The sequence below is a fragment of the Rhinoderma darwinii genome, assembly GCF_050947455.1.
Source record: "Rhinoderma darwinii isolate aRhiDar2 chromosome 10 unlocalized genomic scaffold, aRhiDar2.hap1 SUPER_10_unloc_10, whole genome shotgun sequence".
Taxonomy (NCBI): domain Eukaryota; kingdom Metazoa; phylum Chordata; class Amphibia; order Anura; family Rhinodermatidae; genus Rhinoderma; species Rhinoderma darwinii.
This window is the reverse complement of record NW_027461830.1, coordinates 811499-883587: the sequence shown is the minus strand read 5'-3', so window position 1 is coordinate 883587 and position 72089 is coordinate 811499.

Sequence of the window (72089 nt, the reverse complement as noted above, 5' to 3'; positions counted from 1 at the left end):
GGGTATATGTATTCTGGGCGGAGTACATCAGGGTATATGTAAGCTGGGTGGAGTACATCAGGGTAATAGGATGATGTAATAATGGGGGGAATATCCATGGATTGGTGGGGTCACTTCATGCACAGGCCGGGATTATTGGGGATTATACAGAATATCTGCGCTCCAGTATCGCCTTATATGTGACTTCTTCATTAGTCCTATAAGCCGCACAAGGCCCTAAAGTTTCCTCATCTCCGCTGCATCTACGGGGTCACCTGTGGGGTCCAGTAAATGATGATGTGGGGTATTTAGTGAAAAACGACTGGACCTAAAATATGAGTCTGGTCCGTCATTCAGCGTGATTGCGTTCTTAGAGACATAACGTGCTATTTTCCGGTGACGGCGCTGTGCGAGGGATCGGTTGTTGGGGAACGAGCTGTCATTTTTATTGGTTCCATTTTGGGGTAAATACAATTTTTTTTATCGCTATTTATTATATTATTTGGGAGATGAGGAAACCAAAAAACAGCAATTCTAGCGCGGTTTTGTTTCTTCTTTTTTACAAAAACAGGTTTCAGGTGGTAGAAAATGACTTTACTAAACCGTTTTATAAGCCAACAAACAAGGACCATGAGGATAGTAAACAGTCCGCTGCTTCTCTCTCCTTGTGGTAAGATGATATTGGGGAGAAAGGTTGGAGGTGGTGGATGTCTCGGCACTTGGTTGTATTTCTGGAGCCTCTGCAGTTTGAGATGTTCCTGCTCGGCTGTGACGTGCCATTCCACCTCGCTGTAGAGTCCGCTGGTCATAAACGGTTCTTGTAGATCTTTCTCCCCGTTTGTAAGATTTTTTTTTTTAGAAAGGTTGGAGCTGATGGACGTCTTGGCACTTGGTCGCCATCTCTGGAGTTCATCAGTTTAGGATGTTCCCAGAGAAGTTCCTGCTCGGCTGTGACGTGCCATTCCACCTCTAGTGTCCACTGTTTATAAACGGTTCTTGTAGTTCGTCCTCCCTGATGTAAGATGATATTTGGGAGAAAGGTCGGAGATGGTGGATGTCTTGGCACTTGGTCGCCATCTCCAGATCTTCTGCAGTTTGGGATGTGATAACTGCTTGGCTGTGGCGCGCCATTCCACATCATTGTATAAAACTGGAAATAAGAGAAAGTAAACCTGTAACTATATGGACAAATCTTCTAATATTTCTAAAACATTATTAGATGATAATGGAGACAGTAGTGACCATAACAGCTGAACCCAGTGGTAGTAGTCATCATTGTCTGGGCAAGGTCCAAGGGGGCAGAGGGTGGGTAGTGGACTGGTTATTTCCTCACATTTATGGGACGGGGTCCCCTTTTAAGCCGTTAGTGACCGGCCCATAGTGTTTCTTTAAAACAGACAGGCATCTGTGTGGTCTGATGAAAGCGTGTCATGTCACCGTCCACGATTATCCTCTTTATACTCCAGAGTCCTGGTTCTTCTCCCTCTTGGAGATGGTGAAGCTTTTCCAGGTTATTGTTATAGATAAACTCTAAGAAAAGAAACACATATCCACATTATAAACCCCATGATTGTAGAGATGAATAATAATGTTATTACGAGGTCCGGTATACGAGGTGATAATGAGGTGACGTCTACTGACCTGCATATTCTGATAGTAGCTCAATACATTCACCAGCATGAGGACCAACGTCGACCACTCTATGATCTTTGCTGTCATTTCAATGATCTGTGAAAAAAATATCAAAATGTATACATTAAAAGTTGCACAAAACAAGAACTTTCCACCCGGGGCGAGGTTTTGCTGCATTCATGTTTATTGCATGGAGTCATGCGACTGACGGCGATGCAAAACGGACCTGACCCATTGTCATGTGACACCACATCCATTACATTGCGGACGTCACAACCACCATGATGCTGAGAATAAGCACAAAGATTATAGGTCCAATTGTTTTCCTATAGAACGGCTTCTAGGGGTGCAAATAAAATCTATACAATATTCCAGAATTATTGATAATCTCATTAGTGCCGGATTAAAGGAATTTTACGTTCACTGGTTTGTACCAGCGGCTCAGCATGTCAATAACTTATGTATGAGATATACTGTACATACCTTTACACATTGATCTCCAGCGCACAGGTAGGTGTATACGGATACCCTACTTCCAATGACTGGTGGGTTATTATATAGGAAAATAACGTTTATTATGTTTAGTAAGTGTCCTATACAATTTACTACACTTTTATGTAAGATAAATGTTAATATAATACATATACAGTATAGCAAGGACAGTACCGCTGCTTTCTATTCAGTATCTTCCTGCAAGAAGCTGAACAATGTTACCAGATGGCGCTGTGTTACACCAGCATGTCGCCATCTGACGGCGGAGATCAGAAAATAAAGGGAAATGATCACCTCAGGATCTGATGTTTCCTACATGTGAACCTAAAGACAAGTACGGTTGGATTCCATTCAAATATTATTTAAAGGCATGGTGTCGCCCCAAAAACATGTTTTTTTTTTAAAATTTAAACATTTAGTGTGTGGGTGATTAAACATTGTTCAAATTTTTTTTATTTTTTTCGCGAGTCAGGAAATATTATAAATTTTTTCAAATTTTTCAAAATTTATAATACTACCCATTTTTGGTCACTAGATGGAGCTGTTTGGAGCTAGTTCCCAAAATTGCAGCATTGCAACATTGGGTTAAAAGCTATCGCTCTAGTGAGCGCTCAGCATCCCCCCCTCCTTTATCCTGGCTAGTGCCGGGATAAACGAGGGGTTTGAAAGGTTTAACCTGCTACACTGTGTGTCGCCATTTTTTGAGGTAACTCACAGTGTAGTAGGTTTACATGCAGTAGTAAACACACACAAACACTAACATACATTGAAATCGCTTACCTGCTCCTGCCGCCGCGGCCCGTCCGCTCCCTTTGCTGCCGCTGTCCCATGTGCACTTGTCCGGAAGCCGCGACCGGAAGTAGTAATATTACTGTCCGGCCGCGACTTCCGGTCCACAGGAAAATGGCGCCGGACGGCGCCAATTTCGAATAGGACTGTGTGGGAGCGGCGCATGCGCAGTTCCCACACAGACGCCGTACACGGCAGTCAATGGGACGGGAGCCGTTCGCAGTCCCTATGGGACTGTGGCTGCCGTATTCCATGGCTGTGTGTGTCGTTAATCGACACACACAGTAATGGAAACAAAAATGGCAGCCCCCATAGAGAAGTTAATCAATTAAAAACGTAAAAAGTACAACACACCAACATACATTAATAAAATTTATTGAGCTATCACACAAAAACACATAACATATTAAAAACAAAGTTGGTAGTGACACTGTTCCTTTAAGAAAGGATACTGTTAGGGATCTGCCAGGTACTTCATCTAGCTATACTCCTGGGATTAATCAATCCACACCTGAGGCCAGACCTGCTCGACTGACACCATCTCCCACCAACCAGGGTGGCAGGCTCAGGAGTGGGAGAGCCTATCGCGGCCTGGTCTCTCGGAGTTAGCTCCGCCCCCTGCCCTTTATTACCTGCCCTGTGCTCTCCCTCAGTGCTTGTAATTCTTTTGGATTCCTGGCCTCTGCTGCTTGCTCCAGCCTGCTTCTGCCGTGCTTCTGCCTTGCTGCAGTTCTGCTTGACCTGCTTGCTTGCCCTGGCTTGCTTCTGTCTCTGTGCCTGCTCGGGTGTACTCACTTCGTCCTGGTCCTGACTGTTCGTTCGCCGCCCCGTTTCCTCGTGGCGTTCCGTGGCTACTGCCCCTTCCCTTGCGTGTTCCCTGTTTGTCTTCCTGTGCACTTAGCCAGCGTAGGGACCGCCGCCCAGTTGTACCTCGTCGCCTAGGGCGGGTCGTTGCAAGTAGGCAGGGACAGGGCGGTGGGTAGATTAGGGCTCACTTTCCCTTCACCTCCTTCCTGCCATTACATAATTACAAGCCCTTACCTAGTCTACCATTTCTCCTACGCTGACGCTATCATGGACCCCCTTGAGACCCTGACCCAGCAGATGCAGGGCCTCTCCCTATAGGTCCAGGCCCTGGCCCAAAGGGTCAATCAGGGTGACGCTGCTTTAGTAGTACCCCTCACCTCACCTCTAGAACCCGACCTCAAGTTACCTGACCGGTTTTCAGGGGACCGTAAGACGTTTCTCTCCTTCCGGGAGAGTTGCAGACTGTATTTCCGCCTAAAGCCCCACTCCTCAGGTTCCGAGAACCAGCGGGTGGGTATCATCATATCCCGACTCCAGGAAGGGCCCCAAGAGTGGGCCTTCTCCTTGGCTCCTGACGCCCCTGAACTTTCCTCTGTTGATCGTTTTTTCTCTGCCCTCGGACTCATTTACGACGAGACTGACAGGACTGCTTTAGCCGAGAGTCAGCTGGTGACCTTACGTCAGGGTAGGAGACCGGTTGAGGAATACTGTTCTGATTTTAGGAAGTGGTGCGTAGCTTCTCAGTGGAACGATCCGGCCCTAAGGTGCCAGTTTAGGTTAGGATTATCTGACGCCCTGAAGGATCTGCTGGTTAGCTACCCCTCGCCTGACTCCCTTGACCAGGTTATGGCCCTAGCAGTACGACTTGACCGACGTCTCAGGGAACGTCAGCTAGAACGCTTCAGTGTGCTCCCCTCTGACTTTTCTGTGATTCCCCCCGAGGTCCCGTCTCCTCGCCCCTCCACGGAGGACTCGGAGGTACCTATGCAACTCGGGGCCTCCATGTCCCCTCGACAACGTAGAGAGTTTCGCAGAATGAATGGTCTCTGCTTCTACTGTGGGGACGACAAGCATCTACTGAACACCTGCCCCAGGCGCAAGAATAAGAAGCCGGAAAACTTCCGCGCCTAAGTGATCATCGGGGAGGTCACTTGGGCGCACAGGTATTTCCCGTTAATGTGAAACGCAATAAAATTTTGCTTCCCTTTCAGGTCTCGTTTGCTGGCCGGTCTGCCACGGGCAGTGCTTTCGTGGATTCTGGCTCATCTGCTAATATCATGTCTGTGGATTTTGCTATGTCTCTAAAGATGCCTTGTATTGATTTACCTTATCCCATCCCTGTAGTAGGAATCGACTCAACCCCCCTTGCTAATGGTTATTTTACTCAGCATACTCCTGTTTTTGAACTCCTGGTTGGCTCCATGCATTTGGAGCAGTGCTCTGTACTGGTGATGCAGGGATTATCGTCTGATCTGGTATTAGGTCTTCCCTGGTTGCAGTTGCATAATCCCACATTTGATTGGAATACTGGGGATCTCACCAAATGGGGTAATGAATGTCTTATGTCATGTCTTTCTGTTAACACTATTTCTCCCCGGGAGGAGGTAAACACGCTTCCTGAGTTTGTTCAGGACTTCGCCGATGTGTTTTCTAAGGAGGCCTCCGAGGTGTTGCCCCCCCATAGAGATTACGATTGCGCTATCGATTTGGTGCCTGGTGCCAAGCTTCCTAAGGGTAGGATATTTAATCTTTCATGTCCTGAACGTGAAGCGATGAGGGTGTATATCCAAGAATGCCTGGCCAAGGGTTTCATTCGCCCCTCGACTTCTCCTGTAGGTGCTGGCTTCTTCTTCGTGGGGAAGAAGGATGGTGGTCTTAGGCCGTGCATTGATTATCGTAACCTGAATAAGGTCACCGTAAGGAACCAGTACCCACTTCCTTTGATTCCGGATCTTTTTAATCAGGTTCAGGGAGCCCAATGGTTTTCTAAGTTCGATCTACGGGGGGCATATAACCTTATCCGCATCAAAGAGGGGGATGAGTGGAAAACTGCGTTCAACACACCCGAGGGTCATTTCGAATACCTGGTCATGCCCTTTGGGTTGTGTAATGCCCCTGCTGTCTTCCAGAATTTTATTAATGAAATCCTGAGAGAGTACCTGGGTAATTTTCTTGTTGTGTACCTTGATGACATACTGGTGTTTTCCAAGGACTGGTCCTCCCACGTGGAGCATGTCAGGAAGGTGCTCCAGGTCCTTCGGGAGAATAATCTGTTTGCTAAGACTGAAAAATGTGTCTTTGGGGTACAGGAGATACCATTTTTAGGGCAAATCCTCACTCCTCATGAATTCCGCATGGACCCTGCCAAGGTTCAAGCTGTGGCGGAATGGGTCCAACCTGCCTCCCTTAAGGCGTTACAGTGTTTTTTAGGGTTCGCCAACTATTACAGGAGATTTATTGCCAACTTCTCGGTCGTCGCTAAGCCTCTTACGGACCTTACCCGCAAGGGTGCCGATGTCCTCCATTGGCCCCCTGAGGCCGTCCAGGCCTTTGAGACTCTCAAGAAGTGCTTTATCTCGGCCCCCGTGCTGATTCAGCCCAACCAAGAGGAGCCATTTATTGTGGAGGTTGACGCTTCCGAGGTGGGAGTAGGGGCCGTCTTGTCCCAGGGTACCAGCTCCCTCACCCATCTCCGCCCCTGTGCTTACTTCTCTAGGAAGTTTTCGCCCACGGAGAGTAACTATGATATTGGTAACCGCGAACTTCTAGCCATTAAATGGGCTTTTGAGGAGTGGCGGCACTTCCTGGAGGGGGCCAGACACCAGGTAACGGTCCTTACGGATCACAAGAATCTGGTTTTCCTAGAATCGGCCCGGAGGCTTAATCCTAGACAAGCTCGGTGGGCACTATTCTTTACCAGATTTAATTTCTTGGTTACCTATAGGGCTGGGTCCAAGAATATTAAGGCTGACACGTAGTTTCATGGCCAATCCTCCTTCCGAGAAGGATCCCGCTTGTATTTTACCCCCTGGTATAATCGTCTCTGCCACGGATTCTGATTTAGCTTCTGATATCGCGGCTGATCAGGGGGCAGCTCCCGGGAACGCCCCTGGGGACAAACTGTTTGTTCCCCTGCAATACCGGCTGAGGGTACTCAGGGAAAACCATGACTCCGCTCTATCTGGTCATCCTGGCATCTTGGGCACCAAACACCTCATTACCAGAAACTATTGGTGGCCTGGGTTGCCTAAAGATGTTAGGGCTTACGTCGCCGCTTGTGAGGTTTGCGCTAGGTCCAAAACCCCTAGGTCCCGACCTGCGGGCCTACTACGTTCCTTGCCCATTCCCCAGAGACCTTGGACCCATATCTCCATGGATTTTATCACCGATTTGCCTCCATCTCAGGGCAAGTCGGTGGTGTGGGTGGTAGTCGACCGCTTCAGCAAGATGTGCCACTTTGTGCCCCTTAAGAAGCTACCTAACGCCAAGACGTTAGCTTCTTTGTTTGTGAAACACATCCTGCGTCTCCATGGGGCCCCAGTCAATATCGTTTCTGACAGAGGGGTACAATTTGTTTCCTTATTTTGGAGAGCTTTTTGTAAAAAGTTGGAGATTGATCTGTCCTTCTCCTCCGCCTTCCATCCCGAAACTAATGGCCAAACGGAGAGGACTAATCAGTCTCTAGAACAATATTTAAGGTGTTTCATCTCTGACTGTCAATTCGATTGGGTCTCATTCCTTCCCCTTGCTGAATTTTCCCTGAATAACCGGGTCAGTAACTCGTCAGGGGTCTCCCCGTTTTTCTGTAATTTCGGGTTTAACCCAAGGTTCTCCTCCGTCTCCCCTGGTTGTTCCAATAATCCTGAGGTAGAGGAGGTTCATCGGGAACTGTGCACTGTCTGGGCCCAGGTTCAGAAGAACCTAGAGGCGTCCCAGAGCGCACAAAAGATTCAGGCGGATAGTAGACGTTCTGCTAACCCCCGGTTTGTCGTCGGGGATTTGGTCTGGTTGTCGTCCAGGAACTTGCGCCTTAAGGTCCCGTCCAGGAAGTTTGCTCCCCGATTTATTGGACCTTATAAGATCATTGAAGTCCTCAACCCTGTATCCTTCCGTCTGGAGCTCCCCCCATCCTTTCGCATACATGACGTCTTCCATGCCTCCCTCCTTAAACGCTGCTCCCTGTCCTGGTCCCCCTCGAGGATACCTCCTGTTCCCGTTCTCACCCCTGAGGGGGTGGAATTCGAGGTGGCCAAGATTATGGACAGTAGGATGGTCCAGGGCTCCCTCCAGTACCTGGTCCATTGGAGAGGATACGGGCCGGAGGAGAGGACTTGGGTACCTGCCCGTGATGTTCATGCTGGGGTATTGATCAGGAGGTTCCACCTCCTCTTCCCCACTAAACCGGGTCCCCTTAGTAAGGGTCCGGTGGCCCCTCATAAAAGGGGGAGTACTGTTAGGGATCTGCCAGGTACTTCATCTAGCTATACTCCTGGGATTAATCAATCCACACCTGAGGCCAGACCTGCTCGACTGACACCATCTCCCACCAACCAGGGTGGCAGGCTCAGGAGTGGGAGAGCCTATCGCGGCCTGGTCTCTCGGAGTTAGCTCCGCCCCCTGCCCTTTATTACCTGCCCTGTGCTCTCCCTCAGTGCTTGTAATTCTTTTGGATTCCTGGCCTCTGCTGCTTGCTCCAGCCTGCTTCTGCCGTGCTTCTGCCTTGCTGCAGTTCTGCTTGACCTGCTTGCTTGCCCTGGCTTGCTTCTGTCTCTGTGCCTGCTCGGGTGCACTCACTTCGTCCTGGTCCTGACTGTTCGTTCGCCGCCCCGTTTCCTCGTGGCGTTCCGTGGCTACTGCCCCTTCCCTTGCGTGTTCCCTGTTTGTCTTCCTGTGCACTTAGCCAGCGTAGGGACCGCCGCCCAGTTGTACCTCGTCGCCTAGGGCGGGTCGTTGCAAGTAGGCAGGGACAGGGCGGTGGGTAGATTAGGGCTCACTTTCCCTTCACCTCCTTCCTGCCATTACAGATACAGAAAACCACTAAGGTCACGGCCATTATACAGGACGCCAGTCTGAAATGGCTGATGACTCTTCGGCTTTCGGGCACTTTGTAGAGGAGTATGGACTGCCAAAGGTTGTAAAGGCTGCCAAACCCGAATGCAATGAAAGCGCAAATCCGGTGAGTCATTGGATAACGGTAGGTCTAGAAAACAAGAAGACAGAGGTTACAGCAAATCTTATGGAACTAATCACTAACTTACCCTCAGAACTTCCCAATAAATCCTAAATAATGTGTTCTGATATAATAACCACAGAGACATAATGGATATAGAGGCTGGTCTCCTGCTTGGGACTCCTCTCTGTTAGATGGAGCAGACACACATCTACTACATGGTCGTCCATTCATTCGAATAAGCCATGTATTACCAATTTAATGTGTGGCCACACGGTGATAACCGCTGATCATGATCACCAGGGGTTCAGCTGCCGGAAACACAGTGATCAGCTGATTGCCAGCGGGTCCCTATTTAGGGCAGATGGGACAACCCTATTAACATAAAACATTTATTAACTTACCGAAAACATAGCCATCACGGCCGTCCCAACGCATGATGACCATCCAATTGCCAGGAGGATCTTTTGAACCAAGGTCTGACGAGGCCCAAAGGCTTCAGCATGGAGCATGATGAACTTGTAATGTAGAAACGTCAGACCCAGAGCTGAAAAAGAGAAAATGAGCCAAATAAATCCTGTACCATGTGTAAAACAACCTAATAACATCTATGAAGCGCGGACCAAGCGCTAAACCCAACAAGAAACCTACAATAATGGACGGGAACATTTATCTGCATCGTCTGATCCGGACTATTATTATCAATTGAGATTAACAAAACTTTATTTATTATTTAGAATAATCTGATTACTGCTGCAGGCTGAGATGGGGACAGGGCGGGACTGATGCCAAGTCTGAGTCATGTCTGACAGTCTGGTTGCTAGGGAAACACTACCTAACAACCACAGTCTTGTCCAGCAATGTGTCCCTAGCAACCGGCCTGCGTCTCTCACTGACGTAGTAATCACATTTTTATAAAAATAAATGTAGGTTTGACCCCAGAGTAATATAATCAGATATAAGACATTTTATAATAACCCGCCATCCCCCAGAAGTAAGAACATATTATAATCACTTCTGTGATATTTACTTACAGGCAATGGCCATTCCTACGAATCCTATTCTAAACAGGATATTTTCGGGAAAGAAATTTCCCGTTTCACTGTGAAACGAAAAAGAAAAAGTCAATGTTAAATAATATCGAAAAATTTTCATAATTGTTTAATCTTAATAATCAGCAGTCTGATAATAATCTATAGGGATGAGGGAATGCGTTTCTCTGTCCTCTTGCAGCCCCTCTGGGTAATGGAAGCCATTTTGTTATTAGATATTTCCTCCATAATTAAGTAATTACCTTATACATTCCCAAACTATAAAATAAGAGTCGTGTAATTCTCCATCTTACCTGATGTACATCAGTGGGGGGGCATGGTCCTTGATCACAGTCAGGGTGTAGCCACCAGAGAGCCAGGCCACACACCAAAAGGCCAAGAAGATGGGGAAGAATCCCAATCCGTTGATTTCCATAATAGTGAAAAGTCGCCAATAAATTAGCAAATCACACTCTGTGTCAATTCACAGAAAGAAAGACCGGGCTGCTGTCAGGGGAATATTTATAACCTCCCATCATCTCTCTGTGACATCATAGTTAAGTGATGTCATCATGATGTCACAGTAAGGTCAGTTCTGCTGCTGTCAGGGGAATTCCCAAATTCTCAGCTCTCTGTGACATCATAGCTCAGTGATGTCATCGTGATGTCACAGTAAGGTCAGTTCTGCTCTGGAGCTGCCATGGTTTAGTATCTGCTATGAACTTATTTCTGCTATGCGCTTCGCAGACCCCAGAACATAAGTCATTGATGTAGTGACATTTTAGCGTTTTTTTTCACAGAGGTCAATGTAAGGTCATCTGTTATACTGTGCTAATAAAAACTATTTACCCCCTTCCAATGATTTTTCCATGTTGTTTCGGGTGACGGCATTGTATCACAGGGGATTACATTTGGTAAAAGAAGACTGACAGGACCAATAAAGGCATCACCCCCATATAACACAACCTCTAACATTTATATGAAATAACTGGGACTCAGTCAAAGATGTGGGGTAAAGTGGGGGTCGGCCACAGCTTTTATTATTATTATGTCCGCTGGTTGGATAAACACATTGCAAGATAAACAGGTCACCCTGGGTGCCAGAACATTGCAGGCGCGATGGGCATGCTCCAGTTGTTTCCGGGTGATTTCACGAACGGTAGAGACAAGATCCTCCTAGAACCGCCGCTGTGACGTCTGGAACAGAAGAAAATGATCAAAACAGGATGAACATAAAAACTCTGAATCAATTATCAACAAAATGACATTTAACTCCTTAACAAGATGTCACATACATGTACATGGCAGTCGTTGAAGGGAAGTATGGAGCGGGATCACGGGCTGGGGTCACTCCATACTTAGCGGGTAATGGCTGTGTAATATAGCCAACACCGCACTGCAATGGACAGAATCAAATATCACTTTGAGTCTGCCTGTTTAACCCATTAGATGCCAAAGTCAATCACGACAACAGCATCTAACGCATTAGAATGAGAGGGACGACCCCCTCCGACGTGCCATTGTCCCCCCACGATGCTATAGCGGGATGCGGCTGGTTATAATGGCAGCCTGGGGGCCTAATGAAGGGTCTGCCATCTTTGTTCTCCGGCAGGGCTTCATAGGTGGCTGTAAGAATCACGATAAACTGCAATACGTTACTATTGCAGTAGATCGTGTGAGCGATCCAATGATCACTGGTTCAAGTCCACTAGGGGGACTACTAAACAGAATTTAAAAAAAGTAAAATAAATATCCCAAAAAAATATATATTTTTCTATTTCTAAAAAATTCCCTCTTCCCATTTTTTCCCTAAAGTAATGTTAAACAAAATAAGTTAGCATAACTGATATCGCCGCGTTTGCAAGTCCGAACTATTACAATCTGATGTTATCTAACCCACTCGCTGAACACTGTAAGAAAAACAAATATGTAAAACATCCAAATTGCTGTTTTTTGGTCACGTTAGCTCCCCCAAAAAATGGAATAAAAACTGATCAAAAAGTCGCATGTACCCCAAAATGGTAACAAAAGCTCGCCTCGCAAAATCGAAGCCCTCACATCGCTCAATCTACGGAAACATTAAAAAAAATTACGTCTCTCAGATTTTGGAGACGCAAAACAAATTTTTTTAACAAATAGTTTTACAAAGTGGTAAAACATTACAAAATATACATTCAGTATCGCCGTAATCGTATTTATCCGTAGAATAAAGTGAAGATGTAGTTATTACCGCACGATAGACGCCGTAAAAACGAAATCCCCCTGAAAATGGCGCATTAGCTTTTTTTTTGCTCATTCCACCCCACAAATAATTTATTTTTCAGTTTCCCAGTACATTATCAGATACATTAAATGGTACCATAAAAAATGACAACTTGTCCCATAAAAAACAAGCTCTCATACGGTTATGCCGACGAAAAAATAAAAAAAGTGATGGCTTTTGGAAGGCGGGGAGTAATAAACGAATATGAAAAAACAAAAATTGGTCGTGTCATTAAGGAGTCAAATCAAGAGAGGGAGTGGGGGAAAGACGCCAAGCTGCAGGGTCCAAAGAGGAAGAGGACGAAGGGCATTACTATTTTATAGGGAGCTCTATAGCCCCCTACTATGTGATCACTGGCCAATCCCTGTAGATCATGATGAAGTGATGCCACCCCCCATTTATTTATTCTTAACCCCTTCAAGACACAGCCTGTTTTGGCCTTCAGGACACAGCCAATTTTTTCAAATCTGACATGTTTCACTTTATGTGGTAATAACGTTGGAATGCTTTTACCTATCCAAGCGATTCTGAGATTGTTTTCTCGTGACACATTGGACTTTATGTTACTGGCAAAATTTGCTCGATACATTAAGTATTTAATTGTGAAAAACCCCAAAATGTAGCGAAAAATTGCAAAAAATAGAATTTTTCTAAATTTATATGTATCTGCTTGTAAGACAGATAGTTATACCCCACAAAATTGTTGCTAATTAACATCACCCATATGTCTACTTTAGATTGGCATCGTTTTTTGAACATCCTTTTATTTTTCTATGACATCACAAGGCCTAGAACTTTAGCAGCGATTTCTCACATCTCAAGAAAATGTCAAAAGGCTATTTTTACAGGGGCCATTTCAGTTGTGAAGTGGATTTTAGGGCCTTATATATTAGAAACCCTCGATAAGTCACCCCATTTTAAAAACTTCACCCCTCAAAGTATTCAAAACAGCATTTAGAACGTTTCTTAACCCTTTAGATGTTTCACAGGAATTAAGGCAAAGTAGATGTGAAATGTTCAAATTTCTTTTTTTTTGTTGCAGAAATTCATTTTTTAACTATTTTTTTTGTAACACAGAAAGTTTTACCCAAGAAACGCAACTCAATATCTATTGCCCAGATTATGCAGTTTTTAGAAATACCCCACATGTGGCCCTAGTGCACTTATTGACTGAAGTACAGGCCTCAGAAACAAAGGAACACCTAGGGGATTTTGGGGCCTCCTTTTTATTAGAAAATATTTTAGGCTCCATGTCGGGTTTGAAAGGCTCTTGCGCAGGGCCGCCATCAGGAATTTCAGGGCCCCCTACAGCTAAATTTTCGGGGCCCCCCTACCGTGGCACCGCCTGTTAACGGTACTCCGTCCAGCACTATATCATGGTACCCAGGGCCGCCATCAGGGGGGGTATTAGGAGTACTGATGTGAGAGGCCCGGCCAAACCTAATTGAAAGGGGGGCCCGGCAAACTGCCGCGACTTGCCTTTGGTAGAAAAAAAACAGGCCCCTGCAATGGGGCCCGTTTTTTTCACCAAAAGAATGTCATGAGCTGCGGGCCCCCCTTTCAATTAGGTTTGGCCGGGCCTCTCACATCAGTACCCCTAATACCCCCCCTGATGGCGGCCCTGGGTAGCATGGGGGTCGTCATGGGGGCCGTCAAACACTGCCGCCCGTGCGACCGATCGCGCGCACCCGCAAACTCCCGCGCATGCGCACCGGCGACCGCCTGGAACCGCGCACCGAATTTTGAGGCAGATTTTGACCTGCCCACACTATCTTGCCGCGTTTTTTGCCTGCGGCGATTGAGGACAGCAGACAGAAAACGCAGCGAAAAATCAATTTTCTGCCTCCCATTGATTTCGATGGCAGGTCAGAGGCGGAACCGCGACAAGAAAGGACGTGCTGCTTTTTCTTTTCTCCGCGACTGGCTCCCATTGATTTCAGATTAAATCAATGGGAGGCGGTTTTGGAAGTTTTTTGGTGCTGATTCTGACGCAGTGTCCGAGTCAATATCAAGGCCCAAAAACTCTGTGAACTGGGCCTTATTGTTAGGGCTTATTCAGACGAACGTGTAATACATCCGTGCAACGTGCGTGATTTTCACTCGCCTCGCACGGACCTATGTTACTCTATGGGGCCGTGCAGACTGTCAGTGATTTTCACGCAGCGTGAGTCCGCTGCGTAAGGGTATGTTCACACGGCGGGGGTCCGTAACGGCTGAAATTACGGGGATGTTTCAGCCTGAAAACATCCCCGTAAATTCAGCCGTACCCGCATGTGCAGGCGCTTGAACGCCGCGTCAATTACGGCCGTAATTAGCACTGCTATTCATTGGAGTCAATGAATAGCGGCTCCAATTACGGCCAAAGAAGTGACAGGTCACTTCTTCTACGCGGGCGTCTATTTACGCGCCGTCATTTGACAGCGGCGCGTAAATATACGCCTCGTGTGAACAGACAAACGTCTGCCCATTGCTTTCAATGGGCAGATGTTTGTCAGCGCTATTGAGGCGCTATTTTCAGACGTAATTCGGGGCAAAAACGCCCGAATTACGTCCGTAAATAGGCCGTGTGAACATACCCTAAAACTCACGACATGTCCGATATTTGTGCATTGTTCGCGCATCACGCACCCATTGAAGTCAATGGGTGTGTGAAAATCACGCCCAGCACTTCCGCAGCCGTATAAACTATGAATGAAAACAGAAAAGCACCACGTGCTACAAACATACAAACAGAGTGTCATAATGATGGCGGCTGCGCGAAAATCACGCAGCCGCGCATCATACGCTGCTGACACACGGAGCTGTTATGGACCTTTTGCATGCGCAAAACGCCACGTTTTTTGCGCGTGCAAAAAGCACACGCTCGTGTAAATCCGGCCTTAGGGTAGGAACACACTAGGCATGAATACTGCGGATTTTATGCAACACATTTTATTGTGGATAATCCGCAGCGTATCACAGTCGCAGCAGAGAGGATGAGATATGAACAAATCTCATCCACACGCTGCAAAAATAATGGACCTGCAGTGTGGCTTTTGGCTTTTTAAGCCGCAGCGTATCAATGTATTTTGTGGGATCGCTGCTCCTCTGTTGTGGAAATGCTGCGGTTCTGCCGCAAAAATCACGCATGAGAAAAAAAAAAAAGGCACTTTTTAAAATTTATAAAAAAGTTTAGACTTGCCCCGGCCGTAGTCCTGGTGACGCGATCCTCTATTCTTAGCGCAGCCCGGCCTCCTGTCATGACGTTTCATCCCATGTGACTGCTGCAGCGGTCACATGGTCTATAGCGTCATCCCAGGAGGCGGGGCTACGTTCAGAAGAGAGAGATGCGTCATCTAAACTACGGCCGGGGCAAGTCTAAACTTTTTTTTCCCTGCAGGATTCCCGCAGCGGACACGCCTCACCAAACCTTCGCCACTATTTGGTGCGGTTTTGCTGGCAGAATTCCCTGCGGCTCCCGGGGCGGATAAGCTGTGTAGTTTTACTCAGCATATCCGCCTAGTGTGTCCCTTATGATGTCGCTCCTGGAGCTGCTGCCGGTCTCTAAATAGGCAATTGGTTCAGTAGAATTTGGAATAATTTTTTTTTGTGAACCAGCTTAAAAAAATACAAAACTTTTGTGTTAGGGCCTGTTCACATCACCGTTCGCTTCCGTTCCGTCTGAGGTTTCTGTCGGGTGAACCCCGCAACGGAAAGTGAAAGTGACAGCACAGCTTCCGTTTCAGTCACCATTGATCTCAATGGTGACGGAAACATCGCTAATGGTTTCCGTTCGTCACCATTCCGGCTGGTTTTCGGACGGAATCAATAGCGCAGTCGACTGTGCTAATGCTAACGGAAACCTCAGATGGAACCCCGGAGCGGAAGCGAACGGTGATGTGAACAGGCCCTAACACAAAAGTTTTGTATTTTTTTAAGCTGGTTCCCAAAAAAAAATAATTCCAAATTCTACTGAACCAACTGCCTATTTAGAGACCGGCAGCAGCTCCAGGAGCGACATCATAAGGGACACACTAGGCGGATATGCTGAGTAAAACTCCACAGCTTATCCACCCCGGTAGCCGCAGGGAATTCTGCCAGCAAAACCGCACCAAATAGTTGCGCAGGTTTGGTGAGGCTTGTCCGCTGCGGGAATCCTGCAGGGAAAAAAAAAGTTTAGACTTGCCCCGGCCGTAGTCCTGGTGACGCGTCTCTCTCTTCTGAACGTAGCCCCGCCTCCTGGGATGACGCTGTAGACCATGTGACCGCTGCAGCAGTCACATGGGATGAAACGTCATGACAGGAGGCGGGGCTGCGCTAAGAATAGAGGATCGCGTCACCAGGACTACGGCCGGGGCAAGTCTAAACTTTTTATCAATTTAAAAAAGTGCCTTTTTTTTTCTTCTCATGTGTGATTTTTGCGGCAGAACCGCAGCATTTCCGCAACAGAGGAGCAGCGATCCCACAAAATACATTGACACGCTGCGGCTTAAAAAACCAAAAGCCACACTGCAGGTCCATTATTTTTGCAGCGTGTGAATGAGATTTGTTTAAACCTCATCCACTCGGCTGCGACTGTGATACGCTGCGGATTATCCACAATAAAATGTGTTGCATAAAATCCGCAGTGTTCATGCCTAGTGTGTTCCTACCCTAAGGCCGGATTTACACAAGCATGTGCTTTTTGCACGCGCAAAAAACGTGGCGTTTTGCACATGCAAAAGATCCAGAACAGCTCCGTGTGTCAGCAGCGTATGATGCGTGGCTGCGTGATTTTCGCGCAGCCGCCATCATTATGACACTCTGTTTGTATGTTTGTAGCACGTGGTGCTTTTCTGTTTTCATTCATAGTTTATACGGCTGCGGAAGTGCTGGGCGGGATTTTCACGCACCCATTGACTTCAATGGGTGCGTGATGCGCGAACAATGCACAAATATAGGACATGTCGTGAGTTTTACGCAGCGGACACACGCTGCGTGAAAATCACTGACAGTCTGCACGGCCCCATAGAGTAACATAGGTCCGTGCCAGGCGCGTGAAAATCACGCACGTTGCACGGATGTATTACACGTTCGTCTGAATAAGCCCTAACAATAAGGCCCAGTTCACACAGTTTTTGGGCCTTGATATTGACTCGGACGCTGCGTCAGAATCAGCACCAAACAACTTCCAAAACTGCCTCCCATTGATTTAATCTGAAATCAATGGGAGCCAGTTGCGGAAAAAAGAAAAAGCAGCACGTCCTTTCTGGGAGGCAGAAAATGCATTTTTCGCTGCGTTTTTTGTCTGCTGTCCTCAATCGCCGCGAGCAAAAAACGCAGCAAAAAAACGCGGCAAGATAGTGTGGGCAGGTCAAAATCTGCCTCAAAATTCTTTAAGGAATTTTGAGGCAGATTTTTTTTTGCCTGCAAAATACTGTGTGAACAGGGCCATACATAAACAGCACTTTGAGATAATTTACTCACCGTGTCAGAAGAGCTGCTCCCACTCAAGTCCTCTTCCGGCGATGTCTTCCAGGCGAGGTCTTCGGTCCAGACGTCCAGTCCTTCACCTCCAGCCAGGCTCCAGGTAAGTTTTGTCCATGTGTGTCCGCGGCTGCGCGCGCTTCGTTCGCGGGTGCGCGCGCTTCGTTCGCGGGTGCGAGCGCGGCCGATCGCGGGCGCGCGCGGTCGATCGCGGGTGCGGGCGTTCGTGGGTGCGCGCTCGCGAGTGCGCATGCGCGGGAGTTTCCTTGTGCGCGCGATCGGGTGCGCGCGCGCGGGCGGACTGTTTGACAGCCCCCCATGACGAGGGGAGGGGGCCCGCAGCAGCAGCAGCAGCAGCTCACGACATTCTTTTGGTGAAAAAAACGGGCCCCATTACAGGGGCCCGTTTTTTCCTACCAAAAGAATGTTGCGGCAGTTGCCGGGCCCCCCTTTCAGTTAGGTTTGGCCGGGCCCCTCACACCACTACCCCTAATACCCCCCTGATGGCGGCCCTGCTCTTGCGGCACCAAAACAGTGGAAATCCCCCAAAAGTGACCCCATTTTGCAGAAATTATTGGAAGTAGGCTGTGAAAATGAAAATCTACATTCTTTCAAAGAAAATGTAGGTTTAGCTAATTTTTTCTAATTTCCACAAGGACTAAAAGGAGAAAATGCACCACTACTTTTTTAAAGCAATTTCTCCCGAGTAAAACAATACCCCGCATGTGGTCATAAACGGCTGTTTGGACACACGGCGGAGCTTAGAAGGGAAAGAGCGCCATTTGGCTTTTGGAGCTCAAATTTAGCAGGAATGGTTTGCGGAGACCACGTCACATTTGCAAGGCCCCTAAGGGACCAAAACATTGAAAACACCAAAAAAGTGACTCCATTTAGGAAACTACACCCCTTAAAGAATACATCTAGGGGTATAGTGAGTGTTTTGAACCCACAGGGGTTTCATAGATTTTATTAGAATTGGGCAGTGAAGATAAAAATCATTTTTTTCCAATAAGACGTAGCTTTAGCTCAACATTTTTCATTTTCTCAACAAATAAAGGAATAAAAGAACCCCAACATTTGTAAAGCAACTTCTCTGGAGTACGGCAATACCCCATTTGTGGTCATAAACTGCTGTTTGGGCATACGGCAAGGATCAGAAGAGAAGGAGTGCCATTTGGCTTTTGGAGCACAGATTTTGCTGGATTGGTTTCTTGACACCATGTCACTTTTGCAAAGCTCCTAAGGTGTCAGTACAGTGGAAACTCCCCAAAAGTGAATCGATTCGCGAAACTACACCCCTTGAGGAATTAATCTAGGGGTGAAGTGAGCATTTTGACCCCACAGGTGTTTCATAGATTTTATTAGAATTGGGCAGTGAAAATAAAAAAAATCCTTTTTCTTCAATAAGACGTAGTTTTAGCTGAAAATGTTTCATATTCTCAACAAATAAATGCAAAAAAGCACCCCAACACTTGTAAAGCAACTTCTCCTGTGTACGGCAATACCACATATGTGGCCATAAACTGATGTTTAGGCACAGAGTAGGGCTCAGAAGGGAAGGAGCGCCATTTGGCTTTTGGAGTACAGATTTTGCTGGATTGGTTTCTGGTCGCTATGTCGCATTTGCAAAGTCCCTGTGGGACCAAAACAGTGGATCCCCCCCAGAAGTGACCCCATTTTGGAAACTACACCCCTCAAGGTATTCACCTAGGGGTGTAGTGAGCATATTAACCCCACAGGTGATTGGCAGAAATTGGTGTGCACGCGATGTTGCAGAGTGAAAATGGTTTTTCAATAGATATGCCAATAAGTGGCGCCCAGCTTGTGCCACTGGAGACACACACCCCAAAAATTGTTAAAAGGGTTATCCCGGGTATGGCGATGCCATATATGTGGAAGTAAACTGCTGTTTGGGCACACTGTAGGGTTCAGAAGGGAGGTAGCGCCATTTGGCTTTTGGAGCATGGATTTTGCTTGTAGTAGTTTTGTTTGGAGTCTTACTGGTGTTTCCGTTTATAATGTGGGGGTACATGTAAGGCGGGCTGGAGTATATAAGGGGCATAGTCAGGTGGTATAGTGGGGTAAAAAAAAAACAATAAAATAATCCATAGATGTGTGTTACGCTGTGACACAATCCTTTCTGCACAGGCCGATGTTGGACTAATAAATGGTCCTTACTTATTCCCCTTTTGGTCCGCACTCCGCACCTTTGAAGTTTGGGGAATCTTGCTGGGTAGTGTTGTCCTGGTATAATATGGGCGCCCCACTTCCAGCAGATATGTTTGGGCCCTCCCCTTCCTGGTTCCCTAATTTTAGGGGCCTTGATAATTCGCCACTTGCAACAGAAGAAATGTTCCCCTCAGGCCGGCACAACTGCATATTTTTAATTTCCTAACTTATTGGTGCCTTGACTAATTTTATTTTTTCATAGACGTAGTGGTATGACGGCTGTTTTTTTTTGTGAGATGAGCTGTAGTTTTTATTGGTACCATTTTGGGGTGCATGCGACTTTTTGATCACTTGTTATCCTTTTTTTTTGGGAGGCAAGGTGACCAAAAAACAGCAATTCTGGCATATTTTTTAGTTCTTTTTATACAGCGTTCACCTTGTGTTATAAATTACATGTTAGCTTTATTCTGCGGGTCAGTCCGATTCCGGTGATACCTAATTTATAGCACTTTTTATGTTTTACAACTTTTTGCACAATAAAATAACTTTTGTAAAGAGAATGGATTTTTACTGTCGCCAAGTTGTGAGAGCCATAACGGTTTTAAATTTTTCGTTGACGGAGCTGTATGAGGGCTTGTTTTTAGCGAGACGAGTTATAGTTTTTATAGACACCATTTTTGGGTACATGCGACTTTTTGATCACTTTTTATTTCAATTTTTGGAAGACAAAGTGACCAAAAAATAGCAATTATGTCAGTATTTTTTAGTTTTTTTTTTTACGCCGTTCACTGTGCGGAATAAATAACATCATATTTTTATAGTTCAGGTCGTTACGGTCGCAGCGATACCAAATATGTATGGCTTTATTATTTTTATCAATAATAAATGACGTGATAAGGGAAAAAGGGCGATTGTGTTTTGTGTTATTATTTGAAACTTTTATTGTATTTTTTACAACTTTTATTTTTACTTTTTTTTTACACTTTTTTTTACACTTTTCTTTAGTCCCACTAGGGGACTTGAAGGTCCAACTGTTTTTTTGATGTTCTAATACATTGCACTACCTATTTTTGCAGATGACACCAAGCTATGTAATATAGTTCAGACTATGGAAGATGTTCATGAATTACAGGCAGATTTAAACAAACTAAGTGTTTGGGCGTCCACTTGGCAAATGAAGTTTAATGTAGATAAATGTAAAGTTATGCATCTTGGTAACAACAACCTGCATGCATCATATGTCCTAGGGGGCGCTACACTGGCGGATTCACTTGTTGAGAAGGATCTGGGTGTACTTGTAAATCATAAACTCAATAACAGCATGCAGTGTCAATCAGCTGCTTCAAAGGCCAGCAGGATATTGTCGTGTATTAAAAGAGGCATGGACTCGCGGTACAGGGATGTAATAATGCCACTTTACAAAGCATTAGTGAGGCCTCATCTAGAATATGCAGTTCAGTTCTGGGCTCCAGTTCATAGAAAGGATGCCCTGGAGTTGGAAAAAATACAAAGAAGAGCAACGAAGCTAATGTTATGGTATAAATATATGTATAATGTATCTGGGGCCCCAAGGAGTGAAATGTTATAGAGGAGAGCATGTGTTACAGTAGAATGGGTATTTTAGAAAGGGTAAGAGAGGAAATAGTTTGCAGCTGCTCTGCTGTCTCTCTTGAAATTGCGAACAGATGGTCGGTCAATCACTTGACCAACCCCCCTAAGCATAAAAGGGAATACCTTGTGTTCCGCCAATGAGCTTTATGGGAAAAAAGGATGTAAGGATTGAATATACAGATGACTCATATGTTATGGAATGTTTTTGTTCTGATGCTATAAAAGCGACCACAACGGTTAAATAAAGTCAGAAGGATTTTTACTTTGAGAAACGTCTCAGTGTATCTGTTGCTTCTCCGAGCTCGCCCCCCCCCCCCCCCCACCTGATTTGAACCTGCATGGTGATCAAGGCGTAACGTGACTCAAATTGCGATCACAGAAATTGGCGCCCGAACAGGGACTTGACCAGAAGGACGGCACCCCACCTAGGGGATCTCCCGGGACTTGAATGGCGACCACCCGGACGAAGGAACGTGCAGACCACTGCTGCAGCAAGGTAAGAAGACTTAATTCTTACAAACTCTGCTCTGCACCTTCCTGTCTGGTAGGTCACCTTCCCGGTAGTACTCCTGAGGGATAGAGGGGCCACATGAGGGTATTTTTAGTGTAAAAATCTGGTCAAGTCTATATGTAATCCTACCCTCAGGATAAAGTGCCTGATCTCCATGACAGTATTTGTATGAATGTTGTAGAAACCCAGTTTTGTGTCACAAATGCATTTTAGAATAAGGAAATTGTTTTTGGGAAAAAACTTCCGATAATCCGGCAAATTAACAGAAACATGTGTACATGCTTCAGGTGACTACGGGGATTATGATAGGCTAAATTTTAGCCCGGAAATCGAAAATTTTGTGCAAATCTGATAATCCGGCAAAATACCGAAAATGTGTGTACAGCATTGAGGTACTTGCGGAGATTATCATGCACTGATTTTCAGCTCAAAATTCCAGAATTTTCTGCAATCTGATAATCCGGCATGTCAAAAGAACAGCTTGATTTCACGTTTGCCTTGTTATTTGGATTAGGAATATTTGTCATGGTGCGGAGGGCACGTACTTGAGTGGTGTCTCAGACGAGGAGAGTTATAAAAGGACTGTGAAAGGGAAGATTCTCTGGCCAGAGTAGAAGAGTATGAGGAACTTGATGTTCCTATTAAGAAGTATCAAGTGGATAAGTAACTGTCGAAAATAGGCAAGAAAGAAATTTGCCTATCAGGAAACTTACCCCTTGAATTACTTAGGGTGTGCCAAAAAAGGCCACCACTTACAGTCACAAGATGAGGAACTTGGTGTTCCTATTAAGAAGTTTCGAGGGGATAAGTAACTGTCTAAAATAGGTGAGAAAGGAATTCACCTATCAGGAAAATTACCCCCTACGTAACTTAGGGTCTGCCCACAGGCAACCACTTATAACTACGAGATGAGCACCCACAAGGACTGACAGCCAGACAGGTAGTAGCAGAAAGAGAAGGTAAAAAGGCAACGCAAGGAACAAATCAGTTAATGAAGGCATGAGGAATGGGAAAAGCGGGAAGATTAGATCTGGAAAAATATAGATGATATAATGAGCAGATCCTTTGTGGGATTATTGTTTAGTTGGTTGTAATTTGGCTCAGTTGGATAGTGTATACAGAGTGTACGTAGGAGATACGTAGTGTGGGACTTTCCCTAACAGCCAATAGCCATAGTGTTTGTTAGTGAAGATAAAAACTGAGAGAGAAGGGTAAGAGTCCCCTCCATCATAGCAGGGCTATGGGCAACAGTCACGGCAAACGAGAGTAGGTATGGCATATGGATGAGATTAGGGGATTGTAAATCCAGAACCACACAGAGTCAAATGACAAAGCAGATTGGAGTAGATGGATTGTAGCATCTTTTAGAAAGCAACAAAGAGCCTACAAATGTATGTAATGTTAATACACTGAAGTAAAAGTGCAGGAGGTTGTCAGAGGAAAAGCAAAGGGAGGTATAGAAGTAGTAGTTGTTTTAATGTTGCAAGTGACCTTATAGTAAATTCCCATATGGTATAATTTAGAATCAACTAGTGTGACAAGAGAAGGGGGAGGTGGAGAACAGCTGCTAGTGAGATAAGAAATGTAATCTTGTTCTTGAAAAGAATGGACACAACATTAAATGCTGAAATAGATATTTTGTATGACTTTGTGTCATATTGTATGTATTAGAGAACAGGACCAGCAGACGCCCGGTAATGGCGTCCGTACCTCATGTTGAGTGTGTCCTCACTGTTGGTGGGAAACCCCCTGCGCACTGTTTCCAATGGGAGAGGCTGCCCCCCCCTGCCCCTGATGTGGCCACGCCCGGCCCATTCAAATCAGTATGAAATAATCACCTTGTTAATTTTGTTATTTGTAGTGTTTTTTCTATTTTACAGAAGTTCCAGTCTAGTTCACTGATGAAACAACACGTAATTATAAGATAGAGATGGTGGCCGTCAGATTGTACGGTTAAACATTAACGTAGATAATTTCTATACAATGGTGTGATAAATGATTGCAGATACGTATGTTGTTTTGCCGGCATTGAAAGTGTTAAGTTGTGAGAAGTTGTGAGAAGTTGTGAGAAGCTTTGAGTGTGTGACCCCCCTCCCTCCCCCCTAAAGTGTGCTGTGTTTGGGAGGAGGAGGAGGGGGGCTGACTGGGTGCAGTCTGCAGGGCTGATGAGACAAAGGGATTTCAATATGCACTGCTGAGATATATATATATGTATATATATATCAGTAATGTCTACAAACCGAAATAAATTTCTTCTCTTTTGCGCAAGCGCTGTTGGTTATAAAAGTTACGATATTTATGTGTTATGATGTGATCAGATTTCATGTGTTTTGATAATTCAGATGTATTAAACTACAGATACTGTGAGACACGGGGGTTTTGAAAATGTATGTGCCCCCACCGTTATACTGTTTATTGGTTTGCAGTAATTAATGTTATCAGAGATAATATTTTCTGTTTTGTTGAATAACTAACTACAATTGTTTTGTTTTTGATTTCACACATGAATTATGTCATTGTAAAGATCAAATGTATTTTCGTCAGGAAAAAGTCATTTTTGTTTCAGGCTGTTGTACATTACAAGGGGTTAAACTAGTGTTATGTTGAGATGTAGTTTTGAACTCTGCTACATTACTCTCGCAGAGTCCACAAAGGGGGGAAGGGTGAAGGAACTGATTAGGTACAATTTTGGTTTATGTGTAAGAGACCATCCCCCTCCAGCAAAGTTACACAGGAGGTGATGTGACGTCACTCACACGAGTTTTTATGGATTTAGATGAGGGAGAAGGCAAAACAAAACTTGTATATTACTGCTATTCTAACTCAAGTACAACCTAAGCATTTGTCAACTGCAAGACATTTGAGATTAACCTGTGCACTCCTTCTCCCTGAGCAGGTCACACTCCATAGCTGTACTACATTGAACCCAGCTACCTTACTGCCTTTGGAGCAAGGGGGAGAAGACGTAGGTAAAGTATGGTCACAATTTTTGCCTGAAACTGATGAACATGATTGTATGGCCCTTATGGCCCAGGAAACAGTGGGGTTCGCACATGTAAGAGATACCCCACTCCAAAACCCAGACTCTTTGTGGATGGTTCAAGGTATTGTGTAGAAGGATCTTTTCTTCCAGGATATGCAGTAACCACCGAAGATGTAGTCCTAGAAGCAGCCTCCTTACCAGCGTCCCGCTCAGCACAAGAAGCGGAGCTTAAGGCCCTGGCAGCAGCATGCCAACATGCAGAAGGAAAGACAGCAAATATATACACTGACTCTCGATATGCTTTTGGGATTGCACACGATTATGGCCCTATATGGAAGGCTAGACAGTTTTTGACCTCTGCAGGTACACCTGTAAAGAATGCAGACTTTGTAAAATACTTGATGGAGACCCTGATGTTACCCACAGAAGTAGCAGTAGTAAAAATTAAAGCTCACACTAAGGTGAGTTCACCAGAGACAAAAGGGGAAATGCCCCGGCAGACGAAGCGGCAAAGCAAGCAGCACAGAAGCTACCCGTGTTAGCAGCCGTATGTCAGATAAAAGATCCAGAGGAAACAAGACCAGCTGTAAGCCCGGAACTACTGCAAAAACTTCAAGGACAAGCAACAGAAGAAGAAAAAGACAAGTGGACGGCCCAAGGAGCAACGCTACGAAAAGATGGCCTCTGGCAGTGCCAGAATAAACTGTGCCTGCCTAAGACAATGTTCCCAATGATGGCCCAGATAACACATGGAGAGACACACCAGTCAAAAACGGCAATGATGGACTTGGTAAACAAGGTGTGGTATGCTCCAGGGTTTAGTGTGATGGCCAGCAGTTTTACACAAGGATGCATGATCTGTGCAACACATAATATTGGAAGAACTGTAAAAGTACCACAGAAGCACACACCCAGACCTATATATCCGTTCCAGAGACTGCAGATAGACTATATTCAATTACCAAAAGTCGGTACCTAGGAGTATGTGCTTGTTTGTATTGATCTCTTTTCAGGATGGCCAGAAGCTTTTCCAGTAACCAAAGCTACAGCCGTAGCCACAGCAAAGAAACTGATCAACGAGGTGGTGTGCAGATATGGAGTTTCAGAGGTGATCGAGAGCGACAGAGGAACTCATTTTACGGGTGAAATCATGAACTATGTGTTGTCAGCTCTAGGCATAAGTCAAGCCCTACATACACCATACCATCCACAAAGTAGTGGGAAGGTTGAGAGACTAAATGGGACTCTCAAATTGAAAATTCAAAAAGTAATGGTAGAAACCGGGAAACCATTGACCGAGTGTCTACCATTAGCCTTGTTCTCAGTAAGATACACGCCCACAAAAAGAACAGGTCTCAGCCCATATGAGATCTTATTTGGGTCGGCTCCCAGATTAGGATGTTATTTTCCACAGGTGCTCCAAATGCAGTATGGTAGACTAACAGATTATGTATAAACGCTGAACAAACAATTGACCAAGGTGTATGCACAAGTCTTTGCTTCCATTCCAGGTCCTGATTCAGTTGACGTATAAGCTAGAACCAGGAGATTGGGTCGTTGTCAAAAGACACGTGAGGAAAAGTCTAGACCCAAGATTTGACGGACCTTTTCAAGTCCTACTCGTTACAAGCACCTCTGTAAAGCTCGAAGGAAAGACAAGCTGGATTCACGCCAGTCATTGTAAAAAGGTTCTTCAGCCAGAAGAATGAAGATCTTTGCGGTTGTTGCGGCGGTTGTTGCGTGTGCTCTTATACAAAAAGGCAGAACTGCTACTCCTGTACACGTAATCAGTACAGAATCACTGGAACAGTTCAGGACAGGGTGGGCGAATGCCACAGTGATAGAAAGCAGGGTAACTACACCTGTAAGGCCAATGCCCCGTGTTATACTACAAATGTGACTACAACCGAAGGGACTTGGAGAAAAGGACCACATGGAGGGACTGTGTACCTTCACATAGACAAAACAGCCAACATTAGCATACAAGAAGAGACGCCGGGGCTGTTGTTTTGTTGTTATGAACCAGATTTACAGTATTTATAGAAATATACAACCAGTAAAAATAGAAATGAAATGATAAATAAGACTTATGAAAGATGCAACAAGGAGAGGCTCAACTCTACGATTGTAATAAAAGAAACTGATGGGATGATATTATGTATGAATAATAGCCAAATAAGAAATAGAATATATTTTGTATTCTTGATAACAATTTTAAGAGATAGTTTTAAGCCACATATAACAGTACAAAGTCTGGAAAGAATCGCACACACTTGTAAGAGCGCTGTAACCCAACAGCAGAAAAAGAATGTACACTTCAATATTTCCTTCCCTGAATCCCCCAGCTGTCATAGACAAAAAAGAGAATGGTATGACCCGCTATTAGGAGGGGTAGGAACGGGATTAGGAGTATTGAATGGTATACAGTTAGAAACAGTTATGAACAAATGAAACTCAGTGGGAGACGACACATCTACTGCATTAAGGATAGGTGCGTCATGGTTACCTAATACCTTTGACTTACAGCAAAAAGGGTTAGCTATAGATGAACTGTTCCTAAATGTTTTTAATGAAAGTATGCTAACCGAATATAGAACATTACAGAATGTATCAACTTTTGTAAATTGGACAGTATGTACGCTTAAAACGATGTGGCAACAAGAACAGATGAATAATTTTAAGAATAAATTGTTTAGTAGTCATGTTAGGCAATGGACAGACATTCTGCCCATAGGAAAGAGAAATGATACGTGGTTATTGTTCCAGCCTGAGTATACTGAGTGTACACCTAAATGGTGTGCAGGAAGACTAATAGCATTTAATGTGAAAAATCCTACTCTATTATGCAAATTTATTGTTATGCCAATGGTAATGATTGATCCGGGGACATTATTAGGACAATATTGGATGCCAGAAATGAAAGGAACACACATAGATTCTCAAAATAAGACAAGGAATATAGATTTGTGCCAGTTAACAGAGCAAGGATATGTATGTAAACCCTGTCTAATGCAGCACCAGGATAATGTATGCGCACTCACTATAATCCCAGAAGCTAACCTACAGGTATATATTGAAGTAGGTCCACAGCATGTATGTCTAATAACTAACGACAAGCAGACCCTTAGCCAGTTTAATCTCACAGGACCATTTTCAGGATGTCTATACAATGTGACGCATTTGACTTGGGGGAACCAAACTATAGTGTTCCTGCCTACTTTAGAAGAAATAATGTCCACTGTATGGGTACCTGAACCTTTGCCCTATGGAAATTTTAGTTTGCCACTGGAAGAGTTAAAACAAGTGTTACAAAAGTCTAAAGACGTAAAGAAATTGATAGCAGCCCATAATGTAACTCTAAGTAAAGTGAAAATATTGGCTACAATAGCAGCTAGGGAAGTAATAAATTTATCGTCAGCAATAAAAGATGCCAGTGCCCATCACTGGTATGACGTTTTTACAGGATTTTCCCCCACTGCCACTAAGATACTGCATGTGTTATTCCAACCCTTGATATGTTTCATAATATTGTTTATATTGCTTACATGTTTTAATTGTTATACATTTTGCAAAATAAGGGAAGCATTCAATCAGAGGCCTATACATTATGATGAAAGAGTGTTGTGAGATTACCCCACCTACATACCTGTGTGAATCAAGTGAAGAAATGGATCGAAGCCTTGCTATCAGGAGATAGAAGTAGCATTGGAATTTAGGTGTTGGTAAAATCACAAAAGGAGGGATTGTTATGGTATAAATATATGTATAATGTATCTGGGGCCCCAAGGAGTGAAATGTTATAGAGGAGAGCATGTGTTACAGTAGAATGGGTATTTTAGAAAGGGTAAGAGAGGAAATAGTTTGCAGCTGCTCTGCTGTCTCTCTTGAAATTGCGAACAGATGGTCGGTCAATCACTTGACCAACCCCCCTAAGCATAAAAGGGAATACCTTGTGTTCCGCCAATGAGCTTTATGGGAAAAAAGGATGTAAGGATTGAATATACAGATGACTCATATGTTATGGAATGTTTTTGTTCTGATGCTATAAAAGCGACCACAACGGTTAAATAAAGTCAGAAGGATTTTTACTTTGAGAAACGTCTCAGTGTGTCTTTGCTTCTCCGAGCTCGCCCCCCCCCCCACCTGATTTGAACCTGCATGGAGATCAAGGCGTAACGTGACCTCATTGCGATCACACTAATAAGGGGCATGGAGAATTTAAGTTATGAGGAAAGATTGAAAGAATTAAACCTATTTAGCCTTGAAAAAAGAAGACTAAGGGGGTACATGATTAACTTATATAAATATATTAATGGCACATACAAAAAATATGGTGAAATCCTGTTCCTTGCAAAACCCCCTCAAAAAACAAGGGGGCACTCCCTCCGTCTGGAGAAAAAAAGGTTCAAGCTGCAGAGGCGACAAGGCTTCTTTACAGTGAGAACTGTGAATTTATGGAATAGCCTACCGCAGGAGCTGGTCACAGCAGGGACAGTAGATGGCTTTAAAAAAGGGTTAGATAATTTCCTAGAACAAAAAAATATTAGCTCCTATGTGTAGAAATTTTTCCTTCCCTTTTCCCTTCCCATGGTTGAACTTGATGGACATGTGTCTTTTTTCAGCCGTACTAACTATGTAACTATGTAACTATGTAACTATGTAAGTAGTTCACTGACAGCAAGCCGATCAGGCTCCGCCTCCGGGCGGGGCCTAATCGGCTAACGTAATGGCAGATAGGAAGCTATTGTTAGGCAACCAGTTGCCATAGTAGCAGTCGCCAGCCTTGCCATCGCATGGCAAGGCTGCCGATTGCATACAAACCACTTTGATGCAGCGATTGCATTGAATCGCTGCATTGAAGGGGTTAACGGCAGGAATCGGAGCTAGCTCCGGTTCCTGCCGATAGATCGGGGTGTCCGCTGTAACATACAGTGGACACCCACTGCTGATGACGCCGGCTCAGCTTCTGAACCGGAAGCTGAGCCGGCGCCATCTTGCCGATGGTACCGGAAGCCTCCTGGGCCCCGCCGACGACGGGACATAGGAGGATTCCGTTACAGACTGATCGGGAGGTAAGTATTAGCCCTCCGATCGCCTTTGCAGCCACTGGCAACCCAGCGATCACGTTGCTGGGGTGCCGATGGCTATAAACTCCTCACATTCTGCGATCTCTATTGAACGCAGCATGTGAGGGGTTAATCGGTCGGATCGGAGGCTAGCTCTGGTCCTGGCCGATACCTCAGGGTGCCAGCTGTAACATACAGCTGTCACCCGGCGGTGATGTCGCTGGCTCAGCTCCTGAGCCAGCTTCATCTCCATGATGTACAGTTACGTGGAGATGCGGGAAAAGGCCATCTCCCATGACATAACTGTACGTGAAATTGCGGGAAGGGGTTAAAGTGACCCCGCCAGTCAAAGCTCCCAACCGTATGCCCCTGGGGAGCTGAAAAGCTCTATACAGTGATCTGCATGTACTATAATTATTAACCCCTTGATGTTGCAACCTATTTTGTCTTTTAAGCTGCAAATATTTTTTTTCGCTTTTGTCTCCCTTCATTGTGACTATTTTGTGGTACATTCAAATTAACATTTAAAGTGTAGCTAAACGTTCGACAAACTACTGACATGTCATAGAGACATGTCAGAAGTTTAGATTGGTGGGCGTCAGAGCACTGAGACCCCCAACAATCGCTATATTGAAGCAGCTGAATCACTCGTGTGAGCGCTGAGCCGCTTCGTGTCTATTTGGCCAGCAGCCATACCGTTAAGGCGGTACCGTCCAGTGGGTCCACGTACCCAACGTTACAGCCAAATGGAGCTCCTTCCGTTCTAAGCCCTGCCGTGTGCCCAAACAGCAGTTTATGACCACATATGGGGTATTGCCGTACTCGGGAGAAATTGCTTTACAAATGCTGGAGTTCTTTTTTTCCTTTATTTGTTGAGAAAATGAGAAATTTTGAGCTAAAGCTACGTTTTATTCAAGAAAAGGGATTGTTTTTATTTTCACTGCCCAATTCTAATAAATTCTATGAAACATCTGTGGGGTCCAAAAATTCACTACACCCCTAGATGAATTCCTCAAGGGGTGTAGTTTCCTAAATGGAGTAAATTTTTGGGCGTTTTCATTGTTTTTGGTCCCTCAGGCGCTTTGCAAATGTGACATGGCCTCTGTAAACTATTCCTGCTAAATGTGATCTCAAAAAGCCAAATGGCGCTCTTTCCCTTCTGAGCCCCACCGTTTGTCCATGTAGATTGTGCCACCTAGCGCCCCATGTAAATAGTGCCACACACGTCCCTGTATATAGTGCCACACATGCCCCTGTAGATAATGCCGCAGTGCCCTCTATATACAGGGTGTACTGCATCAATATATACAGGGGGTACTGCACCATTATATACAGGGGGTACTGTCTCATTATATACAATGTCACAGTACCCCCTGTAGATGGCGCCACACAGCACCCATGTAGATTGTGTCACCCCCACTGTATATAGTGCTCAGTGGCGGATTATCATTAGGGCGTTTCGGGCGGTCGCAAGGGGCCCAAGGCTGCCAGGGGGCCCAAGGCTCCCAGGGGGCCTATGACCGCCCGAACCCCCACATGCCCAGTGGCGTCGCTAGCACCGGAGGGAGCCCCGGTGCCAGGACCGCACCTGTCAGGCGAGGGGAGCTTTGCTTCTACTTAGCAGCCGTGGTCTGTGCTGCTTTAGAAGCTCCCCCTCCAGCCACCCTTCCCTGCTCTAAACATCTCTCCTCTGCTGCTAGCTGTCGGGACATGGGGGAGGGGAGACTGTCGGCGGGCTCTGTGCTGTGAGCAGGAGAAGAGCTGCAGTGAAGACATAAAAGGTAAGTGCATGTGTGTTTAATGTCCATATTCATGTTATGTTTAATGTCCATATTCATGTATGTTTAATATCCATATTCATGTGTGTTTAATGTCCATATTCATGTTATGTTTAATGTCCATATTCATGTATGTTTAATATCCATATTCATGTATGTTTAATGTCCATATTAATGTATGTTTAATGTCCATATTCATGTATGTTTAATGTCCATATTCATGTGTTTACAAGGTGTACTTTGTGTATAACGTGCATACTCGTGTATAATGTGCCTACTTTGTGTATAATGTGCATACTCGTGTGTACTTTGTGTACTATGCATACTTTGTGTATAATGTGCCTACTTTGTGTACTTTGTGCATAATGTGTGTACTTTGTGTACTGTGCATACTTTGTGCATAATGTGCGTACTTTGTACTGTGCGTACTTTGTGCATAATGTGTGTACTGTGCGTACTTTGTGCATAATGTGCGTACTTTGTGCGTACTTTGTGCATAATGTGCGTACTTTGTGCATAATGTGCGTACTTTGTGCATAATGTGGTACTTTGTGTACTGTGCATACTTTGTGCATAATGTGCCTACTTTGTGCATTATGTGCGTACTTTGTGTACTTTGTGCATAATGTGCGTACTTTGTGCATAATGTGCGTACTTTGTGCATAATGTGCGTACTTTGTGTACTTTGTGCATAATGTGCGTACTTTGTGCATAATGTGCCTACTTTGTGCATAATGTGCGTACTTTGTGCATAATGTCCTTACTTTGTGCATAATGTGCGTACTTTGTGCATAATGTGGTACTTTGTGTACTGTGCGTACTTTGTGCATAATGTGCCTACTTTGTGTACTTTGTGCATAATGTGCGTACTTTGTGCATAATGTGCCTACTTTGTGCATAATGTGCGTACTTTGTGCATAATGTCCTTACTTTGTGCATAATGTGCGTACTTTGTGCATAATGTGGTACTTTGTGTACTGTGCGTACTTTGTGCATAATGTGCATAATGTGCGTACTTTGTGCATAATGTGCGTACTTTGTGCATAATGTGCGTACTTTGTGTACTGTGTGTACTTTGTGCATAATGTGCGTACTTTGTGCATAATGTGCGTACTTTGTGCATAATGTGCCTACTTTGTGCATAATGTGCATACTTTGTGCATAATGTGCCTACTTTGTGTACTAGTGTTTAGGTAGTGTTAGCAATAGTTACGGCGCGGCAGGGTGGTGGTGGAGAAGGGGGGCCCAAGTTTGGGTAACAGCCCAGGGCCCATGGTCTTCTTAATCCGCCACTGATAGTGCTATCCCCCTTCCCCTGTAGATAGCATCTCTGAAGCTCCCTCCAGAAGAGGAATCCCCTCTATTTATTTTTTTCATAACTCAGAATTTTGCTACAATAACATTGAGACGTTCTTATTCCTCCAGGTTCATGAGGACAGATCTATGGAAGACTCAGTATTATTATTATTATTGACAGTAATGAAGACAAAAACAGGTTTCAGGTGGTAGAAAATGACTTTACTAAACCGTTTTATAAGCCAACAAACAAGGACCATGAGGATAGTAAACAGTCCGCTGCTTCTCTCTCCTTGTGGTAAGATGATATTGGGGAGAAAGGTTGGAGGTGGTGGATGTCTCGGCACTTGGTTGTATTTCTGGAGCCTCTGCAGTTTGAGATGTTCCTGCTCGGCTGTGACGTGCCATTCCACCTCGCTGTAGAGTCCACTGGTCATAAACAGTTCTTGCAGTTCTTTCTCCCCGTTTGTAAGATTTTTTTTTGAGAAAGGTTGGAGCTGATGGCCGTCTTGGCACTTGGTCGCAATCTCTGGAGTTCATCAGTTTAGGATGTTCCCAGAGAAGTTCCTGCGCGGCTGTGACGTGCCATTCCACCTCATCTCTAGTGTCCACTGTTTATAAACGGTTCTTGTAGTTCGTCCTCCCTGATGTAAGATGATATTTGGGAGAAAGGTCGGAGATGGTGGATGTCTTGGCACTTGGTCGCCATCTCCAGATCTTCTGCAGTTTGGGATGTGATAACTGCTTGGCTGTGGTGCGCCATTCCACATCATTGTATAAAACTGGAAATAAGAGAAAGTAAACCTGTAACTATATGGACAAATCTTCTAATATTTCTAAAACATTATTAGATGATCATGGAGACAGTAGTGACCATAACAGCTAAACCCAGTGGTAGTAGTCATCATTGTCTGGGCAAGGTCCAAGGGGGCAGAGGGTGGGTAGTGGACTAGTTATTTCCTTACATTTATGGGGGGGGGGGATCCCCTTTTAACCCGTTAGTGACCGGCCCATAGTGTTTCTTTAAAACGGACAGGCATCTGGGTGTGCGGTCTGATGAAAGCGTGTCATGTCACCGTCCACGATGATCCTCATTATACTCCAGAGTCCTGGTTCTTCTCCCTCTTGGAGATGGTGAAGCTTTTCCGGGTAATTGTTATAGATAAACTCTAAGAAAAGAAACACATATCCACATTATAAACCCCATGATTGTAGAGATGAATAATAATGTTATTACGAGGTTTGGTATACGAAGTGATAATGAGGTGACGTCTACTGACCTGCATATTCTGATAGTAGCTCAATACATTTACCAGCATGAGGACCAACGTTGACCACTCCATGATCTTTGCTGTCATTTCACTGATCTGTGAAAAAATATCAAAATTAATACATTAAAAATTGCACAAAACAAGAACTTTCCACCCGGGGCGAGGTTTTGCTGCATTCATGTTTATTGCATACTCCATGTGACTGACGGCGATGCCAAAATGGACCTGACCCATTGTCATGTGACACCATATCCATTACATTGCGGGCGTCACGATCACCATGGTGCTGAGAATAAGCACAAAGATTATAGGTCCAATTGTTTTCCTATAGAACGGCTTCTAGGGGTGCAAATAAAATCTGTACATAGCTTTACACATTGATCTCCAGCGCACAGGTGGGTGTATACGGATACCCTACTTCCAATGACTGGTAATTTATTATATAGGAAAATAACGTTTAATAAGTGTCTTATAGAATTTACTACATATTTATGTGAGATAAATGTTAATATAATACATATATAGCAAGGACAGTACCGCTTGCTTTCTATTCAGTATGTTCCTGCAAGAAGCTGAACAATGTTACCAGATGGCGCTGTGTTACACCAGCATTTCGCCATCTGACGGACAAGATCAGAAAATGAAGGGAAATGATCACCTCAGGATCTGATGTTTCCTACATGTGAACCTAAAGACAAGGACAATTGGATTCCATTCAAATATTATTTAAGAAAGGATACAGAAAACGACTAAGGTCATGGCCATTATGCAGGACGCCAGTCTGAAATGGCTGATGACTCTTCGGCTTTCGGGCACTTTGTAGAGGAGTATGGACTGCCAAAGGTTGTAAAGGCTGCCAAACCCGAATGCAATGAAAGCGGAAATCCGGTGAGTCATTGGATAACAGTAGGTCTAGAAAACAAGCAGACAGAGGTCAGAGCAAATCTTATGGAACTAATCACTAATTTTCCCTCAGAACTTCCCAATAAATCCTAAATAACGTGTTCTGATATAATAACCACAGAGACATAATGGATATAGAGGTTGGTCTCTTGCTTGTGACTCCTTTCTATTAGACACATCTATTACATGGTCGTCCATTCATTGGAATAAGCCATGTAATACCACTTTATGATGTGGCCACCCGGTGATAACCACTGATCATGATCACCAGGGGTTCAGCTGATTGCCAGCGGGTCGCTATTTAGTGAAGATGGGACAACCCCATCAATGTAAAACATTTATTAACTTACCGAAAATGTAGCCATCACGGCTGTCCCGACGCATGATAACCATCCAATTGCCATGAGGATCTTTTAAACCAAGGTCTGACGATCCCCAAAGGCTTCAGCATGGAACATAATGAACTTATAATGTAGAAACGTCAGGCCCAGAGCTGAAAAAGAGAAAATAAGCCAAATAAATCCTGTACCGTGCAAAACGTGTAAAACAACCTAATAACATCTATGAAGCGCGGACCAAGCGCTAAACCCAACAAGAAACCTACAATAATGGACGAGAACATTTATCTGCATTGTCTGATCCGGACAATTATTATCAATTGAAATGAACAAAACTTTATTTATTTTTTAGAAAAATCTGATTACTGCTGCATGAAGAGAATATTATAATCACTTCCGTGATTGTTACTTACAGGCAATGGCCATTCCTATGAATCCCATTCTAAACAGGATATTTTCTGCAAAGAAATTTCCCATTTCACTGCAAAACAAAAAAGAAAACGCTCAATGTTAAATAATATGGAAAAATTGTCAGAATTGTTTCATCTTAATAATCAGCAGTCAGATAATCTATAGGACTGAGGGGATGATGTACATCAGTGGGGGGCATGGTTGTTGATGTGAGGTCAGTGTGTAGCTAGCAGAGAGCCAGGCCACACACCAAAAGGCCAAGAAGTTGGAGAAGAATCCCAATCCATTGGTCTCCATAAAGTGAGAAGTCGCCAATAAATTAGCAAATCGCACTGTGTCAATTCATGGAAAGAAAGACCGGGCAGCTGTCAGGGGAATATTTATAACCCCTCGTCATTTCTCTGTGACATCAGCACGGCTCTGTGTCCTCGGGGGGGAAGATGATGTAGATATTGATAAGAAGAAGAGGAGGGTTGTCGCTCAGAAGATGACGAGGGCGATCTCCGCCGACCGTGCCTGCGCCCACCGCCAGATCTGTGTTTCCTCCCTCTCCTTGACGATTCCTTTGCAAAAACCTGAAAGAGAAAAAAGGGACAAGGCAGAAGCGTGATTAACATCAAATCGATCCCCCTTGGCACCAACAGCATGTGCCACATCCCTGCTCGGACCCTCCAGCTGCGGGCCAGAACTGGACGGTACATTCAATAATGACACAGTTGTGCAGGAGACCGCAGCCCTGGCTGAGACCGGACGACTTCTTCTCCAGCTCTTGTCCTCTGATAGGGGGTTGGGCCATGCAATGCCCTCACTGCTGTGCCCCTGCGCCGTCTCACGTCACCATCCACGATGGTCCTCTTTATACTCCAGAGTCCTGGTTCTTCTCCCTCTTGGAGATGGTGAAGCTTTTCCAGGTAATTGTTATAGATAAACTCTAAGAAAAGAAACACATATCCACATTATAAACCCCATGATTGTAGAGATGAATAATAATGTTATTACGAGGTCCGGTATACGAGGTGATAATGAGGTGACGTCTACTTACCTGCATATTCTGATAGTAGCTCAATACATTATAAACCTAAAAACGGAGTCCGACACACCAAGGTTTGATTAAAAATAACAAGTTTTATTAGTACAATAAACAAAAAACATTTAAAAGTTAAAGATGATAGCCACAGTATGAAAGGATACCGGACAGTGAAATATGCAATGTTAAAGTGATAATACATTAGATAACAAAGTGACAAATGGGAAAATTGATAGTTCCTATTACACGAGTAAATAGATGCATGAGTGTGAGTATAGAGAAAGTGTGCACACAGTCCTGCATCCAGTAAACAGGTGAAAACCACACCAAGCGGTGAATATTAGTCACAGTCGGATGCAGGAGTTTGAGTGCAGCAACAGTATTACTCACATGTATATAGGCATCAACGGGTGTATGCATGCATGAAAGCAGCAACACACCAAATTAATGAAAGACTCTAAGATAAAGAAGGACGTCTTACCCATGTCACAATCAATACTGTCTGGCATCAACCCCGACGCGCGTTTCGGCCCTCGAGCCTTCGTCTGGGGGTGGTGTCAGAAAGTAAGGAGGCATCATTTAAGCAACCCAAGACCAATAAAACATAAGGGGGGCAGCTGAGGCTGCTAAAAATCAGTATTAACAACTAAGGTATCGCGGCCCGACAGTCCGGTGTGTCAGCCGCCGGAACCGGAACACAGACGAGGGTCACGCGTCCCGCAGCCTGGTCCGGCCAGGGACAAAGACAGCCAGACAAAAGTTCCAGCGTGTCAACATCCCAGGCACGAACTCAGACCCCGGAAGACGGGAGCCACGCCTCCAAGATGCTCCGGCCGAGGCAGCGAAGACCCAGACTGACAGGCCGCGCATGCGCACTGGGCAGAAGACGGAGCGACACGAATCATAAGAAAAATTTGTATATATGTATATAATGTGTTAGATTACACTTGTGCACAGATTGCACAAGTGCCAAAATCAATGATAGGGTATTTGGATGAATTTGACCAAGGTACACATAGCACAAAGGAGAAAATGAATATGAATAAATAAAAAAATAATAAATAAATAGATGAATAAATGAAATCAAATATATTATATATAGAAATATATATATATAAATATAACAAAACATATATGATAAAGATGGAGATGGAAAAAATATAATAAAATAAATTAAAATAAAAGAATAAAGGTCATAATGAAATAAATATGAATATTAATATTAAATTGGTCACAATTAATTCTTTGTTTGACTGTCCCTATTACTTTCCCTACCGCAATTTCATAGTATAAATAAAATGATATAAATTGGATGATATGAATTATGTTGCATGTGTGCGTGTGTGCCATATCCAAAGAGATTTCCGTGTGTTTTCTCAAAACAGACATAGACAGATGCAATCAAGTGAATTCAGATAATTACAGTGTTGTAGTACGGTTTGAATAAGAATATACAAGTATAAATTGTTATACGAGGCATGTGAGCACATAACCAAACATATACATAAAAACATATACATACACATATACATATATATATATATATATACATACACACACACACACACACATACATCCACACATTCACATATACAAAAGTGCCAAAGTTCAAATACAATATAATATGTACACTCAATACATTAGAAATTTAAAAATTAACGACATATGTAGATATAATAATTTTAATACAGATTTAAATAAAAAGACATGCCCACAATAAAAAGAGCTTTGATAGTGGTTGGAGTGTAGTGGTGTGGTGATGTTGTGATGATGAGGGACAGGTGTGTATAACAAGCTCCAATATAAGAAATCATCAAATGTATATTGTGTATATATATTTATAGAACAGACATTAATTCGGATCTGATGATCATACAAATACGCTCAAAGAATGGTGAAGAGGTGTATAATACGTAATGGTGATGGCACTATTAAATGCACCAATGATAAAAGTGACATGAAAGTGCATGTGCTACTGGATAAGTGACAGTGACTAGATATAATAAGTAAATATATGATTAAACTACCAAATCAGAATATGTGGATAGGTGTGTCAAAAAAAATATATATATGTATATATAAGATATATGTGTGTGTGCGTGCAAGAATGGAAAAAATAAAATAAAGTGAGTGAAGAATGTGTATGTGTATGTGTATGTGTGTGATATAGAAGTAATGATAGAGTGAGAAATTTTGACAGTTTTTTCATTATTGAACCACCTCTCAGGTCAGTTCTTACACAATCAATGCCTTTGACTTTGAGGGCTCTGGATTCACATCCATGGTACTTAAAGAAATGCCTCGGGAGGGTTTTTAATGATTCAATGTTTTCTGGGGCAGTGCCCCTCGCTGCCTCTATGCTATTCACGTGTTCCCTTGTTCTAATCTTGAGTTCTCTACTAGTGAGACCAATATAGATCTTTGGGCATGGACACCATGCGTAGTAGACCACTCCCTTGGTACCACAGTTGATTGGCCAAGTGATTTTGTATGTCATCTTGCCAGTCGAATCCACAAATTCATCGCTGTTAGCCACATTTGGGCAGGCTATACATCTTCCGCAGGGGCGACAGCCCCATTTTGGTTTGGACGCTCCAAAGATTGGTTTTATACTTTGGGGTTGGTGGTAACTGTGGACAAGGGTATCGGGAAGATTCCTTGCTCTTCTCGATGCTACTGCAGGTTTTGCAGGGAGAATCTTTGATAAGGTAATATCGGTTTGTAATATTGACCAGTGTTTGGCCAGACATTTCCTCATCTGCCCCCACCTGTCATGGTAGGTAGTGACATACCTGATTGTCGAATCCACATTTCTCTTGGTGGTAGGGTGAAGGAGTTGGATCCGTGTTGAACGCCTTGCCCTCTCATATGCCCTGTTAATACATCTTCTGTTGTATCCCCTGTCAAGAAAGCATTGTTTAAGGTTCTTTGCCTGTATCTCAAAGTCATCGTTAGATGAACATAGCCTTTTAATCCTCAAAAACTGACCGATGGGGATGGCACGGATCAAATGACTCGGGTGCGAAGATGAGGCATGTAAATATGAATTGACTGACGTATCCTTTCTATGTATATCTGTCCTGATATAACCGTCATTATCACGTCTGACAAGTACGTCCAAAAAATCAATAGCTACTTCACTAGTTTTCCAAGTCAGGTGAATATTGAGATCATTGATGTTGAGATTTGTCATGAAAAGAGCAAATTCATCACTCGTGCCATGCCAAATGATAAAGATATCATCAATGAACCGGGTCCAAAGGACCACCTTGTCCATTGATGATATCCGGTCGGATAGAAACAGATCCCTCTCCCACAGCCCCAGGAACAAATTGGCATATGAAGGTGCGCAGGCTGCCCCCATTGCCGTACCCTGGAGCTGTAGGTAGAAGGATCCGTTAAAAGTAAAGAAGTTGTGCGTGAGCACAAATTCTAGAAGGGTGAGAATAAACTGGGACATGGATGGGTTGCTGTCAGTCATCCCCAGAAAGTATGACACTGCCTGGAGACCATCCTGATGTCGGATGTTGGTATATAGGGATTCTACGTCACACGTAGCTAGCAACATGTTGGGTTCTAATTGGATCCCTTCCAGTCTTTTAAGGAGATCTGAGGAATCTCTGAGATATGATGGTAGGGTCTCGACCATGGGTTTCAGTATAGCATCAATATACTTACTTATGTTGTCGCTTAAGTTGCCTCTTCCAGATATAATGGGGCGCCCTGGTGGTGATTTGGGGTCTTTATGTATCTTGGGTAATAAGTATAAGCATGCTACTGTGGGATCCTGTACCATGAGACATTCAGTGAGGGCCGCAGAGATAGTACCCTCATTTAGAGCTTCTTCTAATATATCATCAAGCAGACCACTGAAAGAAGAGAGAGGGTTAAAGGTCAACTTTTTGTAGCAGGTCGTGTTTCTCAGTTGTCGATATGCTTCCCGTTCATACAAAGCCCTTGGCCACATCACTATATTGCCCCCCTTATCTGCGGGTTTAATTACAGTATCCTCGAGAGTTTTTAGTCTCTTTAGACTCCTCCGTTCAGCACAGGTTAGATTGTCATGCTTAATACCCGTGGAAATTCTCTCGAAGTCGCGAGCTACCAGTTTAACAAATAAGTCGATCGGTGGGCATATAGTGAGTGGAGGAAATTTGGAAGATCGTTGTTCGCTACCCCTACCTCTTTGCCGAGTCTTCTGTCTAAAAGTGTTTGGTCTCCTATAATCTATACCACTCCGTGTCCTGCCTCTCTGCGCATTCTCTTCAGGCTCTGACATTGAGCTCGCTGATGACACGGAGGGAGATCTTCTCCCATCCATACGGAATTGTTTGGGATATTGCCACCTGTACATACGGTTTGTCAATTTGTCGTTTAGGTCTCGTTGGAATTTCCGACTTTTGATGTCTTGAATATTCTTCTCCCATTTGTCCGTCTCCAGGTCAAGTTGTTGGAATGTATTGATCCACTCCTCATCACTCAACTTGGTCTTGAGTTCAGTCTGTGTTTTTTCGATCTCAGCATTAAGCATCTCAAGTGTCTGCTTATCCAGACCAATCAACAGTTCCATAAATGTTTGGGATGATGTCCTGCAAGTGTCCTCCCACCGGGAGACAAAGCATTTGTCCAAACTGTTGAGGGTCGGGAATACCTGAATCCTGAGTCCTCTGGGTATAAGACCTCTCTGTAGATACTTCTCCAAAAAGGCCTTATTCCACCATGTTTTAGTCCGCTTGTGAACCAGTGACCTGAGATTATTTTTGATAGCAGCTATATTACCCCGGGTGTCGGGATCTCCCACTGTGGGATCATCTTTAAAGACCAAGTCTAGTTTGGTCAACCAGGATCTTTCCCTGGCCTTGAAGTCCATGCTGGTGGACCTCCCAGAATCTGCAAAGAAAACAGAGCTTAAAGTACTATACCTATGTGGAGAGCACCAAAAGGGCAGCGCCAGCCAAACCCAAATCCCAAAAGGTTAAACATTGATGAGATAAATATCTGTTATATACATATAAGATGTTTAAGGGGACAAAGAAAGTGATGTCTACTTACCTGCATATTCTGATAGTAGCTCAATACATTCACCAGAATGAGGACCAACATCGACCACTCCATGATCTTTGTTGTCATTTTACTGATCTGTGAAAAAATATCAAAATTAATACATTAAAAATTGCACAAAACAAGAACTTTCCACCCGGGCCGAGGTTTTGCTGCATTCATGTTTATTGTATACTCCATGTGACTGACGGCGATGCCAAAATGGACCTGACCCATTGTCATGTGACACCATATCCATTACATTGCGGGCGTCACGATCACCATGGTGCCTAGAATAAGCACAAAGATTATAGGTCCAATTGTTTTCCTATAGAACGGCTTCTAGGGGTGCAAATAAAATATGTACATAGCTTTACACATTGATCTCCAGCGCACAGGTGGGTGCATACGGATACCCTACTTCCAATGACTGGTAATTTATTATATAGGAAAATAACGTTTAATAAGTGTCTTATAGAATTTACTACATATTTATGTGAGATAAATGTTAATATAATACATATATAGCAAGGACAGTACCGCTTGCTTTCTTATTCAGTATGTTCCTGCAAGAAGCTGAACAATGTTACCAGATGGCGCTGTGTTACACCAGCATGTCGCCATCTGACAGCCAAGATCAGAAAATGAAGGGAAATGATCACCTCAGGATCTGATGTTTCCTACATGTGAACCTAAAGACAAGGACAATTGGATTCCATTCAAATATTATTTAAGAAAGGATACAGAAAACCACTAAGGTCACGGCCATTATACAGGACGCCAGTCTGAAATGGCTGATGACTCTTCGGCTTTCGGGCACTTTGTAGACGAGTATGGACTGCCAAAGGTTGTAAAGGCTGGCAAACCCGAATGCAATGAAAGCGCAAATCCGGTGAGTCATTGGATAACGGTAGGTCTAGAAAACAAGCAGACAGAGGTTACAGCAGATCTTATGGAACTAATCACTAATTTACACTCAGAACTTCCCAATAAATCCTAAATAACGTGTTCTGATATAATAACCACAGAGACATAATAGATATAGAGGTTGGTCTCTTGTTTGTGACTCCTTTCTATTAGACACATCTATTACATGGTCGTCCATTCATTGGAATAAGCCATGTAATACCACTTTATGATGTGGCCACCCGGTGATAACCGCTGATCATGATCACCAGGGGTTCAGCTGATTGCCAGCGGGTCCCTATTTAGTGAAGATGGGACAACCCCATCAATGTAAAACATTTTTTAACTTAAACACCGAAAAAGGCCATACTTACAAATGGACACAGCCAGGCCAGAAATGCCGATGAAAGGGCGAGCAGGTGCTTTAAATAATAATAGCCACTCCCACTAGTCTTGAGGGGAGTGGTGTGTGGTGCATGGGATGTGTAGTAAGAAATAATAAATGAATAGTGTGTGTGCAAGTGTAATACTATAAGTGGAATATAGGGGGCAGTAATAAATGAAGTGCCTCAATAGAAATAAATGGATAATGGGGTGCAAGTGAGTGAAACATGGAGGGATAGTGTGTACGTCATGAGGCACAACGTGTATAGCCAGGTAGAAGCCTATTTGTGACGCCTTGATAGTTCATAGAGCGGGCTACCCTGCTTGCTATGCCAAACAACAACACACCATGCTCTCCCAGCATCAAAGACCCGGCTGTGTCCAAGAGAAGCGAATATACATAATAATGAAAAATACCTGGGGTATTGGTAATCATTTTGGCCAAAAGGACGCAAGCTTGCAATCCACGACAAGGATCCCCAGACTTGCGAGTCCCTAAATCCTAAACTGGAACAGAACGTTCCTGATGCACAAACAGAACCGATAAAAACACAGGGACATATACAAAAACACCGAAAAAGGCCATACTTACAAATGGACACAGCCAGGCCAGAAATGCTGATGAAAGGGCGATCAGGTGCTTTAAATAATAATAGCCACTCCCACTAGTCTTGAGGGGAGTGGTGTGTGTGGTGCATGGGATGTGTAGTAAGAAATAATAAATGAATAGTGTGTGTGCAAGTGTAATACTATAAGTGAAATATAGGGGGCAGTAATAAATGAAGTGCCTCAATAGAAATAAATGGATAATGGGGTGCAAGTGAGTGAAACATGGAGGGATAGTGTGTACGTCATGAGGCACAACGTGTATAGCCAGGTAGAAGCCTATTTGTGACGCCTTGATAATTCATAGAGCGGGCTACCCTGCTTGCTATGCCAAACAACAACACGGTGTTTTTGTATATGTCCCTGTGTTTTTATCGGTTCTGTTTGTGCATCAGGAACGTTCTGTTCCAGTTTAGGATTTAGGGACTCGCAAGTCTGGGGATCCTTGTCGTGGATTGCGAGCTTGCGTCCTTTTGGCCAAAATGATTACCAATACCCCAGGTATTTTTCATTATTATGTATATTCGCATCTCTTGGACACAGCCAGGTCTTTGATGCTGGGAGAGCATGGTGTGTTGTTGTTTGGCATAGCAAGCAGGGTAGCCCGCTCTATGAATTATCAAGGCGTCACAAATAGGCTTCTACCTGGCTATACACGTCGTGCCTCATGACGTACACACTATCCCTCCATGTTTCACTCACTTGCACCCCATTACCCATTTATTTCTATTGAGGCACTTCATTTATTACTGCCCCCTATATTTCACTTATAGTATTACACTTGCACACACACTATTCATTTATTATTTCTTACTACACATCCCATGCACCACACACCACTCCCCTCAAGACTAGTGGGAGTGGCTATTATTATTTAAAGCACCTGCTCACTCGTCTTCATCAGCGTTTCTGACCTGGCTGTGTCCATTTGTAAGTATGGCCTTTTTCGGTGTTTTTGTATATGTCCCTGTGTTTTTATCGGTTCTATTTTTTAACTTACCGAAAATGTAGCCATCACGGCTGTCCCGACGCATGATGACCATCCAATTTCCATGAGGATCTTTTAAACCAAGGTCTGACGATCCCGAAAGGCTTCAGCATGGAACATAATGAACTTATAATGTAGAAACGTCAGACCCAGAGCTGAAAAAGAGAAAATAAGCCAAATAAATCCTGTACCGTGCAAAACGTGTAAAACAACCTAATAACATCTATGACGCGCGGACCAAGCGCTAAACCCAAAAAGAAACCTACAATAATGGACGAGAACATTTATCTGCATCGTCTGATCCGGACAATTATTATCAATTGAAATGAACAAAACGTTATTTATTTTTTAGAAAAATCTGATTACTGCTGCATGAAGAGACTATTATAATCACTTCCGTGATTGTTACTTACAGGCAATGGCCATTCCTATGAATCCCATTCTAAACAGGATATTTTCTGCAAAGAAATTTCCCATTTCACTGCAAAACAAAAAAGAAAACGCTCAATGTTAAATAATATGGAAAAATTGTCAGAATTGTTTCATCTTAATAATCAGCAGTCTGATAATCTATAGGACTGAGGGGATGATGTACATCAGTGGGGGGCATGGTTGTTGATAACAGTCAGTGTGTAGCTAGCAGAGAGCCAGGCCGCACACCAAAAGGCCAAGAAGATGGAGAAGAATCCCGATCCGTTGAACTCCATAATAGTGAAAAGTCGCCAATAAATTAGCAAATCACACTCTGTGTCAATTCACGGAAAGAAAGACCGGGTTGCACTTCCCTGCAGTCCCTGGCGCTCTACCTATGTGTTTCACCGTCATCTAGACAAGATCCTCCTAGAACCGCGCGCTGTGATATCTACAACAGAATAAAATAATCAAAATAATCAAAACAGGATGAACAAAAAAATTCACTGAAACAATCAACAAAATAACATTTATTTCCTTAACAACATGTCACATACATGTACATGGCAGTCGTTAAGGGGAAGTATGGAGCGAGATCACGGGCTGGGGTCGCTCCATACTTAGCGGGTAATGGCTGTGTAATATAGCCAACACCGCACTGCAACGGACAGAATCAAATATCACTTTGATTATGCCAATTTAACCACTTAGAGGCCACAGTCAATCACGACCACAGCATCTAACACATTAGAATGAGAGGGGCGACCCCCTCCGACGTGCCATTGTCCCCACACGATGCTATCGCGGGATGCCGATGGTTATAATGGCAGCCTGGGGGCCTAATGAAGGGTCTGCCATCTTTGTTCTCCGGCAGGGCTTTATAGGTGGCTGTAAGAATCACAATATACTGCAATCTTTACTATTGCAGTAGATCGTGTGAGCGATCCAATGATCGCTGGTTCAAGTCCACTAGGGGGACTACTAAACAGAATTTAAAAAAAGTTAAATTCCCTCTTCCCATTTTTTCCCTAAAGTAATGTTAAACAAAATATAAATTAGCATAACTGATATCGCCACATTTGCAAAAGTCCGAACTATTACAATCTGATGTTATCTAACCCACTGAACACAGTAAAAAAAAATAAAAAAATGTTTAAAGCACCCAAATTGCTGTTTTTTGGTCACGTTAGCTCCCCAAAAAATAGAATAAAAACTGACCAAAAAGTCGCATGTACTCCAAAATGGTAACTATAAAAGCTCGCCTCGCAAAAAATAAGCCCTCACATCGCTCAATCTACAGAAACATAAAAAAGTTATGGCTCTCACATTTTGGCGACGCAAAACTAATTTTTTTAACAAATAGTTTTACAAAGTGGTAAAACATGAAAAAATGATAAATTCGGTATCGCCGTTATCATATTCATCCGTAGAATAAAGTGAACATGTAGTTATTACCGGACGATAGACGCTGTAAAAACGAAAGCAAGGAAGGGGAGTGATAAACGAAAATGGAAAAAAACGTGTCATTAAGGAGTCAAATCAAGAGAGGGAGTGGGGGAAAGACGCCAAGCTGCAGGGGCCAAAGAGGAGGACGAAGGGCATTACTATCTCATAGGGAGCTCTATAGCCCCCTACCATGTGATCACTGGCCAATCTCTGTAGATCATGATGAAGTGATGCCACCCCCCATTTATTTATTCTTAAAGTGACCCCGCCAGTCAAAGCTCCCAACCGTATGCCCCTGGGGAGCTGAAAAGCTCTATACAGTGATCTGCATGTACTATAATTATTAACCCCTTGATGTTGCAACTAATTTTGTCCTTTCAGCTGCAATTATTTTTTTTCGCTTTTGTCTCCCTTCATTGTGACCATGAGCATTTAAAGAAGCACTCCACTTTATTTATTTATTTATTTTTTGCACCCTCCATTTGTGCATTCGTGTGTCAGTGGGGAGCTGGGTGTAGAAATACTTACCGATCCCTGGATCCTGTCGTTTTTCGAGTCCAGGGCCGCGCACGTGATCTTCATTCTGACCTGGTCTGGAATCACTGCTGTTCTGAAAACCTGAAGTCAATGCATTCCTATGGAGCCTCGTTCTGGCCTCGTCCTGGTCTTGCTGGCTTCCATAGGAATGCATTGAGAGCCTGAGTTCCGGTTTATTCAAAAGCACCGTGACTCCAGACAAGTCAGAGGGAAGATCAGGTGAGCGGCGTTGGACCCGAAAAATACAAAATGCGGGGATCGGTAAGTATTTTGCACACAGCACCCCACTGAAACACCAATGTACAAATGGAGGGTGCAATAAAAAAAAATAAGTGGAGTCCTCCAATAATCTATCTTTATTTTTATTGCTTTTTAAGTTTTTTTATGCCCTTCATCATTCACCATAAATAAGGTGTTATTGTTCGAGTCTGTAAACTGTTATTGGGGTCAGTAGCTGTCACTATTATTGGGGTCAGTAGATGTCACTATTATTGGGGTCAGTAGCTGTCACTATTATTGGGGTCAGTAGCTGTCACTATTATTGGGGTCAGTAGCTGTCACTATTATTGGGGTCAGTAGCTGTCACTATTATTGGGGTCAGTAGCTGTCACTATTATTGGGGTCAGTAGCTGTCACTATTATTGGGGTCAGTAGCTGTCACTATTATTGGGGTCAGTAGCTGTCACTATTATTGGGGTCAGTAACTGTCACTATAGTGGAGGCAGTAGCTGTCACTATTATTGAGGTCAGTAGCTGTCACTATTATTGGGGTCAGTAGCTGTCACTATTATTGGGGTCAGTAGCTGTCACTATTATTGGGGTCAGTAGCTGTCACTATTATTGGGGTCAGTAGCTGTCAATATTATTGGGGTCAGTAGCTGTCACTATTATTGGGGGGTAGTAGCTGTCACTATTTTTGGAGTCAGTAGTTGTCACAATTATTGGGGTCAGTAGCTGTCACTATTATTGGGGTCAGTAGCTGTCACTATTATTGGGGGGTAGTAGCTGTCACTATTTTTGGAGTCAGTAGTTGTCACTGTTATTGGGGTCAGTAGCTGTCACTGTTATTGGGGTCAGTAGCTGTCACTATTATTGGGGTCAGTAGCTGTCACTATTATTGAGGTCAGTAGCTGTCACTATTATTAGGCTCAGTAGCTGTCACTATTATTGGGGTCAGTAGGTGTCACTATTATTGGGGTCAGTAGCTGTCACTATTATTAGGCTCAGTAGCTGTCACTATTATTGGGGTCAGTAGGTGTCACTATTATTGGGGTCAGTAGCTGTCACTATTATTGGGGTCAGTAGGTGTCACTATTATTAGGCTCAGTAGCTGTCACTATTATTGGGGTCAGTAGGTGTCACTATTATTGGGGTCAGTAGCTGTCACTATTATTGGGGTCAGTAGCTGTCACTATTATTAGGCTCAGTAGCTGTCACTATTATTGGGGTCAGTAGCTGTCACTATTATTGGGGTCAGTAGCTGTCACTATTATTGGGGTCAGTAGATGTCACTATTATTGGGGTAGTAGCTGTCACTGTTATTGGGGTCAGTAGTTGTCACTATAATGGTGGCAGTAGCTGTTGCCTCTAGAGGCTCTGGCTGTCACTGCATGGTGGGCTGTGGTTGTCACTTATCAGACCCTCCAATCTACCTACCAACTCTCATCCATTGAATTGGTTGCTATGGTTACTTCTGGGAAGATGTGGAGTCGAAAATTTAGCAGGTAACATTGTCCATAGCAACCAATCAGATCACTTCTTTCAATTTCAAACTTGTCTTAGAAAAATAAAACCAGGAATCTGATTGGTTGCTATGGACAACTCCTGCATGTCTTTTCTATACTAATATTTCTCTATAAAGCAGGGGCCCTGTAGGTAAGGGGGAGGGGGCACTGTCACATTAACTCCTTCCCGCAAAATGATGTGTCTGGTACGTCGGTATTGCAAGTAACTTACTGCAGTCCTATGTACCAAGCATGTCAGGACTTTAAGCTGTCGCTGTGTAAAGCGACACAGTGACAGAACCGGCAACTCAGCTCTAAAGCAGAGTTGCCGGGCAGGAGATGCTGGCATGGGATCAATCAGATTGGTCCGGTGCCAGCGAGCGCTGTGATTGGCCAGTCTGTACTGACCCACTGTGTCATCATCACGAGTTAGCTCCACTCATTCCCCACCACATAAATATTCTTATTGCCACTATGTCAGCCCCTGACATTTGGGAATTTGTCTATCACTCTATTTTTTCCCAATACGCATGTCCATCGAGCTTAATAGCTCCACGGCAAATTACTCTATCACTTGTTTTTGCCCTCAAACGCATGCGCGCTTTGCTATGCCCTCATTGGTCACATAGGGTGGCTGCTTATTGGTGGTGTGGCATGCCCGTCACAGAACGGGGGGCTCGTTCTCTGCTCACTCTGTGATTGGCCCTACGCCAATCAATAGAACATGTGGAGCAACTCCATTACATATTTAAACAGGGCCATCTCGCCGCGCGCTGTCATTAGCCCCGATACCCCTGAAGACGCTACTTCGTAGCGAAACATGTCGGGGGGGCTTCTAATCTAAATTTTAAACACGTGTCCTGCTGACTCTTAGAATTGAACGTTTGGTCTGGTGCTGCGTGCTGCAGCCGTCAGCTCCAGGCTTTCTATACCTTGCACTAAGCTGATTGCAGTCAGCAACGGACTCTAATTTTTAAATTATATGTAGTCTGTCCTTTCTTTGCATAAATTTAATAAATACTTTGTTTTTTTCTAATTGTTAGTTGGAAAACAGGGCTTCTGTTGCCGGCAGGCAATATATTTATTCCATACCAGCTGATGACCTGGGGTGATGAAGAAAGGTGCAAAGTGTAAGGTCCTTATACCTGCAATGTGGAGATATAGATAAAGCTGCATAAACCAGTCCCAGCCACTGGGGGCAGCAATGTTTAAAGGACATCAGCGTGGAGTGGAAAGGTATAGATGGGATTGTACGTGATTCACTGGCTCTGGTTGTACGATACAGTTATGGGGGACGTCCAGTTTATATAACACAATCATAAAAATAACCATTTAAGGCATTGTGATTTATTAGAGGGGAGTCCCTCATTCAGGCTGTAAGCAGGGTAAACCAAACATAACATGCGAGGGAAGCTTTCTTATTGACTAATATAGAAATAAAGACCAGGACACCAAATTTAGTCTTTTGCTGGAGGGTGATCGGCCACAGCTTTTATTTTAACCTCTTAAACCAGAACCGCTTAGCGGTGAAACCCTTATATATTTTTCCACAGCTATCAGGCGTTATGCCAACTGCCAGACTGCCGACGGGCAAATCCACCCTCTTAGCCCCTACTCATACCAGCAAAGTCTCAAAGACCGCCATGAAGGAGCCCTTGTATGCCTACACAGGGTTCCGACCCCCACCCAGCAGAAAGAGTGCCTGTTCAACTCCGCATCCCGTGCACCCTGCCATACCATATGGGGGACAATCTCTGACCAGACGAGTATCATTTCGGAGAAAAAGGAGGAGAAGCGCTCCATATCAGAGCGCATTATCGTCATCAATTCGACCATTCTTAGGAGACAGAGATCATTGCCCCCCGCGTGAATGACCAGTATCACTGGGCCATTAACACCTGAGGTTTACCACTTCTGGAAGGACTTGACACCATTTTAAACCACGTATTCCTCTCCAAGAAATATTGATGTCTCGAAAGCCCAACGCACGGCCACCAGGCCTACAATCAGCCCGCTGGGCGGCCCAGAATATATAAGAATGCTCTAGCATCCAAACTGTGGGCCTAACATGATCAAAAAGAAAAACACATTATGACAGTGTTCTACAATAACAAATCCGGACGTATGTATCTGGCAAAGCAAGAGGAAACACCCGCGATGATAAGGCAGTGGTGGAGAACTGTTCTAAACTGATAAATAGTGAGGGGAGTGCGATCCATATGTACTAGGAACTGGGAGTAATGGAAACGAATGAGTAAATACTCAGAAAGTAAACGCATGGCGCAGACCGCGCCCTGGGTGGCACGCAGGTGAATCCAAACACCGTGGCCAAATACGTCAGTCTTAGATCTTCGTACCCGTAAGATCCCGTACCCGTAATCGAGCAGCCTCAGCGGTTATGATAACATCCGTGTGCTTTAAGCCACCCTGCTTTTTTTTTGAAGGAGGTAATAATTCACTGATTCTAAAGGTTTAAAGAAGGCAAGGCTGAAACTGAGGGCCAGTAAAGTCTCGTATGGAGATGAGCACATTTTTGGACTTGCCATTACAAAACGGCAAAGCAAGGGATAGGAAATTGGCTGTCGTGATTCCTGACGAATATGACACTTTTTCCAGTCTGGGTAATTAAAAAGCATTTGGTGACATCCCCCCCCCCCCCCAACCCAGTGACTTAAAATAAAAAGCAATACCAGATAAACGTTTCTGTGCGGCTGTGCCAGATATGTTTAAAGCCCTCAAGGATAGAACATATTCAATTGTTACCTCTAAACATAACTTATCCGAAGAAGAAATATTGCGACCTTTCACGACCTGTAATCACTCCAACCACGCCTTAGCGTTTCTCTGCCACGTAGCAGGCGCTACTGATGAACTGACGAGAGACATCAGTTGAGGTCCACCAACTCCCATAAATGATTTGGGCATGAGATGCGGACCCTCTCCGTATTGGGCAGCAAAGCCTGGAATTCGTGCCAGCGAAAACGTGAGAGAGAAAAAGCAACAACATTATTAAGACCAGGAACATGTTTTGATCTAAAATAAATGTTATGTTGTAGACAGCGCAAAACTAAGTCACGTAATAAAGATATAACAGATAGTGAAGAACAAGACAGACTGTTAATACCGGCAACCACACTGGCGTTGTCGGACTAGAAACAAATATGTCGATTTTTGAACATTGGTCCCCAGATTTCGACTGCCACAATGATTGGAAAAAGTTCCAGCAAAGTAAGATTCCGGCAAAGGCCAGCGGCATGCCACGCTGCAGGCCAGGATGATACACCAAGCCGGGCAAACAACTGCTCCAAAACCGCAGGAGCCCGATGTATCTGTGTATAATGATAATTCTGCATTGTTGCCTTCTCCTGACCTGAAACATGTATGTTTGGAAAGATATACTTGGAAAGTATATAGTATATATACTTGGATATAAAGATATAGTTGGAAAGAAAACTACCCCATATGGTAAGGTCCGCTTTTAAGGGTTTGGTGAGACGAATCCGATGCCCAGCTAATTTAACTCCTCGAGTAGCCAATGATAAGCGGACAAAATCCTTCCCATTGGAATGACACGGCAAGCAAAGACCAAAAGACCCAGTAGTGACTTTTACTACTCCACAAAATCCTTCAATCAAGCTAAAAAGTTTCTTAATCTTTCTTCAGGTAACCTGAAAACCATTTCTATGGTGTCAATTTCAATGCCGAGGAAGGACAACCTTGTTATTGGACCTTAGGTTTCTTCTGCAGAAAGAGGGACGCCAAAACGAGATATGAAGAATTGAAATGTTTTTAGCATGTGATGGCCGGTATCCTCATCTGCTGGGGCGACAAATAAGAAATCGTCTGAATAATGAACTGCTGACCGTGAACCAGTCTCATATCTTACCACCCATTACAGAAATGAGCTAAACATCTCGAAATAGTGACATGATATTGTCAAAAATATTTTAATTATCTTTATATGTGTGAACATATATTGCTTTTGTGAAGGTGATTAGAATATGTTTAAAAAGATAACATTTTACATGGACTCCATCTTGTATGGTAGGCATCCATTTTGGATCATTGGAATCTATCTTTTGGCCTGAAGGAGCCATCTTGAGGTTAATAAGTAAAAAGTAAATATCAGCAGATGTCCTGAAGCAATTCTATGTTGTGTTCTTGAATTGAATGTTTTATTACTCTTTTAAGGAGCAGATCAAATAGCCTTGGCCGAATGGACAATGACTGTTTACCATCTCTCAGCCTTGGAAGAAGCCCTCTGTTTAATTAATTTAAACTTATCTGCAGTCTCCATTCTCTAGTGAGATAGGAAGTAGAGACAAATTAACTTGTGTATCTGAAATGTGTGTCCTTCCCATGGGACAAGGTTCAGGCCACCTGGGGCTTGGAGGGTGAAGTATTATTATAATGCATTGAAATAATTCTTATTGGCTGAATCAGAGTCATTATCATATTGTAGATGATTGGCTGAAACCAAAGCCTACACCTTTCCTGTCATTATACCATATGTGGAGTTTTGGGATATTACCATACATAGAATGTTTATGTTTGCAAGTATGAGGTCACCACCTACTCTCATTTTCCTATAAATAAAGATGGATCCGCCCCCTAGGGCAGAGATCGTTTGAACACTGAAGCTGCGTGTCCTGGTCTCTCCGGCCGGCCTCTCTCAGATCCACCATTGAGAGAGCATTCATTAATTAATTTGGAGCTCATAGACAAATGCAGATAATGTCCAACGTTAATGGACATACTAAATTCTGCAGAGACAATATGGAACAGACCATGGGCAACAAAGTATCAAAATAATAGTGATCCTCATAGAAACAGCCTAATAGGTGATATCAATCTGGGTGTACTGTCAGCAAGCTACAAGCTGATTCTATATCTGATTTCAGCGCTCCCTGACCAGCGCAACTGCACGATCAAAGGAAACGTAAGAGACCGAGGAATCCTCCAACGAAATCCCATAGTTTACCGAAAGACCTTTAGGAAATGAAAGATGGTGTATAAGGCGGAACTTACCGACTTCCTTCTTTGGGACCACTCCCAACAGAGAAACCCGAAGGTTAAGGAAGAAAGGACCCTCGATTCTATCTAAAGATACTTATTTTGCCAACTTCTCCCTTAAGACCTCCGGCTGCTCCCTAACCGATTTCAAGTTGTCCACAAATAAAGAATGGCTGCTTAGGTTAAATGGGATAAAGAAACCAAACGTGAAACCAAAACGTAACTGTGCTGCCGCTGCTCTGTCAGGATACTTATCTAGCCAAGGCCCCATCGTGGTTTCGCTCACTGGGGTCCTTTCCGTCACAATGAGCATTTTGCTTTGAAGGTGTCTCATGTGTTGGGCGGGAACCACGAGATCCTGTGTGTGGACCTCCACATGCGGAGCACCAATGCTTATATTTGCATAATCCTGCAAATTTACAATGGCCTTCATTGAATAACCAGCATGCACCAGGCCTGCGGACGGCCACTGACCCTTGAGGAAAAGGAGCTGATGAGCCACCATGTGGAACCGCCATGTGACTTATAAGCACTATAAATGCTATCCATGTAAATGAAAAGTTCCGAACAGCGTTCAGGGTGGTGCTGACCCATGACACAACCCATAACGGAAAAGGCCGGTATGCAATTATTCATGGTTTTGGCTACCCTGGGTTTTCGATCCTATGGTAAAATTTGGTCGATACATTCCGTGTTTATTTGTAAAAAACACCAAAATTTTGAGAAAATGTGTAAAAATTTAAATGTATCTGCTTATAAGACAGATAGCAACACCACACAAAATAGTTACTAGTTAACTTCCCCCATATGTCTACATTAGATTGGCATCGTATTTTGAACATCCTTTTCTTTTTCTAGGACGTTACAAGGCTTAGAACTTTAGCAGCAATTCCTCACAATTTCAAGAAAATGTCAAAAGGCTATTTTTTAGGGACCAGTTCAGTTCTAAAGTGACTTTGAGGGGCCCATATATCAGAAAACCCCATAAAACTCCCCATTATCAAAACCTAAACCCTCAAAGTATTAAAAATAGATTATAGGAAGGTTTCTAAACCCTGTAGGTGCTTCACAGGAATTACAGCAAAGTGGAGGTGAAATTTACAAATGTAATTTTTTTTGCAGAAAATCAGTTTTAATCCATTTTTTTCTGTAACACAGAAATTTTTACCAGAGAAACGCAACTGAATATTTATTGCCCAGATTCTGAAGTTGTTGGACTGAAGCACAGGCCTCAGAAGCAAAGGAGGACTTAGTCGATTTTGGGGCCTTCTTTTTCTTAGAATATATTTTAGGCACCATGTCAGGTTTGAAGAGGTCTTGTGGTGCCAAAACAGTAGAAACCCCCAAAAGTGACCCCATTTTGGAAACTACCGAAGGGAAAGAGCGCCATTTGAGTTTTGGAGTTCAAATTTAGCTTGAATGGTTTGCAGAGGCCATGTCGCATTTGCAAAGCCCCTGAGGGGAGAAAACAGTGGAAACCCCCAAAAGTGACTTCATTTAGGAAACTACACCCCTCAAGGAACTTAACTAAGGGTATAGTTAGCATTTTTACCCCACAGGATTTTTGTAGAAATTTTTGGAAGTAGGCTGTGAAAATTAAAATCTACATTTTTTTACGATTAAATTTAGCTAAGCCTAAAAAATTTTCATTTCCACAAGGACTAAAGGAGAAAAGGCACCCCAACATTTATAAAGAAAATCCTCTTGAGCACAGCAATACCCCATATGTGGTTATAAACTACTATTTGGACAAACGGCAGGGATTAGAAGGGAAGGAGCTCTATTTAGCATTCAGATTTTGCTAGATTGGTTTGCGGCACCCTGTCACATTTGGAAAGCCCCCGAGGGCCCAAAACAGTGGAAACACCTTTATGCACAGACCCGTTTTTTCAGGGGGGAGGTTTTGCACTGATAAGTGGTGACCCTTCTTATGCCACTTTTGCTACACACTCTGCACTTCTTTTGGTATCTCCCCTTCTTTGCAGTTTGGGGAACGATGCCGGTAAAGTGTTGCCCTGGTACAATACGGGCGCCCTCACTTTCAGCAGATGTGTTTGGGCCCTCCCCAACCTGATTTTCAAACACAAGCACCTTGATAATCTCCTCCTGAAAATTAAGGAATGACTCTGTCCGGCCTGCACATTTGCATAGCACGTAAGTGTGATACAATGCCATCTGTACTAATGGCACGGCCACCTTTTTGTACCACACCCTTGTCTTCCGCATTGCACTATACGGCTTCAGCACTTGATCTGAGAGATCAACCCCTCCCAAGTATTTATTATATATAGCCCACGATGCAATCTGGCTTGTGGGTCACCGTGGTGGCACCTCGTACAGGGACAGGGGTTCTGCCGTTTCCATGTATTGTGGTCAAGAGAAGGACATCCCGCTTGTCCTTATACTTGACGAACAACACTTTCTCGCTGCATAATGCACCCCTTTTGACATGTTGCCCAATCAGAGTTTTAGAGAGGCCTCTCTGGTTATTGCGCACCGTGCCGCAGGCTGCAGTATTTCTGGTGGAGAGGCATTTAAATAGTGGGATGCTGATGTAGAAGTTATTCACGTAATGTTGGAGCTCCAAGAGGGGGGGGGATTCTGGGGTTCAATCCTGAAGTCCTTCCCTTCATAAACCCAAAACCTGAGCTGCTCTAGCTCAGTTTGTACATTTTTATCCCATACCTTGCCCTCTTACTGGGTAGGTATTGGCGGAATTTTAGCCTACCCATAAAATGTACTAGGGACCAATATTTTTCAGGTAATCCAGGATCTGTCAGCATGCATCTGATCATTTCCATCAGAGTTCTGTTCTTCCTTTCTGCTGCCCCCATTTGTCCCTTTAAATCTGCCATTCCAATTATCTGCACGTGGATCAGAGATTGTGGTTTTGACCTTTTGTTTAGTCCCTTTTGGAAATGGTTTCTGCTGTTCTGCTTTCCATATTGTACAGTCCTTCTTTAGGTGTCCCTGTTTGTTGCACCTGAAACATTCTCTTCTTTCCTTCTTTTGATATTTTGTCTCTGTAGCTTTAACCCCTTCCCGCCGCAGCCACTTTTGGACTAAATGACTATTCCCGTACTCTGCAGGTGTATGTATATTGCTGTTCATATGTCATTATCTTGATTGTATTCACATTTATTTTTTGGTATATGCCTATCTGTGCAAAAGTTTTATACTTATTGCCTGCTTGAAAACTACTTAGACACTTTAGCATTTTTGGGGGATAATTTTTCCGGATTACTATTTGGTTGTCCTGCTGCGCTAGTGTTCTGATTCCATCTTTGATTTTGCGAGGGTTACGCTATTTTAATATGTTCTATGTTGTCTGCTTGCATTTGTCTATTTGAGTTTAATAAAGGATTTTTTGTATTTCTTCAATTATTTGGTCGTGACTGTTCTTTTCTTTTTTGGTCTAAGTTATTAGTCACTAGGACCACTGATATATTTGGGTTTATTGCTCAGTTGGCTAAACATTTCCCATATGTCTACTTTATGTTTGCATCATTTTTTAAACATCCCTTTATTTTTCTGGGACATTACAAGGCTTATAAATTTAGCAGCAATTTCTCACATTTTCAAGAATATGTCAAAAGCCTATTTTTTTAGGGAACAGAACGGATCTGAAGTGGCTTTGAGGGCCTTACATATTATGAACCCCTACAAATCACCCCATTTTAAAAACTGCACCCCTTAAAGTATTCAAAACAGTATTTAGAAAGTTTCTTAACCCTTTATGCGTTTCACAGGAATTAAAGCAATGTGGAAGGGAAATTTGCAAATTCCATTTTCTTTGGGCAGAAATGCCATTTTAATCGATTTTTCCTGTAAGACTGAAGGTTTTTACCAGAGAAACACAACGGAATATTTATTGCCCTTATTCTGCAGTTTTTAGAAACATCCCACATGTGGCCCTAGTGGGGTACTGGACTGAAACACCGGCCTCAGCAGAAAAGGAGCACCCAGTGGATTTTAGGGCCTTCCTTTTCTTAAATTATATTTCAGGCACCATGTCAGGTTAGAAGAGGTCTTGTGGTGCCAAAACAAAGGAAACACCCCAAAAAAGACCCCATTTTGGAAACTACACCCATTGAGGAATTCATCTAGGGGTGCAGTGAGCATTTTGACCACACAGGTTTTTTGCTGAATTTATTAGAATTGGGATGTGAAAATAAAAAAATTGTCATTTTTTTTTGAGAAAAGTTGTAGTTCTAGCCCAAAATTTTGCATTTTCACAAGGACTAGAGGAGAAAAGTACCTCAACGTTTGTAAAGCATTCTCTCCAGGGTAAGGCAATGGCTCTAAAGGGAGGGAGCGCCATTTAGTATGTGGAGTGGAGATTTTACAAGATTCGTTTTTTGACACCATGTTGCATTGAGCTATAGTATCAGTACAGTGGAACCCCAAAAAACTTACCCCATTTTGGAAACTACATCCCTCAAGGAATTCATCTAGAAGGTAGTGAGCATTTTGACCCCACAAGTGTTTTGCAAAAATTAGTACACAATAGATGTTGCAGATTGAATATTGCCCTTTTCCACAGATATGCCACTTCAGTGCCCAATGTGTTGTGCCCAGCTTGTACCATCGTAGACGAACACCCCATAAATATTTAAGCAGGTTCTCCAGAATACAGTAATACCCCATATGTGGTCATAAATTGCCGTTTGGGCACGCTGCCAGGTTCAGTTGGACCACCATTTGGCTTTTGAAGCGCAGATTTTGCTTGGTTTTACTGTTATTTCAATTTATAATGTGGGGACATATGTAAGCTGGGCGGAGTACATCAGGGTATATGTAAGCTGTGCGGAGTACATCAGGGTATATGTAAACTGTGCGGAGTACATCAGGGTATATGTATTCTGGGCGGAGTACATCAGGGTATATGTAAACTGTGCGGAGTACATCAGGGTATATGTAAGCTGGGCGGAGTACATCAGGGTATATGTAAACTGTGCGGAGTACATCAGGGTACATGTAAGCTGGGCATAGTACATCAGGGTATATGTAAGCTGGGCGGAGTACATCAGGGTATATGTAAACTGTGCGGAGTACATCAGGGTACATGTAAGCTGGGCATAGTACATCAGGGTATATGTAAGCTGGGCGGAGTACATCAGGGTATATGTAAGCTGTGCGGAGTACATCAGGGTATATGTAAGCTGGGCGGAGTACATCAGGGTATATGTAAGCTGTGAGGAGTACATCAGAGTATATGTAAGCTGTGCGGAGTACATCAGGATATATGTAAGCTGTGAGGAGTACATCAGAGTATATGTAAGCTGGGCGGAGAACATCAGGGTATATGTAAGCTGGGCGGAGTATATCAGAGTATATGTAAGCTGGGTGGAGTACATCAGGGTATATGTAAGCAAGGTGGAGTACATCAGGGTATATGTAATCTGTACGGAGTACATCAGGGTATATGTAAGCTGGGTGGAGTACATCAGGGTATATGTAATATGTGCGGAGTACATCAGGGTATATGTAAACTGTGCGGAGTACATCAGGGTATATGTAAGCTGGGTGGAGTACATCAGGATATATGTAAGCTGGGTGGAGTACATCAGGGTATATGTAATATGTGCGGAGTACATCAGGGTATATGTAAGCTGTTAGGAGTACATCAGGGTATATGTAAGCTGGGTGGAGTACATCAGGGTATATGTAATATGTGCGGAGTACATCAGGGTATATGTAAGCTGTGTGGAGTACATCAGGGTATATGTAATCTGTGCGGAGTACATCAGGGTACATGTAATATGTGCGGAGTACATCAGGGTATATGTAATATGTGCGGAGTACATCAGGGTATATGTAAGCTGTGTGGAGTACATCAGGGTATATGTAAGCTGGGTGGAGTACATCAGGGTATATGTAAGACAATTTTTTGTTGGTGTAACATGTACACTCAGGTTGGAATATTTTGATTATCTGATACCATCTTCCAATAAATTCTTAATCTTTCTACAGGTGTTATGGATACCTATGGTCCATTCGTCCAGTTCTATAGTGGAGGTTGTCTATGATGTTCAACTTTGGAAATTGTGGGCTTGTTCCCCCTTTCTCCTGTTGGTTATTACCACATGCGGGCCCTCTGTATGCATGGGAGTGTTACCTTATGTATACGCATTTATATACTTGTTTTTCTTTTCTATATATGGATTTGGCGTCTCGGTATGTCTTCAGCTTTCTCAAGGGGTAGGTATTGGTACTTTTATGCGTACCGGCTCTATTTTTATTCTTATATATGCCTATTGGTATATTCATTTATATATTGGTATGTCTGTATTTCTGCACGATATCATATCTATTTCATGTATATACTATATTTCTTTGTGTACCGACCTTATTTATATTTTTAGTATTACATGGAACTATGGGTGCACTAATTCATATATTTACATGCTCATGTTTATGCCCTATAGCATATTATATATATATTGAATATGCACAAATTCACTTGTTTTATGTTTTATGAAACAAATTCATTATGACATCATATTTACACATATGCACTTTATTCCACAAAATATTTATTATTGGATATGTAATGATGTAGTATATTTTTTTTACACATATGGATTTTAGGTCAATCCATGTTTATTGTTGGATATATTATTATGTATTAGACCATCTACATTGATGGATTTCAGGTTACTACATATTTATTATTTCATATATTGTTTTTATATCTGTACACAGATAAGTATATTTTTTCTCCTTTTATATAACACATTTTACAACGATCTGTATTTTGACACTTTCATATAGGTCCCTATTTTTGTCGATTTATACAGCACATTATACAATGATCCACATAAAAAATGTGTGTAAGACTTGTGTATGAGTAACAGCGGTTTTATGTTTTTCAGGTGCCGTCCTCATCTCTTCTCACATATTTTATTTCTTTTGTATTTTTCTCTTTTTATCACTGTCACGAGCACGCGTGTTCACTCACCTGTATTCACTCTCTGTCTATTATCCTCACTTTATTTATTTATTCTTTTATTTTCAATACTTATGCATACACGAATATATATCTTTACCATTATGGTTTTTTATTGTAAATGAAAGTGAATTTTTAAAGTGTATGGTACTCTTTATATTGATATATATATATGCCTGTAAAGTATAGATTCTTATATTTGTGTTGGTGTATGCACATATATGTATTTATGTATATTCATATGTGGTGTTTATGTGCGTGCTATAGGCGTCTAGAAAGTATGTATGAACTGCCTTGGGATATACCCTGGTATTCGGGATTATTTTAAACTTTGCCAGCTGTGTTTCATCGCTGAGACATGGTCTCTACTCCTTCGGGGTGAACTGTCTCAGCGATGTATACGGCATCACTAGCTTGCATACGTCTATTGTCCCTTGTTTGGGCTTCTGGCATATTTGCCAGGCTCTAAGATGGCCACTGACCTCTCCCTACATAACAAGTATGGCCACGCCAGTCCCTCCCTTTAGTTCTTTTGCGGCGCGCACGCGCAGTGCGTACTCTGATGCGGCTGATGTCTATGGGCATGACTTCCGGCGCTCGGATGAACGCCGGTGCGCATGCGCAACGGAGGCATAATGGCGTCCGCAAACACGAGTGCAGCTCCTTTCATCTGTCCACATCTCTGATCTCTGCAGCATGGTAGGTGTAACCTTGCCTGTGATTATAATGCCCATATGCTGTGCACACTTTGTGTCTATTGGACATTGACATAATCCCCTCCCTTTGTATCTCATACTTAAAGTGACCATTATCCCAGCAGTCAATACCCCTTGAGAAAGCTGACGGCGAAACGCGCGTCGGGGGCGGTCAGTGTGGAGTTATCTTGTGTGAGATCCATCATGCAATCCACGGGTTTGTGCAGTCTTCTTAATTTATGAAGTAGGGCAATTTTTGGGTGCAATTGTGCAGTCGTAGCCGTGTATTTTCACACGTATGCACAATGTTGTGCTCTTTGGTTAGGTGCATAGTATATCTATAGCCTCTTCAGCAGTTTAACAAATTGACTCATTACACATCCTCTTTGGATGTAGACCTCTGCACTTTACCACATCACAGGATGTTTATATTGTGTTAGCTTATAACTTGGATTATTTACGCAGTTCCTCCACACTCTCCTTTTTAAATTGTGTGCAATACTGTTTTTATCTCTTCATGGCCAATGTGTTATTTGCATTTCAATAAAGTTTGTTTTATACTGTCATGGTACATAATTTGTGCTATGTGTCGCTCATTTTTTGGATTTACTAGTAGTCTTCACAGTCTGGTATAGGTATTGACATATGTCAGCTGGGCGGAGAACATCAGGGTATATGTAAGCTGTGCGGAGTAAATCAGGGTAAATGTAAGCTGTGCGGAATACATCAGGGTATATGTAAGCTGGGCGGAGTACATCAGGGTATATGTAAGCTGGGCGGAGTACATCAGGGTATATGTAAGCTGGGTGGAGTACATCAGGGTATATGTAAACTGTGCGGAGTACATCAGGGTATATGTAAGCTGGGCAAAGTACATCAGGGTATATGTAAGCTGTGCGGAGTACATCAGGGTATATGTAAACTGGGCGGAGTACATCAGGGTATATGTAAACTGTGCGGAGTACATCAGGGTATATGTAAGCTGTGCGGAGTACATCAGGGTATATGTAAGCTGTGCGGAGTACATCAGGGTATATGTAAGCTGTGCGGAGTACATCAGGGTATATGTAAGCTGGGCGGAGTACATCAGGGTATATGTAAACTGTGCGGAGTACATCAGGGTATATGTAAACTGTGCGGAGTACATCAGGGTATATGTAAACTGTGCGGAGTACATCAGGGTATATGTAAGCTGGGCGGAGTACATCAGGGTATATGTAAACTGGGCGGAGTACATCAGGGTATATGTAAACTGGGCGGAGTACATCAGGGTATATGTAAACTGTGCGGAGTACATCAGGGTACATGTAAACTGTGCGGAGTACATCAGGGTATATGTAAACTGTGCGGAGTACATCAGGGTATATGTAAGCTGTGCGGAGTACATCAGGGTATATGTAAGCTGTGCGGAGTACATCAGGGTATATGTAAACTGGGTGGAGTACATCAGGGTATATGTAAGCTGTGAGGAGTACATCAGGGTATATGTAACCTGGGCGGAGTACATCAGGGTATAAATAAGCTGTGAGGAGTACATCAAGGTATATGTAAGCTGGGCGGAGTACATCAAGGTATATGTAAGCTGGGCGGAGTACATCAGGGTATATGTAATCTGGGCGGAGTACATCAGGGTATATGTAAGCTGTGCGGAGTACATCAGGGTATATGTAAGCTGGGCGGAGTACCTCAGGGTATATGTAAGCTGTGAGGAGTACATCAGGGTATATGTAAGCTGTGAGGAGTACATCAGGGTATATGTAAACTGGGTGGAGTACATCAGGGTATATGTAAGCTGTGCGGAGTACATCAGGGTATATGTAAGCTGTGTGGAGTACATCAGGGTATATGTAAACTGTGTGGAGTACATCAGGGTATATGTAAGCTGGGCGGAGTACATCAGGGTATATGTAAGCTGTGCGGAGTACATCAGGGTATATGTAAGCTGTGAGGAGTACATCAGGGTATATGTAAACTGTGTGGAGTACATCAGGGTATATGTAAGCTGTGCGGAGTACATCAGGGTATATGTAATCTGGGCGGAGTACATCAGGATATATGTAAACTGTGAGCAGTACATCAGGGTATATGTAAGCTGTGAGGAGTACATCAGGGTATATGTAAGCTGTGCGGGGTACATCAGGGTATATGTAAGCTGTGCGGAGTACATCAGGGTATATGTAAGCTGGGCGGAGTACATCAGGGTATATGTAAGCTGTGCGGAGTACATCAGGGTATATGTAATCTGGGCGGAGTACATCAGGATATATGTAAACTGTGAGCAGTACATCAGGGTATATGTAAGCTGTGAGGAGTACATCAGGGTATATGTAAGCTGTGCGGGGTACATCAGGGTATATGTAAGCTGTGCGGAGTACATCAGGGTATATGTAAGCTGGGCGGAGTACATCAGGGTATATGTAATCTGGGCGGAGTACATCAGGGTATATGTAAGCTGGGCAGTACATCAGGGTATATGTAAGCTGGGCAGTACATCAGGGTATATGTAAGCTGGGCAGTACATCAGGGTATATGTAAGCTGGGTGGAGTACATCAGGGTATATGTAAGCTGGGTGGAGTACATCAGGGTATATGTAAACTGGGCGGAGTACATCAGGGTATATGTAAACTGTGAGGAGTACATCAGGGTATATGTAGGCTGGGTGGAGTACATAAGGGTATATGTAAGCTGGGTGGAGTACATCAGGGTATATGTAAGCTGGGTGGAGTACATCAGGGTATATGTAAGCTGGGCGGAGTACATCAGGGTATAATAGGATGATGTAATAATGGGGTGAATATCCATGGATTGGTGGGGTCGCTTCATGCACAGGCCGGGATTATTGGGGATTATACAGAGTATCTGCGCTCCAGTATCGCCTTATATGTGACTTCTTCATTAGTCCTATAAGCCGCAAAAGGCCCTAAAGTTTCCTCATCTCCGCTGCATCTACGGGGTCACCTGTGGGGTCCAGTAAATGATGATGTGGGGTAATTAGTGAAAAACGACTGGACCTAAAATATGAGTCTGGGCCGTCATTCAGCGTGATTGCGTTCTGAGAGTCATAACGTGTTATTTTCCGGTGACGGCGCTGTGCGAGGGATCGGTTGTTGGGGAACGAGCTGTCATTTTTATTGGTTCCATTTTGGGGTAAATACAATTTTTTTTATCGCTATTTATTATATTTTTTGGGAGATGAGGAAACCAAAAAACATCAATTCTAGCGCGATTTTGTTTCTTCTTTTTTACGGTGTTCACCGTGCGGTAAATAATGCGATATTTTCATAGTTCAGGCCGTTGTGAACGCGGCGATACCTATAATGTAACCTTCTTTACATGTTGTGCCGCCTCCAGCGCTGCATTTATATCTTTCTCTATGTTGGGTCTCATTTTATACCGTTTTCTCAGCAGAAATAAGCTGCTGTTCAGACTGGAGCTGTCGTGCAGCTTTTGCAGCGCTGTCATGTCTGATGTGGATACGTTGCTCGAATCAATGGCCTCGAACCTGTGGCATCAAATTGATACCTGAGGAGGCTGTAAAATCAGGCACTTGGGGCTATAATTATCTGCAGCTACCCGTGATAATCTGGGCATAGCAGGACCTGCGACTCATCCGCGCTGACGGGGGGTTCAGAGTCAGTTTCTGACAGGCGATGACAGGTCTGATGACAGGTCTGATGACAGGCGATGACAGGTCTGATGACAGGCGATGACAGGTCTCATGACAGGTCAGATGACAGGCGATGACAAGTCTGATGACAGGTCAGATAACAGGCGATGACAGGTCTGATGATAGGTCTGATGACGGGTTTGATGACAGGCGATGACAGGTTTGATGACAGATGATGGCAGGTCTGATGACAGGCGATGACAGGCGATGACAGGTCTGAAGACAGGTCAGATGACAGGCGATGACAGGTCTGATGACAGGCGATGACAGGTCTGATGACAGATGATGACAGCCGATGAGAGATCTGATGACAGGCAATGACAGGCGATGACGGGTCTGATGACAGGCGATGACAGGTCTGATGACCGTAGTTGTTTTTTTTTATATTTCAACTGAACAATAGGAGCGGAGCGTCCACCAGTGACCCTGCTGTATTTAAAAGTGGGGATACCCTACTTACCTACCAAATTCTAAATGAGAGGTGTCATTGCTACCTAACCAGGATCTCGGGCAGTGGGCAATCTAGGGGTATACAGTATAATAACTTTATGGTGGTCCCTGTCTATTTATCTGGTCCCAGTCCTGATAATTGCTCTCTGGTCCCTGCAGTAATGGCCCCCACACGTCCTCTCTGGATAGTGACATTTCCACTTTAACCTTCCATTGCTGGTGAATGTCAGGGCTCAGTTAGGCGGCTGTCAGTGTCAGCTCTGAGCTGCCGCCATCTTCCTTATATGTCTCCTGTATTCAGGAGGTGAGACCTCGGGGTGATTCCTGCTATCAGTCGGGTCACTGAGCTGTTCTGCTCCTCGTCTGGGCCCAGAACCTGTTGCAGTATTTGCAGCTTTCAGCAGCAGTCAGACATTGTGGGAGAATAAGACTGGGACAGACAGCAACCGACATCAGTAACAACATCAAGATGGAGAATACCAGAGATAACACATCATCACCAGAGGAGCTACACAGGGATAACAACTAATAGTTACCACAGCGCCATCTACTGTCAGTGAGAGATAGTTCCTCCAGCATTCAGCTGCAGATGTTGTAATATTCCAGCATATGTACCCTGCCATTACCGGCGGAGCCGCTTTACTAGCAGAGACTGCGTTAGGGGTGGAGAGCTTCTCTAAGGCTGCGTTCATATGTATCAGTTGCATCAGCATCAGTTTTTTTTTGTCTCTCAAGTGATTACAACTGATGCAAAAACGTATGAGTCGCCATCAGGCTTTTTCACAATTTTTACTACAAAAGCGTCAGTTGTCATCAGTTTCTTACCATCAGTATTTAACATCCGTTTTTACCACAATGGTTCACCAAAAAGGTGGTCCAGGGTCTGAAAATGTGCCATAGTTTGTGATAGATTAGATACATGATAGATTAGATACTTCTTGTGTTCCATGTCAGGGCTCTCCTTCTCTGCTCCGGCCTTGGCGCTACACTGAAGTCTGACACACACATTGTAATATCACGTGTGTCATATTCAGTGCAGCGCTAAGGCCGGCGCCAAAAGAGAGCCCAGAAGGCAGCTGCCGTCCACTGACCTCAGATCAAGTCTACGAAGCAGCCATGGGAGCCTGAAAAGACGCCAAACACTCACTATATCTTCAAGGAGTAGATTGTTTTTGGCACCTTTACAGATACCCACAGTGCCCTCTGTATATAGTGCCACACACCCCTGTAGATAATGCCACAGTGACTTCTTAATATAGTGCCACACCCCCCTTTATATAGTGCCCCACATGCCCCTGTATATAGTGCCACTCATGCACCTGTAGATAATGCCGCAATGCCCTCTATATACAGGGGGTACTGCGCCAATATATACAGGGGGTACTGTGTCATTATATACAATGCCACAGTACCCCCTGTATATGATGTCACACAGCCCCCTGTAGATGGCGCCACACAGCGCCCCATGTAGATTGTGCCACATAGCGCCCCATGTAGATTGTGCAACATAGCGTCCCCCTGTAGATAGCGCCACCCCCACTGTATATAGTGCTATCCCCCTTCCCCTGTAGATAGCACCACTGAAGCTCCCTCCAGCAGAGGAATCCCCGGCCAGAGCATCGCCAACGCTGTGGCCGGGGATTCCCTCTCGGAGGACCCCCTGACGCCACTGTCCATATATGGACAGTGATGTCAGGAGTTACTCCCTAAATGGAATCCCCGGCCAAAGCATCGCTGACGGCTACTCCTTGAGCGGAATCCCCATTGCCGACTCTGGCCGGGGATTCCACTCCAGGAGGAGCCCCTTACATCAATGTCCATATATAGACAGTAACCTCAGGGGTTTCCCCTAGGAGCGGAATCCCCGACCAGATCATCGGCAACGGGGATTCCGCTCAATCAGTAGCCACTGACATCACTGTCCATATATGGACAATGATGTCAAGGGCTCCCCCGAGCACAGCACTTAACCCTTTCAGGACCAAGGGTCCTCGATGCCTCAATGACCAGCCCCATTTTTTCAAATCTGACATGTGTCATTTTATGTGGTAATAACTCTGGAATGCTTTTGCCTATCCAAGCGATTCAGAGATTGTTTTCTCGTGATATATTGTACTTTATGTTAGTGGAAAAATTTGGTCAATAAATTCGTAGCTTATTTGTGAAAAACGCCAAAATTTAAAGAAAATTTGCAAAAATTATAATTTTTCTAATTTTAAATGTAATCTCCATTGTAAAATAGATAGTAATATCACATAAAATGGTTGTTAATTGACATCCCCCATATGTCTACTTTATATTTGCATTGTTTTTTGAACATTATTTTATTTTTCTAGGATGTTACACGGCTTAGAACTTTAGCAGCAATTTCTTACATTTTCAAGAAAATTTCAAAAGAATATTTTGTCAAGGACCAGTTCAGTTCTGAAGTGGCTTTGAGGGCCTTATGTACTAGATAGACCCCATAAATCACCACATTTTAAAAACTGCACCCCTCAAAGTATTCAAAACAGCATTCAGAAAGTTTATTAACCCTTTAGGCGTTTCACAGGAATTAAAGCAAAGTAGAGGTGAAATTTACAAATTTAATTTTTTTTGGCGAAATTAATGTGTAATACCTTTTTTTCTGTAACACAGAAGGTTTTACCCGAGAAATGCAACTCAATATTTATTGCCCAGATTCTGCAGTTTTTAGAAATATCCCACATGTGGCTCTAGTATGATAATGGACTGAAGCACCGGCCTCAGAAGCAAAGGAGCACCCAGTGGATTTTGGGGCCTCCTTTTTTTAGAATATATTTTAGGCACCATGTCAGGTTTGAAGAGGTCTTGTGGTGCCAAAACAGTGGAATCTCCACAAAAGTGGTTTGGGAAACTACACACCTCAAGGAATTTATCTAGGGGTATAGTTAGCATCTTGACCAGACAGGTCTTTTGCTATATTTATTGGAATATGTCTGTGAAAATTAAAATCTACTTTTTTTCTGAAAAAATATAATGTAATTTTTACAAGGAATAAAGAATAAAAAGCACCCCAAAACTTGTCAAGCTATTTCTCCCGATTACGGCAATACCCCATATGTGGTAATACACTGCTGTTTGGACCCATGGCAGAGCTCAGAAAGGGATTTGGCTTTTGGAGCGCAGATTTTGCTTGGTAATAGTTCTGTTTGGGGTTTTGCTGGTATTTCAGTTTATAATGTGGGGGTATATGTAAGCTGGTCAGAGTACATCAGGGCATAATAAGGGGGTAAATAAAAAACTCATAGATTTGTGGCCGGTGTCGCACTGATAAATGGTGCCCAATCTTATCCGCTTTTGGACACTCTGCACAATTTCTGTCGCTATATTCTGAGCGCCAGAACTTGTTTGTTTTTTTTTTCCACCGGAGCCGTGTGAGGGCTTATTTGTTACGTTACAATCTGTACTTTTCATTGGTACCATTTTAGGGTACATGTGATTTTTTGATCACTTTTTATTTGATTTTTTTGGCAAGCAAAGTGACAAAAAAAAACATACATTTTGACAATGTTTTTGTCCTTTTTTTTACAGTAATCACTGTGCGCTATAAATGACATTTTACTTTATTCTGCAGGTCGGTACGATTACGGCGATATAGTTTTTTTACGTTTTGTGGCGTTTGCGCAATAAAATCACTTTTCTATAAAATTATTTATTTTTTGTGTCACCATATTCTGAGAGCCGTAATTTTTTTATTTTTCAGTCCAAAAAAGCTGTGTAAGGGCTTGTTTTTTGCGGGACGGGTTGTAGTTTTTATTGGTATTATTTTGGGGTGCATGCAAATTTTTGATCACTTTTTATTCTATATTTTGGGAGGGGTGATTGACAAAAAAAAAGTGATGCTAGTATTGTTTTTTAATTATTTTTTGCGGTGTTCACCGTGCGGGAAAAATAATATAATTGTTTTATAGTTGGGGGCGTTACGAATGCGGTGATACCAAATATGTGTACTGTTTTAACGGTTTATTTTTTTTCCTATAATAAGAGACTTATTATAGGAAAAAAAGCTTTTTTTGTAGCTTATAACTTGTTTTTACACTTGTATAAAACATTTTTATTACTTTTTTTTTTTTTACTTGAAGACCTGCAGCACTGATGGCTGCTATAATACATTACACTACATAGGTAGTGTAACGTATTATAAACTGTCAGTGTGACGCTGACAGTCACACTGACAGGAAGCCTATGAGGATCAGCTGGTCCGTAGAATGGCAGACCGGAGGCTGTTGTATGGCCTCCGGTTTTGCCATGCAACTGACGGCAGCACCCGCAATCGGTCCTCAGGAAAGTTTGTTGTAGCAACAAACTTTCCAGTTTGTTGCTACAACAAACTTTCCCTGCGATCACATGATCGGGACCTGAACCAATCAGGTTCCGGTCATGTCTCCGGGACCAGAGGCAGGGGATAACAGCGCAATCCGGGTGTCAGCACTACTCTGAGACACACGGATCGCGCTTTTAACACCCACTGTAAATTCACGTCGGCGCTGCACGGAGCCGCAGACACTGACACAGCCGGCGTCCGAGCGCTTTTCACAGCGCTATGCCGGCTGGAACAGTGATCTGTATATTCACGCCCTGGCTGCACAGGGTATGTACGAAAAGGACGAGGCTATACAGATTGTTGGCATGAAAGAGTTAAAGTAGCGCTGTGCCCAGGGGAATTCTCGGCGAGCGGAGGAGCTCCCTCTGCTCCTCCACTCTGAACTAATTCTCAAGCAGGGACCTGATCACAGTTGACAGCTAGACATACCCCCAGGCGCACAGAGCAGCGGGCACACCGCCTGGAATCCGGTACTGTCCCGTTGAATCCGGGACGGGGGGAGGGTAGTCGTCAGGGGTTCCACCTGGAGCGGAATCCCCAGCAATACTATGACAGAGGATTCCGCTCCTAGCTCACGACCACCTTCCCGCCGGGTGCTGCCGAAAGGTGGATGCGGCAGCACCTGGCGTTCATCCGACCACAATTAAAATAGATAGGATACGGCGCCGGACCTCCATGGGATCCAGCTCCCAGGGAGGTCCGGCACCGTACGGCGCCAAAACTGATATGCCCTGTGCCAGAACAGATCCCATAGAAAGCTATGGCATCCGTTCTAGCATCAGTTTGCCTCCTGCTTTTCTTCAACACACCGGGTGGTAAACTGAAGCTGAAACCAGACATATGTGAACGGCCCCTAAGACAGTTTTTAAGGTGGATAATTCCTCAGAGTCATTAACCCCACGCACCCCAGGCCCCAGTGTATGGGAACTCACAAGTACCAGTTGAAGTGGATGGGGATGGTAAGGGGACCACCGGAGTCATCATCGGTATGATCGGTGCCTGAGCATTCTGCTGCATCACCGCAGCGGTAATAGAAAGTGTGTGGAAAATCAATAGAAGTGGGTGGGGAAGCCGTCTCATCAAGGAAGTGGCTGAGCCAACCTTTCCCTTCTGTTAGGATACGAGCCCTAAAGGCTGTCATTAAATCACCATCAGCAGCAGTCATGGCACTCTGTTCTGGACAGGGCAGCGGTACCTCAAAACTCGCCTCCAGGATCCCAGTGAAAAGAGGAAGCCGCACTATAAAGCAGACAATTTAAGCCCTTTGCTTGTGGGCAAAGTCCAGTACAAAACCTCTCTCTATTGGCCCATGAGTGTGGCCAGTACCCTCAGACAGCATAGAAGGGTAAGCTTCTTTATATGTTGCACCCATATGCTAATTAGAGATAATGGAAGAGGAGAAAACTTTATTAACCCCTTCACAATCTGCACATAAATTAAAACCACATTTAAACCTTTCTCCCCTAACAGTCACTGTGCACTGGATGCCCTTCAGGACCCTCACCCATTAATAACCTCACCCAGGGGCGTAGCTAAGGCTCATGGTCCCTAGTGCAAGAATTCAGCTTGGACCCCCCTACTCCTCCCCAACACCACCAGACCCCTGCGCACGCTTATGCCCGACAGACCTCATGAATGCCCCCACACTATAATGCCCCCTATAGCTGCCCTAACCGTATAATGCCCCCACACAATATAATGCCCCTATAGCTGACCACCAGTTTAATGCCCCATAGCTGCCCCCAATATGTAATGTCCCTATAGCTGCCCCCACAGTATAATGCCCCCATACAGTATAATGCTAGCTGCCCCATACAGTATAATGCCCCTATAGCTGCCCCCACAGTATATTGCCGCTCATATCTTCCACATACAACATAATGCCCCCATACAGTATATTGCCCCCATATTTGCCCCATAAAGTATAATGCCCCAATAGTTGCCCCATAAAGTAT